The 72,089-nt window shown below is 45.0% G+C and overlaps 1 protein-coding gene across 1 annotated transcript; it reads left to right on the top strand.

The window, feature by feature from the left end:
- Positions 1-18,193: 18,193 nt before the first annotated feature.
- On the top strand, positions 18,194-43,568 carry LOC134909611 (E3 ubiquitin-protein ligase TRIM32-like). The gene is made up of 2 exons (XM_063916663.1): positions 18,194-18,563; positions 38,551-43,568. The coding sequence occupies exons 1-2, from the start codon at positions 18,217-18,219 to the stop codon at positions 38,948-38,950; spliced, it is 747 nt and encodes a 248-aa protein (XP_063772733.1). The 5' UTR covers positions 18,194-18,216; the 3' UTR covers positions 38,951-43,568.
- The last annotated feature ends 28,521 nt before the right edge of the window (positions 43,569-72,089 follow it).

Raw genomic sequence — 72,089 nt, 5'->3', positions numbered from 1 at the left:
CCCATTTTTGAGACTCATGGGAGAGGAGCCATTACAGTCAGCTCTCTTGTGGAATCGTTTTTTTAGGACAATCCCTGCGTTTTAAAACACAATCCTATTTTTGTACTGACTACAATAATGGAGCCTTTTTCTGACCAGATTGTGATGTTCATGCTGGCTGCAAGCATGGAGGAAGAAAGGGCTGGTGACCATCAGGATCAAAGTCAGCAAATGTCTGCATTGGGTGAGTCAGTATTGCGTGTTTCATTTCCACGTCTACGCCAGTATCGCACTAGGCGTGAACTGGAGGATCTCAGCGAGTTCGAGGTGATTCAAAATTATCGCTTATCGACTCGCGACATATATTCGCTGTACGCTCTGTTGGAGGCCAACCTGGAACCTTGGGCACGGACCAATCGCACAGTCAGCGGTTTCCAGAAACTGCTGGCTACGTTACATTTTTTGGCGTCAGTCACATTCCAGCCTACACTGTCTCAAACATGCGGTTTTTCACAGTCGACACTGTCGCGCTGTATAACCCAGGTCATTAAGGCTTTCCGCAAATTGACGATCCAGTTCACCACATTTCCAGATACGGACAGTGGATGTCGTGAGAGCAAATTAGGCTTTTTTACCAAATACAATTTTCCCAATGTTCTGGGCGCAATTGACTGTACCCACGTGCAGATCAGACCACCACGGAATTCGGAAGAATGTTTTCGGAACCGAAAACATTTCCATTCCATGAATGTACAGGCGGTCTGTGATGTCAACATGAAATTTTTGAATATTTTTGTGGGATTTCCTGGATCGTCTCACGACTCCTTCATCCTAAGCCACTCATCGCTGTTTGAGAAGTTCGAAACAGAAAACATGCCGGGTGGCTGGCTGTTAGGTATTTATTTTAATTGTTTTTATTTTTATTTTTTTATATATTTATTTATTTTTATATTACCCACCATTTATTTCATTTCCATAGGCGATGCGGGTTAACCCAACAAATCGTGGCTCTTGACCCCATTTTCTAATCCTGTTGGTAGAGCAGAAAAACGTTACCAAGAGACACACAATGCATCGAGGCAAATAATTGAGCGTGCCTTCGGTGTACTTAAAAGCCGGTTTAGATGTTTAGACACTTCCGGTGGTGCTCTTTTGTACTCACCGGCAAAGGTTTGCAGCATGGTAAATGCATGTTGTATTTTACACAACATATGTGTCGCAAACCGTTTGCCGGTGACTCTTCGTCGCAGTGCTTTCCGACACGGGAACCGTTCTTCTGCTCTACCGGTGGGTATGGACGAAGGAGATGATTCCCGACGGACATTGATCCAAAGCTTTTTTTCCACTGCCTGTGAGTATACTTGTAACATTTGTATTATCGTGTAAACTGAGATTGTAATATTCTAAAAAAATATATTTATTTATATATTTCAGAGTTTTACGTCCTGTTGACGTACCTTCCCAGGCCTGTTTTCCAAGTTTCGTCCTGTTGACGACCTGTTACCCCCTGTTTTTTCCTGTTGTTGGGTTGCCACAAATATTGGACCCGTTTATCCAACTCTACCATGGGCAACCTACTTGTGATGTGGACCTGAACCTCCGCCATGTAGCAGACAACCTCCCTCAGGTGAGATGTATTGCCCAAAACTCCCTCTTGTCCAAATCACCCCGGCATGTCCAAAGTGCAGCCCTCCGGCATCCAATCATGCCCTGGCAGCAATGCTTACGCTGCGTCAGGGAATGTTTGGATGTGTAGTTACTCAAGTGCCGGAGGGCTGCATTTGGGACAAAGGCCGCTGTAACCTGCTTGTGTCAAAAAGTGTTGCTTGTACCTTTTCTTTTCCATACAAGGGTGACACTATTACCAATAGCTTGAACCTCATACTATTCTCTTCCACAAGTCTTGCAGAGTATCCTTCCCAAGTGGCTTGAATCATCATGGATGAAAAGGGACACGACAGTTCCCCTGCTGTACCATGAGCGACCTAACACAATACCACTGCATCTCATATTTTACATTTTATTTACTAATAATTTAAAGTAAAACCACACAAAACTTCTCATTTTAAAAATATATTGAAGAAATATATAATTGTATTTTATTTTGGAATAAAAAATAAAATGTAATAAAACAAAAAAAGTAGTGTTTGTTCTTCTTTACATTCTTTTCTTGTGTAGAAAGATATCTGTGGAAAAAAAACATATTAAGTAAAGACACTAATGATGTCATGTTCATTCCTTTCCCAAGAACATTTGTGGAACCACACAGCCCAGCATGACCCATTGCTGGGCTGTGTGGTTCCACAAGGGCATGCGGTCCAAAGTGGAATAGTGGTGTCAGTGGTCAGCACTTTGACACGCCTCCACTCGTGGAACCACACAGCCCAGCATGACCCATTGCTGGGCTGTGTGGTTCCACAAGGGCAGGCGGTCCAAAGTGGAATAGTGGTGTCAGTGGTCAGCACTTTGACACGCCTGCACTTGTGGAACCACACAGCCCAGCATGACCCATTGCTGGGCTGTGTGGTTCCACAAGGGCATGCGGTCCAAAGTGGAATAGTGGTGTCAGTGGTCAGCACTTTGACACGCCTCCACTCGTGGAACCACACAGCCCAGCATGACCCATTGCTGGGCTGTGTGGTTCCACAAGGGCAGGCGGTCCAAAGTGGAATAGTGGTGTCAGTGGTCAGCACTTTGACACGCCTGCACTCGTGGAACCACACAGCCCAGCATGACCCATTGCTGGGCTGTGTGGTTCCACAAGGGCAGGCGGTCCAAAGTGGAATAGTGGTGTCAGTGGTCAGCACTTTGACATGCCTGCACTCGTGGAACCATACAGCCCAGCATGACCCATTTCTGGGCTGTGTGGTTCCACAAGGGCAGGCGGTCCAAAGTGCAATAGTGGTGTCAGTGGTCAGCACTTTGACACGCCTGCACTCGTGGAACCACACAGCCCAGCATGACCCATTGCTGGGCTGTGTGGTTCCACAAGGGCAGGCGGTCCAAAGTGGAATAGTGGTGTCAGTGGTCAGCACTTTGACACGCCTGCACTCGTGGAACCACACAGCCCAGCATGACCCATTGCTGGGCTGTGTGGTTCCACAAGGGCAGGCGGTCCAAAGTGGATTGAATATATACATTGAAACATGGCTTTACTCACCTTGGTACGCACAACACGAACTACGCCGTCCACTTCAATTTTCCATCCAATCCTATGAATAAGCCAAAAATAAACACTAGTGAATAGTAAAATCACACAACAGTGAAAGCCTATTGTACACCAATACAAAAAGGAGTTTTTTTGGTAAAAAAAAATAAGTGGTATCAGAATAGCCTTTGGCCCATCATACATGTAGCCACAAGGAGCTTTCATCCATTACCACACGCGCCCGCATACATGCCCGCGCATGTATGCCTAGACAAAGCTCCTTGGTAGTATCGGTCGAGAGTGGGGGAGCCCAACACAAACATAACATTATTAAGAGAAAAAAAAAACTAATGGGAGGGGGAGAAAGGGAAACATGAAAAACATAAGAGTAAATAATAAAACAATACGACTGGGCTTATGGTGGTTGTCCGTCCGGATCCTCTTCTTCCTCCTGATGGGGCGTCGATGCCCTGGGCGGCTGTGGAGTGCGTTGACTTGGCCTCGGTGGCCGTGCGGGTGTAGATGATGCGGCCGGTGTTGGTGGTGGAGGCATCTGGTGGGTGTGGTACATCCCTGTATATCCTTGGTACAGCTGTGACCATCCTTACCAGGATGGTGGTGGAGGAAGGGAAGGTTGCGTCCGTGTGGCTTGTGATGGCGGAAGTGGTGGTTCACCAGCGTGTTGATGAGCTGGCTCTGGGAGCTTATCATACATCATCTGCAGTGTGGTTGCGATGATCTGTTGGCTGGATGTCGTTGGCTCTCCGACATGTTGTCAACGCTGTGTGCCAGGCATGATGTGTTATCCACCAGCCGGTTGATGGATGTGGCCAGAATGTGAAGGATGTCCATAGTCTCCCTGTGATCTTCTCTTCTGGTCTTTTGCATTTCGGCCGTGCTGTTGGCATGAGCCTTTTGCATTTCAACCAGACCGTTTGCCATCTTCTCCATTATCTTCTCAATGGCATCCAGTCTGGTTCCAACGACATTCGTGTAAGTATCCTGGTGGGAAGTCATCTCGGCTGCCAGGGTGTGTACCCTCTGAACATTTGAGGGATCCTGCCCTTCCTGTACGTCTGCCACAAATTGCATTTGTGCAGCTGAAAAGAAAATTAGAAATTAGTATACACAATCATACATTTGTTTGAAGGCTCACAATTCGATATTTACTCACACAGGGATGTAGAAACAGCAGGCTGCTGCACTTCCACCTCATAGTCCGACGAATCCTGTAGGAGATCCGGCCTGAAGAAGGGACCAATCCCCGATGCAAGTCCGCTGCTGGTCCGTGGCACCTCTGTTTGCGAAAGAAAACAAAAAATTAAAGTTAATAAACTATACAAAAATGGCGCCCCCCCACCCCTCCCATCCCCCCCCCCCCCCCAACAAAAAAAAACACCTTCTCCATCCGGTGGTGCCGCTGCTCCAGGAGCTTCACTTGTCCTCAATTCTGGAGACTTTTCAAGGGTCTGGCTGGATACTTCTGCACGGCTGTCTTCAAACCCAAGAAAAGTTTCGTCCGTTAACCCTGTAGACTCAAACAGTTTGGGTGATGGGTCCACAAGGGTAGTGTCTTGTTGAGGCTCTTCGGTCACAGTCCCAGAGCTCCTGGAGAGATGACGAGCTGGTGATGGCCTGCGCGCAGGAGATGTAGTTTGGCGCCCAGCTGGTGGTGTGGTCGCCGACGGTATCTGGCGCACAGGTGACGTTCTGTGCACTGATGTCTGGCGCACAGGTGATGGTCTGCGCGCTGACAATGTCTGGCGCGCAGGTGACTTTCTGCACGCTGACGATGTGTGGCGCGCAAGTGATGATCTGCGCGCTGCTGATGCTTGCTGCGCAGGTGATGGTCCGCGCGCTGCTGCCGATGCCTGCTGCACAGGTGATGATCCGCGGGCTGCCGATGTCCTGCGCGCAGGTGATGTCCTCTGGGCAGGCGTGTCTGGGGAAAAAGAACAAACACAATAGCAAATAAAAAAAATAAAAAAAAAGATTAGTGCAGCTCATCTGAATGTATTCTTACCATCAGGCCTCCTTTTGGACTGCTTGTCTCCCGCCATCTGCCGTCTTCTGGGCGGTTCTTCCTCCTCGGGAAAGCCAGCAGGACGGCTAGAGTCCACACCTCCGCGAACTTCTTGGACCATGGCAGGGTTCATGCGCCTTTTAATAACTTCCTCCCAGGGTAGCCACTTCAGATTGAGAGCCGGGACACCTCCAGTAGCTGTCTCATGTCGGCGCTGAATCCCCATCTTCTTCTTGGTCTGTCTGCGGCAATCACTGTACCGCTTCATGCAGTTTCTGGTGCTCCGGCGGTTTCCAGATACTGCAGTGACTTGTCTCGCGATGGCATCCCAGATGTTTCGCTTGGTCTTAGCTGCTGTGGTCTGTACCCTTGGTCCATACAGAACGTCGTAGGACCTGTCGACGCCATCCACTAGGGCACAGTTTTCCGCCTCAGTGTATCTGGGTCCACGCGGCTTCTTCGGTCCTGCGTCTTCACCAGAGGCTTCCTCCTCCGACTGCTCCTCTGGCTGGCTTCTTGCCTTTAGGGATTAAAAAAAAACCATGCATTTAATAAGATAGGTATGTACCTGTGAGTGTCAGTATCCCTGGCAGTGCGCAAAGATACCTGTAGGTGTGCATGGCAGTGCGCAAACTAGGGTGTGTCAAGTTGGATGCTATTGTGTCTGCACGTGTTGTCAGTATTTACCTTTCTAGGCTTTTTCTTTTTCTTTGACTTCTCCATTTGGTCCCTTGACGACCGCGGCTGGTCACTGCATGCCTGGGCGGTCGTATCCTCCTCCTGGGTCGGCTCCCACTCCTCGTTGCTATGCAGGGAAAGTTCTTCTGAGGAGTGGGGGGAAGTGGGGGATCAGGGCCGCTTGTCCCTGGACATCTCTGTTGTAAAAAGAAAAAATATATATTTTTACAAATTTAACACACATTACAAAATTACATGCAACCACACGTCATGCTGCTGGGACCCCAGTGCTCAAGCAGGACCAAACAAGAAAAAAAATGAAAATTTAAAAAAAACCACAGCCAAACAAGCCAAAACCCCAGTACAAGCATCCCTGCACATGCTGGAGGTCAACCAGTTCTAAAGTAGGAGCAAAAAACATGTTTTGGAAACAATCTACACCACTGTCGGCCACATGGCAGATACCGACACGGTCAAAGTCAGCCCAAACAAGCCAAAAAGTACCTCCAGCATGTGCAGGCATGCACCAGTGCTAAAATATGAGCAAAAAAACATGGGGGGTAATTCCAAGTTGATCGCAGCAGGAAATTTTTTAGCAGTTGGGCAAAACCATGTGCACTGCAAGGGGGGGCAGATATAACATGTGCAGAGAGAGTTAGATTTGGGTGTGGTGAGTTCAATCTGCAATCTAAATTGCAGTGTAAAAATAAAGCAGCCAGTATTTACCCTGCACAGAAACAATATAACCCACCCAAATCTAACTCTCTCTGCACATGTTATATCTGCCTCCCCTGCAGTGCACATGGTTTTGCCCAACTGCTAAAAAATTTCCTGCTGCGATCAACTTGGAATTACCCCCATGTTTTGGGAACAAACGACATCACATGTCGGATACCGACACACTCTAAAATCACCCTAAACAAGCCAAAAAGCATCCCTGCACTTGCTGGAGGTCTACCAGTGCTAAAGCAGGAGCAAAAAACATGTTTTGAAAACAATCTACACCACATGTCGGCCACATGCCAGATACCGACACGGTCAAAGTCAGCCCAAACAAGCCAAAAAGTACCTCCAGCATGTGCAGGCATGCACCAGTGCTAAAATATGAGCAAAAAAACATGTTTTAGGAACAAACGACATCACATGTCGACCACATGTCGGATACCAACACACTCTAAAATCACCCCAAACAAGCCAAAAAGTATTCCTGCACATGCTGGAGGTACACCAATGCAAAAGCATGACCCAAAAACCACTTTATGAAAAAAAAAAAACGTGAGAAACTACCAACAAACAAACAACTCCCAAAAAAACATGCAGCAATACAAGCAGGAGCTATATACACATACCTGCACACATATACATACCCCAAACACCCCAAAGCAACGCCACATGTACACCTCATGGCACCCCCCCACTACACAAACACATACATGCAACGCCAAACCACATGTGGTACTTACCTACAAATGTAGAAATCGCTCTTAAAATGACTCTCCTCCGGGGTAACAGGTCTCCTGTCCGTCCTGGATTAAAGGTTGCTGGGTGTCCAAACGAAAACCACAGTAAACAACACCAATTTGCTAGCTCTGCAGCACCTCCACACACCTCTCTGCAGGTTCACAAAATGGCTGCTGAGCACGCAGCAAACAAGCCCTATAAAGGGATCAAAACGTCGGGAAGTCGAATCCAGGACGCCCACTACTCGATGATTGGTCCGTTATTCGACAAGGGGAGTGTCGAATGCGTTTTGTATTGCATATGTCGAATTCATGGTCCCGGGCGGAGGTTTTCGGCTGTCGAGTACAGTCGAATCCTAAAACGGACGAAAAAAAGACGCAATTCGGCCAGAATTGCATATACCCCTGTATCTGTGTTTTTATATGTTAGCAGTGATTACCTTCCATAGTTAAATAGTTAGAAAGCTGTTATAAGTGGATTTATAGACACATAGAATTTGCCGGCAGATAAGAACCTCTTGGCTCATCTAGTCTGACCCCCCCTTTTTTTTTTTTACCATATTTTAATCTCAAACCTTTTTTGATCCTTAGTTCTTTGTAAGGTTATCCTTATGTCTATCCCATGCATGTTTAAATTGCTCTACTGTCTTAGCCTCTACCACTTTTGATGGGAGGCTATTCCACTTGTCCACCCTTTCTGTGAAGTAATTTTTCCTCAAATTTCCCCTGAACCTCCCCCCTCCAGTCTCAGTGCAAGTCCTTGTGTCCTATTGCTTCTCTTCAGTTGGAGAATGTTTCCCTTCTGGACTTTGTTAAAACCCTTGATATATTTGAAAGTTTCTATCATGTCCGCCCTTTCCCTTCTCTGCTCCAAACTATATATATTGAGATGTTTTAGTCTTTCTGGGTATGTTTTGTCATGCAGGCCATGCACCATTTTAGTTGCCCTTCTTTGTACAGTCTCTAATGTATTAATATCCTTCTGAAGATATGGCCTCCAGAATTGAACACAGTGTTCTAGATGAGGCCGTACTAATGACCTATACAGTGGCATTATTACTTCTTTCTGCTGCTGATTCCTCTCCCAATGCAGCCAAGCATCTGACTAGCCTTCCACATTGCTTTGTTACATTGCTTACCTGCCTTTAAGTCACCTGAAATAGTGACTCCTAGATCCCTTTTCTCCTCAGTAGTTTCCATTGTAGTGCTATTAATACTATATTAAGCCTTTGAATTTTTGAGACCCAAGTGCGTGATTTTGCAGTCTACCTAGATCCTCAGTCATTTGTTTTACCCCACCTGGTGTGCCTACCCTGTTGCATACCTTTGTGTCATCTGCAAAAATGCATACTTTTCCCTTTAATGCCATTTGCAATGTCACCAATAAAGATAATAAAAAGCACTGGTCCAAGTACAGATCCCTGGGGTACTCCACTGGTAACATTTGCCTCCTGTGAATGCACTCCATTTACCACAACTCTCTGTTTTCTATCCTGTAACCAAGATCTTATCCATTCAATAATCCTAGTATCCAATTCCAAGCTTTCAAGTTTATTAAGCAGTTTGCGATGTGGAACAGTGTCAAAAGTCTTACTAAAGTCTAGATAAGCTATATCCATGGCTCCAACTTTATCCATCACTTTAGTCACACAGTTAAAAAAGTCAATAAGATTTGTTTGACATGATCTCCCCCCAGTAAATCCATGCTGTTTGGGATCCTGTAAATTGCCGGATTTGAGATAGTCCACAACTCTTTCTTTTAAGAGTGTTTCCATTAATTTCCCTACTACTGATTTAAGACTCACTGGTCTGTAGTTGTTTGCCTTGCTTCCACTTTTGTGCAGTGGGACTACTTTCGCTCTTTTCCTGTACTCTGGAATTACTCCTGTAGCTAACGACTGGTTGAATAATTCTGTCAATGGTGCTACCAGCACCTCTTTAAGTTCTTTTAGCATCCTTGGACGTATCCCATCTGGCCCCATAGATTTGTCCACTTTCAGCTTTGAGAGTTCTGTTAGGACCTTCGCCTCTGTAAATGTACTTTTTTCATATTCCTGAATATCCCTGCAACTTAACTGTGGCCCTTACCCTCTTTTTCAGTAGTGAATACTGAACAAAAATAATTATTAAGATGATCTGCTATTACATTGTCTCCCTCAACAAGACTCCCAGTCTCTGCCTTTAGTTTTATTATTCCGCCTTTTGTATATCTGTACTATGGGGGTAATTTAGAGTTGATCGCAGCAGAAAATTTGTTAGCAGTTGGGCAAAACCATGTGCACTGCAGGGGGGGGGGGCAGATATAACATTTGCAGAGATAGTTAGATTTGGGTGGGTTATTTTGTTTCTGTGCAGGTAAACACTGCCTGCTTTATTTTTACACTGTAATTTAGATTTCAGTTTGAACACACCCCATGCAAATCTAACTCTCTCTGTACATGTTATATCTGTCCCCCCCTTGCAGTGCAAATTATTTTGTCCAACTGCTAACAAATGTGCTGCTGCAATCAACTCTGAATTAGGCCCCATGTTAAGAACTTATAGTGATTTAGTGTGTTTACTAACCTTACATTTGTTAGATTTGATTAACACCTTTTTCTGTAGGTGGAGGGTTGTTGTGTGGGGATGGGGGTTGTAATCAGGATGAACACATGTTTTAGTAGTCCTATTTATTCAGTATACTGTAGGTTAGGAGGCCAGTCCTTTAGGATGCTACAGTGCCTAGTATATGAAGTGGCTAGTTAAAAAGTGACAGCTTAAAATCAATATCAGTGTTATACCTGCGTTAAACCAAAGGAAAACAGAAAGCAAACAAACAACAAACCAACATTACTACAGAAGGACTGCTTTACAACCACAAATCTCAGAGTCATTATGTGGCCTCCCCACAGCTCTGCAATGAGAACTATAAGGACCAGGCTTACCACCCCTCTGGCTGAGAACATCAGGTTTGCCCCCAGGCCTAACCCCTAACATAAGCAGGGAGCTATGAGGGTAGAGCACCAGGAGCAGTCTTAGCAGCGACATGTCTATCAGACTTGAGTGTGCTCCGCACAGTCTTATACCCACCCGTTCTGCTCCCATGAGACCAGGACATTTATAAAAATAATGTTATCTTAATTTTCCCCCTTCCATTGGTTACCTGCAAATGTTTTTTTACCATGTGTTTTTTTTTCTTCTCTCTTCCACCCCACTGTGTGCTATTCCTGCCATTGTAACCTATGCAATGCACCCCAGATGGTGGCCTCAGAAGGTTCCCTCGCAGCATTATGTTCTTCATGTGGTTCTTTCATTACAGGGTATATCATACTACTACTTCTACTACTACACAAGTGTCAGTTTTCCCATGTATGCATTGACACAGGGAGAATGTTCTGGGTCTTTCAATGGATGTATTTGTAAGAAAACGTCACAGAGTGGTAATATTGCGTCCCAGAAGACATACTAGGGGATTGGGGTCAGTTAGACCTCACAGCAGAATGCACCAGGCAGAACTTTGAGCCAGAAAGCCTGTTCAGGGCCTTCCACTGGATGGATTTGGAAAAAAAACTTCAGAGTGGTGACATCGTATCCCAGAAAACATACTAGGGGGCTGGGGCCTCGGTTGAACCTCCCGTTGGTGTACGCTGGCCAGAACTTTGACCCAGGGAGCCTGTTCTGGGCATGCCACTGGATGGATTTGGAAGAAAGCTTCACAGTGTGGAAAATATGCATCTCAGAATACATACTAAGGGGTTGGGGTCCCGGATGGACCTCCTATTAGTGTACACTGGCCACAACTTTGACACAGGGAGCCTGTCCTGGGCCTTCCCCTGGATGCGGATGGATTTGGATGAAAACTTTTTTCAACTGTAATAACTGACAGAACTAACCATAATTCAATAACCTGAAATAAATGAACCAAAATAACTGACAGAAATGGAAGTAGGAAGACAAAAAAAAAAAGTTGTGTGTCCAAAAGTCTTGGAATAGCAGCATTGATAACAGAAGGAAAACTTAAAACCTATCTCGCAATGGAAAGGTGATTATAAAACTAGACAGAAAGAAAAGCTGGGGATCAGGGCTACTAGCAACACCCCAAAAACAAAAACAACACTGAGTAAACACTTCATGGGAGTGTTGGAAGAGCTACTAAGCTACTAATTATTTTTAATATGTTGATAGTTACGTTCCATCAGTCCATGCCATTCAATCCTGCTATCTCAGATAGTGCGAGAGGCTCCTGAATATTGGGGTAGTCCCCCCCAGAAGAGTGGTTGGATATCCCACATAAACTGGGCACTGCAGTATGGGGAGGTAAAACCAGGCATTGCAAGCACTTTGGGAAGGGGCGGGGCTAACATGACACAAATTGCATCATTGAGCCCTGCTCGCTCACGGACCTGCAATTCACAGCATTTTTTCCCATACAAGGTAAATTATATGAGTTTCCACGACCGCCCCCAGAGCAGTCTGCAACATCTCCTCTCTGGGCTTCTCCCGGAGAGAACAGAAGGAAGTAAGTATGGTCCATGCCCCTTCACAACAAGACCACGCCTCTTTTAAATTCACACACAGATGTGTCCACCCTGATAGTGGGTGTGACAATTTGCACTCCCCACTCGTTTGCTATGACTAGTGTGCCTATGCACAGGCACATGCCAACACGTGCCAACAGTCACACCCATGATCCATAGAGAATGTATTGTGGGTGATGCGTATGCACCTGCGAACTGATTGTGGCAATGATGAGGGGAGACTTATCTGTATGTTGGGAGGTATGGCAAATGTTTTCTGTTTTTGTATAAAGGAATGCCTGTCCTATTACAGGCAACATATGAACAATAGCCAGCTTTTCATGCAAACTCTCTTATTGTAGGAAGTTTGTATAACTTGATATCGATAATGTATCCCACCCACATAGACTTCACCCCCTCAACAGACTCCACCCTTATTAGGGCAGCTTCCAAAAATTTACCGGGCTGATTTTCCATCCCAATACGCCCTTGTCTGCACAGAATTTTGCATCAGAAGTTGAGCACCTGCAAGAGAAACTATTACTTATAGGCATATCTAAGAATACTTCTACCCCTATCTTAGGTGGAATCAAATAAATATGCCATTACCACTGCTGTGTGGTCCGGGTAGGCAGGGGAGTCTCACCTGTCATACCCCAGTATACCATACCCTCCAACTGTACCTTTTTAGCAGGTACAGTACCTTTTTTTAATGGTCTGTACCGATTTTTGGCTCTCCACACTTACATTGATAGTATAGGAAAAGGGACATGGCCATGCCCCCTTTACCCGTGGGCACACCCCCTTTTCTAATTTGTACCGATTTTTATGTGTAAAATGTTGGAGGGTATGGTATTCTCCACAGTTATGAATGATTAGAATAATACAAAGAAGATATTATAACTTCCACAGTTTTGAATGATTAGAATAATACAAAGAAGATATTATAACTTTTAAATATCATCTTTGTATTATTTTATTCATTTCCATAGTCAAACTCACCAAATTTGCAGCGCTCCACTGGAGATACAGGGACTGTCAGGGAAACACCACAGGTGAGACAGCTGTGAGCTCTGCCTCCTCTTTGTCATAAGTCAGACACTGCCTGGAGCTGGGGTCAGGGGCACACACTGTAGCCAATAATGCCAAAAAAAAGTACAAGGGGAGGCAGCTATCAGGTCTGTCTCACTGAGGGGTGGCGTAGCTTGATGCAGAGTCAGGTGACCTATCCAGGAAGCTCCCCAGAACACAACCAGGAGCAGCCAACATGAAGGAGAAGCTGATGAAGCTGATCAAGACGGCTTAACAAACTACTGCTGCACCTTTGTATAATGCCCACATGACATGAACCCTCGGTTTCATATATGTGTGGCTCTGATACTAGCCAGTGCCTCCCCATCCACTGACCTCACCGCACGTCACTGGCCATTACTATACCTGGGTTATGCTTGCCATATATTCTTTCCTACTGTTCTGGCTCTCTAAGGGGCATATTTATCAAGCTTTTTTTTTTAACTAAAATAATGTGAAAAGGGGTGTTTTCACACCCTTTGCACATTATATTAGTTTTACCTGAATGTAATTCAGGTCTTTTGGAGCAGCTTTCAAGAAAAACTGCTCCAAAACCTTTTTTTTTGTAAATTTGTAATTTTTTTTAGTAACTTCGATTGCATTAATGGGAAATGCGATCTTACTGAATTTACAAAAAAAAAAATACCGCAATGAGCCCTGTGATAATTACGCCAGCTTCGTCTGGCATAATTCCAGGGCTCACTGTGATATGCAGCCTTCAGCACAGATTTCTCTTCCCCCAGGCAGGGGGAAGGTTGTGGGAGGGTTAGATCACTTCCAACTCCTGTCGGGATTTCAACTGTCGGAATGCCACAGTCGGTCTCCTGACCACCGGCATCCCAACAGCCGGCATTTCTTACCCATTCAGTGTCTATCATTAAGATGGATTCAAAGGAAATAACATTTTTTAAAAAGCATTAAATATTAACCTTTTGTGTCAGTAATTGATGGTAATCCCTCAAACTGAAGCTAAAGCCCCCATTTTTTCTGTAGGCTAGTTTGCAGCCATATAGTTATATGGGTTGGGGTCGGGTGACCGGCGGTCGGGATCCCAGCGGTTAGCATACCGACGCCGGAATCCTGGCCGCCAAAATGTCGACAGGGGGAGCGAGTGCAATAAAACCTTTTGAGGGCTCACTGTGCTCGCCACGCTGTGGGCTCACTACGCTCACCACAGGTTCTATTCCCATTCTATGGGTGTCATGGACCCCCACAAGTGGGAATAGCCCTGGTACCCCTGCTGGCATTCTGGTGGTCAGGATCCCGGCGTTGATATGCTACCCGCTGTACCCCGATCTCCGGTAACATAACTACATCCCAGTTATTTAACTAATATATTTGGATATACACTAACATTGAAAATTATCACTTAACCTATAAGCATTTAGTAAACTAAACTTCTGTATATACTACTGAAAAATATGTTTATGAGAATGAAGCAAAGACCAACTTTTTGGTTAGGCTTCAAATTTTATATATATATATATATATATATATATATATATTATTTAAAACAATCATTACTGCTTTGATAAATGTTAATTATAACAGGTTTATGCTACATTAGGCAAATTTATGCTGAATACATCAATAGACATATTTCTTTATATAGTTATATAATTCATCTAGCTTCTCTTAGTACTCATCTGTTCAGTGTGGGATGTATGGGAAAAATCTTGAAATAAAATCTGGGCACTGGGATGGAGCCATATAAAAATGACTAATATATCTACATTGCTTTATCAGTGGGTGGGGAAACAGTGCCACAAGTGTCATATTAATACTAGTTTTCATTTTATTCCAAACCAGTGTTTGTACACAACATTAAATCTGGCTTTATGAGATTAAATACGTGTGTCCTACATGTACAGTAGCTCTTCTGAACATTCTGCATTACAGCCAAGAGAGAATATTGTGTTTCCAGCTTTTACAGCATACTGACATGCTTGTTGTCATTCTACTGTACTGCAAACTGGTCCGAATTCCATTTGTCACTTTCTTCACTAACAATGGCCCTCATTCCGAGTTGTTCGCTCGGTATTTTTCATCGCATCGCAATGAAAATCCGCTTAGTACGCATGCGCAATGTTCGCACTGCGACTGCGCCAAGTAACTTTGCTATGTAGAAAGTAATTTTACTCACGGCTTTTTCATCGCTCCGGCGATCGTAATGTGATTGACAGGAAATGGGTGTTACTGGGCGGAAACATGGCGTTTCAGGGGCGTGTGGCTGAAAACGCTACCGTTTCCGGAAAAAACGCAGGAGTGGCCGGAGAAACGGTGGGAGTGCCTGGGCGAACGCTGGGTGTGTTTGTGACGTCAACCAGGAACGACAAGCACTGAACTGATCGCACAGGCAGAGTAAGTCTGAAGCTACTCTGAAACTGCTAAGTAGTTAGTAATCGCAATATTGCGAATACATCGGTCGCAATTTTAAGAAGCTAAGATTCACTCCCAGTAGGCGGCGGCTTAGCGTGTGTAACTCTGCTAAATTCGCCTTGCGACCGATCAACTCGGAATGAGGGCCAATATGTAGAAACTAGCTTAATCTGTGTCTTTAACCATCAATGCCCCTCTTCAAAATGGGAATTACTGTTGTTTTTTTAAGCATAGAAAAATAATATTAGGAAAGCATAAATGATATACTTTAGTAACATTGTAAATCATGTTGTAGCATACATAAACCAAATAGAAACAGGCGTACAGTGAAAGTATAATAATAATTTGGTCCAGAGAGTCTGTCAGAGGGTACCCTGCTGTACTACATTACAAAAGTAGGTATCACTGCCAAGTTTATGATAACAGATGGTCACACAAGATGCTATTTTAAAAGAGCAATGTCTGAGCCACCTCATTGATGAACTGATTGAAATGTATTTGTAATGAAACTTTACAACGTACAGTGAATGGTGAAATTACATAAAAAAAAAACGAATTTACAGTATATTACAGAACACACAAGATCCAGACAATAGGGGAGCAGTTTGGCCATAGGCCTTATCCAGGATTAGGTAGCTAGGCTGGTAAACCCAAAGACAATAGGCTGCTTCAAGTATTTATGCTCCACAGATGTAGCTGGTGCAGAGAGCACACAGAGGCAGCAGAGGAGTCAGATATGGAACTCCAATTGCACAAGACCTCTACAGCCACTGCGAGAGTATTTAGCCTACACCAGCCACCCCTTATTCCTTAAGTGTACAACACACTGGTACCAGGGCCGGTTCTGCATCTTGTGGCGCCCAGTGTGAAAGTTTCCACTAGCGCACCCTCCCCCTCCCCCCAGTGGTAAAACAGTTAGAAAAATATGGGCGTGGCCGTGGCTTCATAGGGGAGGGGCTTTGCCACAGTTATGCCCCCAGTTGATTTGCCCCCAGTAGCTATGCCCCCAGTAGATTTGCCCCAGTAGTTGTGTCCGCTGTAGCTATGCCCCAGTAGTTGTGCCCCCTGTAGTTGTTCCCCCTGTCGATGTGCCCCCAGTAGTTGTGCCCCCTGTTGCTGTGCCCCTTAGTAGCCACTTACAAACACACACACATAAAAAAACAATACTCTCTATGGGAGAGAAGTCATGACGTCTCTCCCATAGCAGCGCTGCACAGACGCTAGAGGTCAATAATGACCTCTAGCGTCTGACAGGTGCGACGGCTACAGCGGACGCCCACACAGCCCACGGCGTCTGTTGCAGCCGGGGAGTGTGGTGGGCGGGCGCCTGTGGGGTGACTGCCGCCGCGCCCCCAGGCCTCAGCGCCTCGGGCACAGGCACTGCTTGCCCGCACCAAGAACCGCTCCTGACCAGTAGTACAATGCTGTGAGGTCTTAAACCTCCGGCAGTAGAGGCTTACTTAACAGTGTCTGACAACTGCAGCATTTAAGAATAAGCAAGGGGCCTCGCTATTAACTAATATTTGCAGGATATCACCTGAAACAGGTAGTCCGAGACGTAATTAAGGTGGTGCTCCCTATGCGTGGAACCAATGTTTTTTTTACCCCGTCCATAAACCTGATTTTGTGTTTTTTCCACAACTTTACCTCGCAGTTCCATGAGCTGTGAGCTTCAATCCGACTGTGGTGACTCGCAGCCGGGGTAATATTAGTACTATTCTGTGGCCATGTTCCTTCCCCGAGAAGCCATGCCCCTATATTCTTGGTGTGAGTCTTTGGTACACATATCCCTATTTTGAATATAAGGGGCACCAATTTTTTTTCTGACACAGGGCACCAAAATGTCTAGTTACAGCTCTGCACGTAGCTAATACTATCTATGGCTTGGGCTACTTTAGGAGAGAAGGGGGCCCGTGTGCAGTCTCCAATTGGGCCCCCTTCTCTCCAGCGGTTCAGTGGACTCTGGCATTGTGCCAGAGTCTACTGTACATGCGTAGGTCTCTGAGAACATGGGGCCATTGTAGCCTATAAGCTTTACAGATTTACAGGGAGAGGGATCCTCCAGATCCCTCCCTTGTAATAGCCATTCGCGCATGTTGAATGTACATGTGCAGTAGGTCCCAAAGCATAAAGTCTAGTGTTCGCTGATGTCTTGAGTTGTCATTTATTGGAAATAAAAGCCTTAGTTTAGGTGAACAGCAAATCACTATACAGTATGAATCTTTTAACAGTAGTGATTATTAGATTAACACCAAAAAGTTTTAGTTTTACTTCCTGTTCTCAAATCACATTGTGGTCCATTCATGAAGCAGTAAAAAGAGTAGAGTGGGAAAGAGTGGAGAAATGAGCCAGTGGAGAAGTTGCCCATGGCAACCAATCAGCTGCTCTGTATAATTTTATAGTTTGCAAATTCTAAATGTTACTTCAATGCTGATTGGTTGCAATGGGCAACTTCTCCACTGGCTCACTTCTCCACACTTTTCACTGCTTCATGAATAGTCCCTTTATCTGTTGTATCACAGTATAGGATTATTATTAGGGTGGTGCTAAAAGCTAACACTTTATACCATGTAGCAGTGCTAGGTATGTAAGTATGCCATTTAAATGGTATTGTTAAAACCACTGGAAACAATGTTCACGGTGATATTAAAGATAATTATTAACAAAGCTACAGTAAACATCGTTATCAACATGGTAAATAATTTATATAGCAACTTCTGTTGCTGAGAAGGTGCCTTCTATATCTGAGTCAGGTATGTGTCCAAAATAAACAAGCTCACTAAGATAAGACAAATAAGAGGTGAATACAGTAAGCGCGCTTACACAGGTTGTGGCATGCCTGTTGCCTTGATTCTATATAAAAATAAGAATGGCAGTAGACTAAACATTACAAAGCCCTTCACATTCATCAAAGAACAAAGTATTTCCTGGTTAAAGACACAGAAATAAGGTCACTGTATCAGAATCAGAGGCGCAACAACTATGTCTTCCAAAGGCTTACATGATTTTTCCCACTGTACAATTTGTACTGAGATATACAACGAGACAAACCGGAGACCAAAGCTTTTAAGCTGTGGCCATACATTGTGCCTGAAGTGTCTACAAGAACTCTTTAGCAGGACCCTGGATCTTCCAGTGTACCAACAGACATCTAACCTCAGATGTCCAAGCTGCCGCCAAACAACGGAGATCTTTCATGTCTGTTGTGTTTCTCGCCTGCCTGACAACTTTGCCATCATCAATTTCCTGACTGATGAAGAATCAAGTAAACAATATTGCAAGAAACACCAGGATGAAAAAATTAAGTTTTTCTGTCATCAGTGTCAAAGGTTTGTAACAAACTGATAATAGTGCAAATACTCTATTGCTCTTATTCAGGTGTGTTAGCAAGCCAAATCAGCACACTAATGAGCAAAACCATGTGCACTGCAGGTGAGGCAGATATAACATGTGCAGAGAGAGTTAGATTTGGGTGGGGGGTGTTCAAACTGAAATTTAAATTGCAGTGTAAAAACAAAGCAGCCAGTATTTACCCTGCACAGAAACAATATAACCCACCCAAATCTAAATATTTCTGCACATGTTGCATCTGCCCCACCTGGAGTGCAACATAGTTTTGGCCATTAGTGTGTTTTTTTGGTTTGCTAACTAATAATCCCCTATATCACTATGATGTGGCAATGGATGGGGGGAGTCAAGTTTGCAATACTGAATTTTATAATTTGAAGAGCTGATAAAATGTATATATGTAATATCTATCTATCCCCATGTAAATACATATTCATGTAGGCAGACTGCTGCATGTAGTGTATTTTGCATATGGAAGGTACAGTGTCTGGCTAGACTGTGAAAGCCAGTGATTTGTATTTGAAGCTGCAGAAGAGGCTTGCTAGAGTGTAAATCATTATTTTTAATTGAAAGCAAAGAACAGTAAGGTAACACAGTCATTACTGATGTAGCTGGAAATCTGCCACAGAGAGAACCTTGCAATAGGAAAGCAAATGTGTCAATCTTTTTAATGAGGTTGGTTGAAGTTTCACAAAAGTCATGTTGTAGTGAGTTAATTCATTTCACTATACTCCTGCTGATCACTATTCAGCTCATCAAACACATTGGTGCCTCACTGGCGATGTGAAAAAGTGGGTGAATTGCAACACTTTTATTGCTCTGCGTCTCAATGGGCTGAGATATCTGCAAAGTGTCTGGGTTTGTGAAGTGAGGTAGTGGTGTTTGAGGTGTTTTCATTGGCCACTGAGTGCAGCTGGGTAGAGAGGACATTCGTTGCTATATATGGAGGAGAACTTAGAATTTATTTTGCAGATCAATTATATTGAAATTAGATAATGGGGTTGACAGGGCACATTGTAGGGAGGTGAAAGCTCTTTCTTGCAGTAGCCCTATCTTTAAAATGATACAAGTAGAAGCAGGGGCACCAACAGCTCTGTTGGGCCCCAGTACTGGGAGGGGTTGTGGCCAATGTGGGGAGGTGTAGCCAGACCCCCTCCTTATAAAATATTAAAAAGGACACCTCAAGTGCGGCTGCTCAGGGGGGGTGCCAATGTCTGATTTGCTTGGCAGAGACAGCAGGTGGTTTGCGATCGCTCCCAGCACACATCACACAGGGAGAGAGAGAAGTGACTGCTTCTGCAGCTGCCTCTCACCCCAGCCCACCACACAACAGTGTGTGCCATGTGCTGGGCTGGGGAGAACGGCTGCTGCTGCTGCAGTCAGTCCTCTTCTCCCTGCCCGAAGGGCCCTTGTCTGCCAAGGTGAAGGAGGGGCAGTGGGACTCAGGCCCATCAAAACCATCCCAGGCACAGGAAAAAAGGCCCCCCATCCCTCTCGGCACCACTGGATACAACCTCCGCTTTCTCAAAAAAGCTTCCAACACACACTTGCCACATATGAGAAAGGCTCATGTCCTTTACCTCTTGTGCATGTGTACAGAAAGTGGTACGATGCAGCAGTGGCGGCTTTTTCTTACTCCAAGTTCCATTGTGCTTCATCTGCAAAGTTCTACGTGCTTAAAGCTAATTCCTGTGCAGTCGCACCCCAACATCTGTAGGTGATTTTTGCTACGTCTGCAATGTGAATAAGATGCAAAATGTGAAAAAAAGGGCAGGGTACTACATCTCTCTGAGTAGCTCAGTCGCACTGGGCTTCTCATGCCATGTGGTGTACTGAGGCTAGGTGTATGAGAATACAACTGTAGTGTGTAAATCATGCTCCATTAAAATTCTGTATGGACTGGTCAGCTAGAGACAATCAAATTATACATTTTTAAAAAGAAATATTTTATCATGAGGAAAACTAAAATCCTGCCACTCAATGAAAAGAGGTGTAAACCCAAACAGCCGCTCGGTCTCTAAACCATTAGGTACAATATGTTGCCTTTGTTATATTCTCCAAGCAATTGGATTTCTGTGCAGGTGGACTTTTTTCTTTCTGCACAGCTAAGCAGCTCCAAAATGTCACATTTCCTTTAATATTATGGTTTAAAGGCTGCTTTGAAATGAAAGATTCTCATTGCAGCGTGGAGCAGTTTAACCCATAACACAAGTGAGGTGAACAAACGCTTTAAATTCTGTTACACAACAAAGCCATTTAGATCACATCACAATTCAGACATACAGATGTAGCCATGCTCATCTTTGCTGTGATGTAGCATGCTGCAACATGACTTTCTGCATGGCGCACCAGGCTGCGACTAATCTCAGTCGTCAATTGCTCCATTAATTCTTTAATTCATGATGCAACATGCCGCATAGCAGTAAGATGAGCATGGCTACATCCAAGGGTGTAGTAGCTACCATAGGTGCAGGGAGTGCAGCTGCTATGGGGCCCAGAGCTGAAAGGGGCCCACCTTCCCTGTCAAAGTTACATGGGAAGTACTTTGGGTGGTACTTTGGGACCCTTGCAATTTATTGCCTTTTGGCCTACAATACATTTAGTTACACCCCTGGACCTGCTCCTTGTACTGTGGTATAAAATGAACTGGAGTGCATAATAATGTTACATGTAGTGATATGAACTGGGGCACTGTAATGTGGCACAATATAAAGTGAAGACACTATAGTGTGGCATAATATAAACTGGGGGCACTTTATTGTGGCATCATATGAACTCGAGACACTGTATGTAGTAATGTGAATTAGTAGTACTGTATTGCACAGTGTGTACTGGCAGCCCAACAATGTGATATACTATGGTATATAGAATAAACAAAGGTACTGTAGTTCTATGGGGGATAACATTAATTAAGTCACTACTATAGTTCAGTAAATAAACTAGGGCACTATTATGAGGCATACAATGAACAACTGTTGCAGAGAAGTATCGGTCTAGTAGCACTGGGGCATGGACCCTTTCAAAATGTTGCTATGGGGCACACAAAGTTCTGGCTACGCCCCTGGTTACATCTGTAAGAAGCGCTATTCATATTTTTGAATGATCTTTTAGCTGTACACATTGGGGGTCATTCCGAGTTGGTCGCTCGCAAGCGGATTTTAGCAGATTTGCTCATGCTAAGCCGCCGCCTACTGGGAGTGAATCTTAGCATTTTAAAATTGCGAACGATGTATTCGCAATATTGCGATTACACACCTCGTAGCAGTTTCTGAGTAGCTTCAGACTTACTCGGTATCTGCGATCATTTCAGTGCTTGTCGTTCCTGGTTTGACGTCACAAACACACCCAGCGTTCGCCCAGACACTCCCCCGTTTCTCCGGCCACTCCTGCGTTTTTTCCGGAAACGGTAGCGTTTTTCCCCACACGCCCATAAAACGGCCTGTTTCCGCCCAGTAACACCCATTTCCTGTCAATCACATTACGATCGCCAGAACGATGAAAAAGCCGTGAGTAAAATTCCTAACTGCATAGCAAATTTACTTGGCGCAGTCGCAGTGCGGACATTGCGCATGCGCATTAAGCGGAAAATCGCTGCGATGCGAAGATTTTTACCGAGCGAACAACTCGGAATGACTACCCTTATACATAAACTTTCCCCAACCTTCAATATTATAGTGTCAATAGAACCCCATGCAGCTTAAGCAGTCCATGTTGCAGACTGAACCCTGGTTCCCTATTAGTAAACTGCGGATAGCAGCACATTAAATCTAGATATATTTATACAGTATGTGACGATTTTACATTTTTACTGTAATCTATTCTGTACAAACTGAGATATCACCTGTGTCCTATCAATTACCATGTTAATCCGCCCAGAGAGGTCATTAAAGTGCACATTTTTTAGTTTCAGTATTAAGGAACTTATTTATCAACATATTGTTCACATATTTAAGTTACAGACCTATTAAATATAATTGCAACAAAGTATATATCTTGGTGCACTGAAATACTGATGTGCCTCGTGTTCCAATACACTGGGGATGACTATACATTAAGCCCATACCAACGCTTGACTGCAGGAACCAACACCATCTACTAGGAAAGTGCGCCGGCCCCCGTCATGGGTTTTGGTTTTGGTTTTGGATCTGTATTTGGTTTTGCCAAAACCAGCCTTGCAGGTTTTGGATATCTATTTATTTTTTTAAATCATAAAAAAAAGCAAAATCGCAGAATGTAGGCCTATTTTTGTTCCTACAGTATTATTAACCTCAATAACATTAATTTGCAGTCATTGCTAGTCATTTTGACCACCTCACAGCTCACAATATTGTTTTTATCCAGTTTAGGCCAAAAGGTTGCACCAAGGTAGTTGGATGACTAAGCTATATATATGTATGAATGTTACACTGCAGTATCATTACAGTGTCACAATATCTGGATGAAATCGGAGTACCACCTACAGTGTCACAATACGTGTATTAATATTACACTGCGGTGCCACCTACAGTGTCACATTACTTGGATGAAATTGGGATACCATCTACATTGTCACAATACCTGTATAAATATTACACTGAGGTACTACTTACAGTGTCACAATACCTGGATGGAATTGGGGTACGACCTGCAGTGTCACTATACTCATATAAATATATTACACTGCAGTCTGACCTGCAGAGTCACAGTACTATATGAAAAATAATACTATAGTACACTGGGGTACAGCAAAAAAATAAAATATATATATTATAAGTTAAGCTTTTATTTTTTGTACTGGGGCAGAGCACCTGGATGGACGGACAGAGTACCCCTGGTCAAACACAGCAGCCCGTTGATGGACAACACAGCAGCACCCCTGGATGGACAACACAGCACCCCTGGATGGACAGAGTATCCCTGGTCGGACACATCAGCCCCAGCCCCTTAATGGACAACACAGCAGCACCCATGGATGGACAACACAGCAGACCTGGACAGAGACAAAGCACCTGCTGGTCGGACACAGAAGCTCCTTGATGGACAACACAGCAGCACTTCTGGATGGACAACACAACACCCCTGGACGGACATGGCATGGACACAGCTTCACTATACAAGAACCTTTTACAGAATCGAAAACCTGCGAGAATCGGACAGTGGGAGGATGACGTTTTGCCTCGTTTTAGGATCTGATTCAGGTGGGTAAATTCGAGCCAGACTCGGATCCCGACTTGGACCTCAAAGTTTGGGTGGGTCAGGTGCTCCGAGAACCAGACCCGCTCATCTCTACCATCTTCATATGGTGGATCTTGCATGGATGGACTAACACTATCTTTAGATGGCGTTAGCCCATTACCTTCATTGGAGCAGCACTACTGGCAAACAATGTTGTGATTCCTCTCCAGTGGCTGGAGGTGAGCCCAATGCCATTACATGTTTGCATTGTGCATGCGATGCTGGATATCTGGATAAATGCACATTTGCCCGCTGATCACTTTACTTCTTACTGGTTACTGGGAAAGCTCTTATGGGAACCTATGTTCAGACGATTAATACATTCACCCAAGAAAATGATTCCTTATTGTCTCGATACACAGCAATAAACATTTTTAATTTTGGGGGTTTGATGCATTTAATAAATATGCCCCTTAATGGATGTTATTTGTATATCTCTAGGAAATAATAAAATTGGAGTCTGTTGCAATATTTCCAGTTTTCAAGACAGAGCATTCCAAAGCCTCGTGTCTATTCCAAATATGGCCAGTAGGAAAATAATTGCAATAACTTTTCTCAGTGGAGACAGATATTGGTCATCCACAAAGAAAGATTTAAGGTGCAGAACTTGTCATGGTGGTGCGCAGTGCATCCAGCAGTGTCTCCTTTCTGGCTGCTCCAACAACTCCCCCCCACCCCACAGCCCCTGTAAGCCTGCCGTCCCCCGTCACATAGCCCTTCTCTGCTCGCCTCTTCCCTCCCCACATTCCATGTAACCGTGCCTTCTCCTCAACAGACAGCCCTTCACTTTCTGCCTCTTCCCTTCCCATAGCCCATGTAAGCCTGCCTTCTCCCTGTCACAAAGCCCTTCTCTGCCCACCTCTTACATCCCCACAGCTCCTGTAAGCCTGCCTTATCCCCACTGCACAGCCGTTTTCTGCCCCCTCTTCCCTCCCCACAGCCCCTGTAATCATGCCTTCTCTCGGCAGCACAGCCCTTCTCTGCTGGCCTCTACCCTCCCCACAGCCCCTGTAAGCCTGCCTTCTCCCCTCCGCACAGCCCTTCTCTACCCCTTTTCCACCCCACAACCCCATTAAGCCTGCCTTCTCCCCACCACACAGCCCTTCTCTGCCCACCTCTTACATCCCCACAGCTTCTGTAAGCCTGCCTTATCCCCACTGCACAGCCGTTTTCTGCCCCCTCTTCCCTCCCCACAGCCCCTGTAATCATGCCTTCTCTCGGCAGCACAGCCCTTCTCTGCTGGCCTCTACCCTCCCCACAGCCCCTGTAAGCCTGCCTTCTCCCCTCCGCACAGCCCTTCTCTACCCCTTTTCCACCCCACAACCCCATTAAGCCTGCCTTCTCCCCACCACACAGCCCTTCTCTGCCTGCCTCTTCCCTTCCCGCAGCCCCTGTAAGTCTGCCTTCTCCCTGCCGCACAGCCTTTCTCTGCCCCCTTTTACCTCCCCACAACCCCATTAAGCCTGCCTTCTCCCCACCACACAGCCCTTCTCTGCCTGCCTCTTCCCTTCCCGCAGCCCCTGTAAGTCTGCCTTCTCCCTGCCGCACAGCCTTTCTCTGCCCCCTTTGACCTCCCCACAACCCCATTAAGCCTGCCTTCTCCCCACCACACAGCCCTTCTCTACCCACCTCTTCTCTCCCCACAGCCCCGTAAGCATGCCTTCTCCTCGCCACACAGCCTTTCTATGCCTGCCTCCTCCCTCCACACAGCTCCTGTAACTACATTCTTCTCTGCCCTCTTCCCTCCCAACAATCCCTTTAAGCATGCCTTCTTGCACACAGCCCTTCTCTGTCCACCTCTACCCACCCCACAGCCACCGTGCCCTTCGCCACACAGCCCTTCTCTGCCCATCTGCCCCACATCCACCATGACACTGTTTCTCGTCATTGGTAACTGCTGTCAGTAAATACCTTACACTGAGGGAATATATCTATCTATCTATCTATCTATCTATCTATCTATATTCTGCACCATATATTTTGCGCCAGCTTCTTCCGAGAAGTGAATGCGGCTTCATGATGGATGTGCCAACCTCAAAAGCAGATGGTGTCAAACATTCAACCTCCAGCCCTAGAAGCCACCATTTAATTTTGCTGATAATATAATTTATGAATGTATAAATTCCCATTATGATATAGTATATTTCGCTGTCTTCTGGTAATGCATTTCCAATAGAAAAAACAACAACTAATATGAATAATACAGACAGTACTTACATTGGGTGTCTACTAGTAATTGGTACTATCATTCCAATAAAATATTAAATATAGGACCTGATTCAGAGCAAGATCTGCGTCCATCTCATCACATGCAGGGGGCTGCCCAGCACAGTGTAAAGCCGCCCAGCATGTCTGGCGCCGCCTCGCAATGCATCCGCAATTACATTGCGAATGCATCAAAATAAGGTTGGCTGCGCTGTCAGGCATCCTGTCACCATTTTTTTAATCGGAGTGGCTGCATATGACGTCACGCCCGTTCGGCCCACCATGCCCATAAAATACCACATTGCCGCCCCCCTGAACGCCCGCTCTTGTCAATCATCTTGATTGGAGAAGGGTCGCGCACACGCACTGCGGCCGCTATGTACAGACGCGTGGCTGTGTCCATCTCTGAATCAGCCCCATAGTGTTTCCTGACAGTTTCCTCACATTAAATAATTGCTAATTATTCTGGAGCACAACTGTTCAGTACATCACTTTACAGTAATATAAAAACTTCTACAATCATAATAAAAGTAAAGACTTGCGTCACCTTTTAACCAGAACATTTGAGTAATGATAATCACTCACTGACAGTGGCAATGACTTTTCCCACGTATCATAGTATAGTAAGCAAGTGTCAGTGATAGTCTGAATTTCATTGAATTTTGCTAAGCTTCAGAAGAAGAGGCTGTAGCTGTTTTATTTCTGTATTTTTAATCTTATTAATATATATAAATAACATATATTTACTTTTATGGTTCCTGTGGGATTTGAATTCATAATACTAGCTATAGTTTAATGCTTTTCTATATAAGCTGTAGGCAAAGCAAAGCAAATTGTCTGTGAAATGGAAAAGGGTAAACCTAAAGCTTTGACCTCTCCCACTAGCAGATTGCGACTGCATTTTGTGAGACGAGCCCACTGTGCACACGCTCAGGTCCCGTCCTGCGCGAGCAGTTAATGCGATTGAGTCACATTAACTGCGAACGCCTCTGCCTGATTCACAGGCACAGGCATTCACAAGGCGGGTAGGGGCAGCGACGGAGTGTTTTTGGAGCAGTGCTGGGGAAATGGAGGCCTGTCGTCTGCATTTTCCGGGCAGCTGTGTGTCGTCACACATTGTGCTCCGATCGAAAAAAATGGTGGCGTGACTCCTGCCATTGCCATTGTGACCACGCTCTAATTGTGGCGCAATTGAAATTAGAGCGTGATTGCAGTTGGTGGGTGGCAGGTAGCATGCTGGACGGCCTTGCCCAGCAATGGGTGGCCCCCAGCATGCGATTGCTAAAAAGCAGAATCTGCTACTGTTACTGAATAAGGTCCATAGAACTATATCTCTTTGCCCATTCTCATGTATTATGGCTGTTCATAGTGGGAGCCACCACATGCTTTCCCCAGTAACTCCCACTGCAGGTGACATTTCAGAGCAGTAGAGGAGAACCCTGCACAGGGTAAGTTTATATATATATATATATATATAGCAAACTGTGTTCAGGCAGCACTCCCAATAGAATAATAAAAGGTCCCGGTGCCCTCCTTAGGTAACCTTGCGAGGTTAACCATGTAATAGCTTTCCAATGTAGGCGGCACTCAGATTGAAAACAATGACACAGGTTGATGTCATCAACCTGTGTCATTGTTTTCAATCCGAGTGCCGCCTACATTGGAAAGCTATATCTATCTATCTATCTATCTATCTATCTATATATATATATATATATATATATATATCTATCTATATATATATATATATATATATATATATATACCACAGACTCTCTTGCTGGTAAATAAAAGGTAAATAAATAATGACTATTAGGCTGTCTTGTTCCACTGAGTTCCCTGTTAGAAAGAACTAGAGTAAAGAATGTGTAGCAATAGTGGAATTGGCGCCCCAGAGAGTTGGAATTATGCACAACCTTAATTTTGTTTAGACAATAGTGTATTATAACATTTCGTATAGTACAGTATAAAATCATAAGTTCCAATAACAAAGTTTTATTACAATTCATAAAAAAATGGCTACAATGTCCATATACATATGACAGCTCTTTAGTACATCAGCACCCTACCACATGTAATGGGGGTCTGGACAGACACAAGTGTACATATACTACTTCTATGATATCCTCCTTCCAATGTAGTAGATTGGAGGTCACATCAAAAGAAAGACAGAAAAACCAACACGTTTCGTCTCGTGCCGAGACTTCATCAGGGGTATATCTAAAATATTAAAACATGATCTTTTAGAATATTAGCTCAAATATTTATACATTAATACAATATCAATGAATTTTACATTAATATAATAAAAAAACAATGAATTGGAACATCACTGAAAACAGGCTATTTGAACAAGAATGGAGGAGTTGGAAAAAGGAAGAGGAAATACAGTGGAAGAATACGGTTTATACAGTATGTGGATAAATATATAACACATACCTCAATTTGGAAGTTTATGAATTAAAGGATTGTACCATAGGAGAATGTTCTTGGCCATTCATATCCACTAAACAGGCCACAAGTTAATACAAATGTGAGCAATCGTGCCTGTTAAATAGATATTCTCATTTATATGTTTTCCTTCTCATAGAAAATTTTAACACGGCACTCTTTAATGAAACCAGACACACGTACCTGATACTCGCTAAAGTAGGAGTGTAATACTTAGGAGTTCAGGTTCACAAGGAAAATTCAGAGGAGAATGTCAAAAATACTCAACCTAGTGAAAGTTATTAAATAAGATCAGTGTCTGAATATAAATTCATAATATATTGTTTATTGGCAGACAAATATAGTACATCCTATTTTTCTAATTACATACAAGGATTAAATTAGGGCCATCATAGAATAAACCTTTTTTTAGAGTTAGATCATACTTAATGGCCCCTTATCAATAACATTAAATATGTGGGTTCACTATTCATAAAGATAGGCACATAAAACCAATCTGTTGGCTTATCATAACTTCATTATGGATTTACTAGAATGATCACACATGGGCCTTGTTCCTGTGTCCCTCACAGATTAACTAGATGACTTTTGTACATGTATAAAGACTTATATGGAATATCACCTGTGTGTACTTAATTGCCAAAGTGAACACATGATGGTGTCCTGTGAGCATTATACATTAGAATTTATAGTTGTGTAATAAACAATACATTAATACATAAGTGGGATCAGAATCAAACAGTGTGACCTTAAAGTGAATAATTATATATATCAATTGCAGTATAAAAGAAAGTGTATACGGTATAACATACATTAATAGAAGTGCTTGCCATCTGGTCAAATAAGATGTGCGTCCTAGTATCACAGGTATTTTGTCAGCGTCCGGAGTCTTACCGGTACGCTGGGGCCGCGGGGCTGGCTTCCTTGGCGTTGTGGGGGCAGTGGCGGAGGTGGGCTGCTGCGCCGGATCCGTGGGCAGCAGTAGCGGAGGTGAGGGGGTCCGCTCATGGCCGCGGGACGCCGCTACAGCGGGTCGCTCTTGCTGAACCGTTGCTTGGAGACCAGGGGCAGTGAGCAATGTGGCTTTGCAAAAAGGTCTGCATTACTGGGCGCCGCCATGTTGGAGACCAAGTTTTAAGCATAGTTCCTGTTTCCTGTTTCTTCCAGCCAATCCAGGGGAAGCTCTCCCTATAAAAGGGGGCTGGTTTAGGACAGGGATGCCAGTGCTTCAAGTTACAACCCTGTTGTAGGTGCTTTAGCCTGTGCTCCCAGGATTCCTGCTGTATCTTGGTTCCTTCTGATCCTGCTTGGTCGGTTCTCTGTTGCTGCTGCAGCCCTGCCGTTTCTTGCCTGCTACTGCCTGTGGAAGCGCTCCTGGAAAACCCGGTCCAGTAAGACTCTTTGGGCACAGTCGGCCCCGGGTCTTCTGCCTCGTATTTCAAGCCACACTCCACAGATCTCCTTCACCAGCCACGCCTTTGTATCACTGACCACAGCCTGCAGATTATTATCTTCAAGCCTCGTTTTCCAAACCACAGTCCACAGTCCTCGTCTCCAGCCACATTTTCAACTACCATCCACAGTTCCACAGTTCATCATCTACAGTCTCGTCTTTCAAATCACAGTCCGCAGTTCTTCACCTCCAGCCACGTCTTTAACCATTGTGCTTCAGCCTCAGTTCCCTACCTCAGCCCTGTACATAATAAATACTTTCCATTGACTCTCAAACCCCGCCTACGTTCTTCATTGCTCCATGTCCCATGCGAAGGAACTATATCCAGCCCCCTCATCTGGTTCATTCACAGCCTGCTACCTCCTCGGGAAAATCTCAGCTGCCGGATCCTCAAACCCTGCCAGACGTGACATATTTGAATGAGGGCACTGACCCTCCTTATATTGTGGTGGAAAGATAAATAATGAAGTTATGATAAGGCCACAGATTGGTTTTATGTGCCTATCTTTATGAATAGTGAACACACATATTTAATGTTGTTGATAAGGGGCCATTAAGTATGAGCTAACTCTAAAAAATAGGTTGATTCTATGATGGCCCTAATTTAATCCTTGTATGTAAGTAGAAAAATAGGATGAACTATATTTGTCTGCCTATAAACAATATATTATGAATTTATATTCAGACACTGATCTTATTTATTAACTTTCACTAGGTTGAGTATTTTAGACATTCTCCTGTGAATTTTCCTTGTGAACCTGAACTCCTAAATATTACACTCCTATTTTTAGTGAGTATCAGGTACGTGTGTCTGGTTTAATTAAAGAGTGCCTCGTTAAAATTTTCTATGAGAATGAAAACATATACAGTAAGTGAGAATATCTCTTTAACAGGCCAATTGCTCACATTTGTATTAACATGTGGCCTGTTTGGTGGATATGAGTGGCCAAGAACATTCTCCTATGGTACAATCCTTTAATTGGTAAACTTTCAAATTGAGGCATGTGTTATATATTTATCTACATACCGTATAAACTGTATACTTCCATTGTATTTCCTCTTCCTTTTTCCAACTCCTCCATTCTTGTTCAAATAGCCTGTTTCCAGTGGTGTTCCAATTCATTGGTTTTTTTTTAAGTATATTAATATAAAATTCATTGTTTGTTATTGTATTAATGTATAAATATTTGAGCTAATATCCTAAAAGATCATGTTCTAACATTTTAGATATACTCCTGATGAAGTCTCGGCACGAGACAAAACGTGTTGGTTTTTCTGTCTTTCTTTTGATGTGACCTACAAATCTACTATATTGGAAGGAGGATATCATAGAAGTAGTATATGTACACTTGTGCCTGTCCAGCACCCCATTACATGTGGTAGGGTGCTGATGTACCAAAGAGCTGTTATATGTATATGGACATTGTAGCCATTTATTTATGAATTGTAATAAAACTTTGTTATTGGAACTTATGATTTTATACTGTATGAAATGTTATAATACATTATTGTCTAAACAAAATTAAGGTTGTGCATAATTCCAACCCTCTGGGGCGCCAATTCCACTATTGCTACACATTCTTTACTCTAGTTCTTTCTAACAGGGAACCAAGGGAACAAGGCAACATAATAGTCATTATTTATTTACCTTTTATTTACCAAAAAGAGAGTCTGTGGTATATATATATATATATATATATATATATGACACCTGGGAGCAGCCTGCACCCCCTACAACCCTGCTCTTGGAAGCGTCCTTGTCTTTATTTTTGTTTTTCAGATTTACAAATTTATTGAAGCATTTGGGAGAGGTGCTGCAGTTCTGATTTAGAGAGATCACTAGGCACATATTATTATTTTGATTTTTGTTCTAAAGGGATTTTTTCACAATTAGTGTGATTTTTTTTAATGATTGGCATTTGACCAGACTTCACTATAATGGAAGCACCCAATTCTGCTATGATCTGTCTAGAAGCTATTTTTATTTGCAACCCAGTGGGTTTCAAGTTATTCTAAGAATCAGTGTTAGTCGCCAATCATTTATAAGACTATGGTGAGGCGTGGAATAGGACACTAAGGACTAAGGGGCAGATGTACTAAGCCTTGAAGAGAGATAAAGTGGAGAGAGATAAACTACCATGCAAACTGCTCCTAAATGTCATTTTTCACTGTAACATGGCAGTTAGTAGCTAATTGGCTGGTACTTTATTTCTCTCCATGGCTTAGTACATATACCCCTACATAGTGATAAGACAGTCAATTACTGCAAGTGTACTGCATATACACACATTTTTGGACAAGCAACATCCAACCTCTCCTCCCCTCCCTTCCCCCACCCCCACCTCATACCACTGCACAACCTATACCACCTAAGTGAGCACTATTAGCCCAATTGTTTGTGAATAAATAAGGCAGTTTTTCCCCTATAGCACCAGTCTGGAAATTCACACACCTACCTTGCACAGTACTGATAGACATACTGCACAACACTCAACCAAATGTCACATTTAGGAGTACACAACCAACTTTCTATAGGAGTACTCATTAGGATTAGGACCACTCAGGGACGGATCTAGACTTTTCTTTTAGGGGGGGCGGTTTACTGTTTAATCTTGACTCCTCCCCTCTCCAGTCCCAACTCCTCCCATCCTCCTCTCTCAATTCTGACTGAACTTTTTGAGTGAGACTGAGATAGAGCTTTGTGATTGTTCTATGTACATGTGACTGTGCTGAGGGGTAATTGTATTTATTAGCCACCAGCAAGTGAGGGGCAAATGCTCTGTAACCCTTGCTCTCCTGGCTCCTCTGTGCTGCTGTGGTATGGGCTGCAGCACATCATTCTGCCTCAGGCTCTCCCCGGAGAGCTCTCTTCTGCTCAAAAGTGAGCGTGGCTATGACTGTGTTAGGGGGGGCGGTCGCCCCCTTCGCACCCCCCTAAATCTGGCCCTGGGACCACTCGAGTCCCTTACCTCTGAAGTAGATGCTCCACAGGAGCATGCACCACATAGGGAATGCTGGCCTCGGACGTCACAATGCACTCCCAGCAGGACAGGCTGCTGTTTCCACTGTGGTGTGACTGGGTGCAGGAGCAGGCAGGCCCTTTAGGTGATCTGGGCTTCAAAGCAACAGCATCCCTTGCACCCACAGTAATTGTGCCTTTGGATGTGATCTACAGTATATGAGGATATTCCAGATGACGATCACTATAACTGTGTAGATACTGTAAGGAGTGTACAAAAGCATTATTTGACTACGAATAGTTAATTGTAATTCTTTATAGGATGATGGTGGTTGCATCTGTATGTTAGAAAAATGGAAAAGAAAAAATTGGGCTTTATTTGGTTTTTACCATTGGTCCAAAAATTGCAGTTACTGGACCTGATGCACGATGCACTGCATTTTTCATGTAACGCATCCCACTACTCATCGCAAGCAGAACATCGTTTATTAACGCTGCATGCTAGAAGAAAATTACAAAGGACAGCTATCCTTTGCAATAGAAGGACTTCCGGGTTTAGGACCTGGGAGTCCTTCTGCACATGTGCAGTGTGACGTGCACACCACATAACAAGTGTTACTCATAATATATCACATGGTCCACTGGTAATAGAACTGTCGTCCAAGGAAATTCCCAGGGACATTAAGTTTTATAGGTTTTGCATGTGATAGCTTCCTGGGCCTATATTTAGGCATACTTAGTGGAATATATAAGGGTGTGGCTTCATGGGGAAGGGGCTTGGCCACATCATAGTACGAATTCACATTACACCACACAGTAGTACCCATTATATACGTTACACCACACAGTAGTGGCCATTATACATGTTACAACAACCAGGAGTGCCCATTATACATGTTATACCACACAGTAGTACCCCTTATACACGTTACACCACACAGCAGTGCCCATTTTACATGTTATACCACAGTAAAGAGGCTTATACATGTTACCCCATGGTGCAGCCACTTATACATGTTACACCACAGTACAGTCGCTTATACAAGTTACACCATAGTAGAGCCCCTTATACACATTATCCCATGATAGAGCCCCTTATACACGATATATGATGCCCGCCACTGACTGGAATGTAATAAGAATGCTTAACAGCTGCTTTATAAATATTATTTACACAGGGCTCTAGATAAACTCGACTAATTTATAAATGACGTAACTATTGACAAGTACTCTGACAAGAACACTGACACACATACATAGATTGTATAGGAGCACACTGACACACATACAGTCAGATTATACAGGTCCCATTGGCACACTGACACACACAGAGGGAGCGGGAGCATGCTGACACACAGACAGATTGTATATGGGCACACTGACACAAACACATAGATTGTACAGGGACCAGGGGAACACTGACACACAAACGTAGTATGGGGGTCATTCCGAGTTGTTCGCTCGCTAGCTGCTTTTAGCAGCATTGCACACGCTAGGCCGCCGCCCTCTGGGAGTGTATCTTAGCATAGCAGAATTGCGAACGAAAGATTAGCAGAATTGCTAATAAATAATTCTTAGCAGTTTCTGAGTAGCTCCAGACCTACTCACGAATTGCGATCAGCTCAGTCCGTTTAGTTCCTGGTTTGACGTCACAAACACGCCCTGCGTTCGGCCAGCCACTCCCCCGTTTCTCCAGACACTCCCGCGTTTTTCCCTGACACGCCTGCGTTTTTTTAGCAAACGCCGGGAAAACGCTGAGTTGCCGCCCAGAAACGCCCCTTTCCTGTCAATCATTTACCGAACAGCAGTGCAACTGAATAGCGCCGCAGAAGCCACAGCAAAACAGCTAAGTTTTGTGTTAAATAACTAAGCGCATGCGCCCTGCGTGCCTTGCGCATGCGCAATTTGCAACTAATCGCAGCATAGCGAAAATCGGTAACGAGCGAACAACTCGGAATGACCCCCTATATGTAATAACAAATCCTGAGCTAGGTGACCCAAGGTTGAAGAAAGTTGAGAAAGGCATGCGGTGGGAAGGAATATGACAAGGCAGGGGTAGACAGTTCTCTTAAGAAACCTGGAAGTAAATGGGGAGATAGATAAGGCGGTAGTTTGAGAGAAAATGTGGGATAAAGATGGTTTCTTTAGGATGGTTGAGAAAAGAAGGTGTCTGAAGAAGGATGGTACTGAGCAAGAAGAGAAGCACAGGTTGACGTGATGATTATGGTGATACATACAGTAGCATTTACCAATGTGATAAATAGCAATAAAAACCCCTATTGCCATATATTGATAAATAGGCCAATTATGAGCCATCAATTCTCCCAAAGCTTTATAATTTCCAATTCCCTATATATTACTAATGACTTCAGCAAATTATATTAACAATGACTAATATATAGTAACATACTGTATAAGCATATCATACTGTATAAGCAATGAACCTAGCAAACAACTTTACCCCATATTTTATATATATATATATATATATATATATATATATATATATATATATATATATATATATCTTGCTTAAATATTCTGAAAAACTATAGTAGAAATAAATACAGTTCTAGAAGTTCACATAAAGGTCCTAAACCCACTGGCATCAACATACATGTATACTACAAATCATGTAAATGGAGATGACAAAGAAAACATGGTTTTACTAGAGATGAGCGGGTTCGGTTTCTCTGAATCCGAACCCGCCAGAACTTCATGTTTTTTTTCACGGGTCCGAGCGACTCGGATCTTCCCGCCTTGCTCGGTTAACCCGAGCGCGCCCGAACGTCATCATGACGCTGTCGGATTCTCGCGAGGCTCGGATTCTATCGCGAGACTCGGATTCTATATAAGGAGCCGCGCGTCGCCGCCATTTTCACACGTGCATTGAGATTGATAGGGAGAGGACGTGGCTGGCGTCCTCTCCGTTTAGAATTAGAATAGATTAGAGAGACACTTGATTTACTAATTTTGGGGAGCATTAGGAGTACTCAGTAGTGTACAGTGCAGAGTTTTGCTGATAGTGACCAGTGACCACCACTTTTATTTATAATCCGTTCTCTGCCTGAAAAAAGCGATACACAGCACACAGTGACTCAGTCACATACCATATCTGTGTGCACTGCTCAGGCTCAGGCCAGTGTGCTGCATCATCTATTATCTATATATAATATTATATATATCTGTCTGACTGCTCAGCTCACACAGCTTATAATTGTGGGGGAGACTGGGGAGCACTACTGCAGTGCCAGTTATAGGTTATAGCAGGAGCCAGGAGTACATAATATAATCCGTTCTCTGCCTGAAAAAAGCGATACACAGCACACAGTGACTCAGTCACATACCATATCTGTGTGCACTGCTCAGGCTCAGGCCAGTGTGCTGCATCATCTATTATCTATATATAATATTATATATATCTGTCTGACTGCTCAGCTCACACAGCTTATAATTGTGGGGGAGACTGGGGAGCACTACTGCAGTGCCAGTTATAGGTTATAGCAGGAGCCAGGAGTACATAATATATTATATAGTGAGTGACCACCAGACACACAGTGCAGTTTATTTAATATATCCGTTCTCTGCCTGAAAAAAGCGATACACACAGTGACTCAGTCAGTCACATACCATATCTGTGTGCACTGCTCATGCTCAGGCCAGTGTGCTGCATCATCTATATATATTATATATCTGTCTGACTGCTCAGCTCACACAGCTTATAATTGTGGGGGAGACTGGGGAGCACTACTGCAGTGCCAGTTATAGGTTATAGCAGGAGCCAGGAGTACATAATATTATATTAAAATTAAACAGTGCACACTTTTGCTGCAGGAGTGCCACTGCCAGTGTGACTAGTGACCAGTGACCTGACCACCAGTATATAATATTAGTAGTATACTATCTCTTTATCAACCAGTCTATATTAGCAGCAGACACAGTACAGTGCGGTAGTTCACGGCTGTGGCTACCTCTGTGTCGGCACTCGGCAGCCCGTCCATAATTGTATATACCAGTGACCTAACCGTGGTTTTTTTTTCTTTCTTTATACATACATACTAGTTACGAGTATACTATCTCTTTATCAACCAGTCTATATATTAGCAGCAGACACAGTACAGTGCGGTAGTTCACGGCTGTGGCTACCTCTGTGTCGGCACTCGGCAGCCCGTCCATAATTGTATATACCACCTAACCGTGGTTTTTTTTTCTTTCTTTATACATACATACTAGTTACGAGTATACTATCTCTTTATCAACCAGTCTATATATTAGCAGCAGACACAGTACAGTGCGGTAGTTCACGGCTGTGGCTACCTCTGTGTCGGCACTCGGCAGCCCGTCCATAATTGTATACCACCTAACCTTTTTCTTTGCATCATGTGCTGATTGGGGAGGGTTTTTTGGAAGGGACATCCTGCGTGACACTGCAGTGCCACTCCTAAATGGGCCCGGTGTTTGTGTCGGCCACTAGGGTCGCTAATCTTACTCACACAGTCAGCTACCTCATTGCGCCTCTTTTTTTCTTTGCGTCATGTGCTGTTTGGGGAGGGTTTTTTGGAAGGGACATCCTGCGTGACACTGCAGTGCCACTCCTAGATGGGCCCGGTGTTTGTGTCGGCCACTAGGGTCGCTAATCTTACTCACACAGTCAGCTACCTCATTGCGCCTCTTTTTTTCTTTGCGTCATGTGCTGTTTGGGGAGGGTTTTTTGGAAGGGCCATCCTGCGTGACACTGCAGTGCCACTCCTAGATGTGCCCGGTGTTTGTGTCGGCCACTAGGGTCGCTAATCTTACTCACACAGCTACCTCATTGCGCCTCTTTTTTTCTTTGCGTCATGTGCTGTTTGGGGAGGGTTTTTTGGAAGGGCCATCCTGCGTGACACTGCAGTGCCACTCCTAGATGGGCCCGGTGTTTGTGTCGGCCACTAGGGTCGCTAATCTTACTCACACAGCTACCTCATTGCGCCTCTTTTTTTCTTTGCGTCATGTGCTGTTTGGGGAGGGTTTTTTGGAAGGGACATCCTGCGTGACACTGCAGTGCCACTCCTAGATGGGCCCGGTGTTTGTGTCGGCCACTAGGGTCGCTTATCTTACTCACACAGCGACCTCGGTGCAAATTTTAGGACTAAAAATAATATTGTGAGGTGTGAGGTATTCAGAATAGACTGAAAATGAGTGTAAATTATGGTTTTTGAGGTTAATAATACTTTGGGATCAAAATGACCCCCAAATTCTATGATTTAAGCTGTTTTTTAGTGTTTTTGGAAAAAAACACCCGAATCCAAAACACACCCGAATCCGACAAAAAAAATTCGGTGAGGTTTTGCCAAAACGCGTTCGAACCCAAAACACGGCCGCGGAACCGAACCCAAAACCAAAACACAAAACCCGAAAAATTTCAGGCGCTCATCTCTAGGTTTTACCATTAAATAATTGTGTCTTTAAATCACCACAACAGCGCTGGTTTCTGCCACTTGCAATCTGTTACATAAGGGCCATCATATTCACTGTTTCATCAGTGAGTTAATGTGATCACAGTTTCAATAAAATATTCTACTACGGAGAATATCCATTAGTTATATTCATCAGATTACCAGTGTAAAAAGGATTTTATTCATTGAACGTAATTATTTGATAGCACGTGCCAATTTATCTGAGTATATCTTTTTTTTTTTCTTACAAGGTTATTGTGCCCTAGCTGTGCTCTCCAGCACGTGACACAGACGCTACATAAGATAGAAAATGTTGAGTCAGCAGCACTGAAGTACAGACAGCAAATTCATTTGGCGATAAATGACTGCAAAGAAAAGCAGAATCGTCTGGATGAGATAATACAAAAGGCTGAAGTGGAGAAACTCAAACTTGAAAACCTGTCCAGGTCTTTCCAAAACATTGCAATAGCTACCAATGACCTAGAATTGCTATTTCAGAAGCAGATATTACAGAATTTACAGACTATAACTGCAAAGTTATCTGAAACTATAAAGCACACTATATTACCAAGGCCAAAAGGACATAAAAACAAGCAGAGTTTTCTCATACCTCCAGGATATTGGTCTACCCCGCTTCCTACAGAAAAGTAATCACGTTAACCAAAATCAAATTGTTTGGGGAGGATAACAGACTATTGCTAGCCATACATCAGACCAACTTTTCTCCAACACTCCAAACTTCCAACCATCCAACTTGTCTGTTCAACTAAAACAGTGCCCCACACATCTCACCAACTTTTTACCAGTGCTCCACACATCTAACCAACTTTTCATCAGACCAACCAACCTTCCAACTTCTGTCCAACTTGTGATGTCACCGAAGTAGGCGGACAGTGCCTGCCTACAGTTCTTCAGTTTTGTTTTGTTTTTTTCATTTCAAAACATGCAGAAGTGTCTTTTTTTCAGTGAAACTGGGCTTTTCTTTCACCACCATACATTTATTAGATTTACTTATTTTTAGACTGAACTATGGATACCAGCATGGTTGGGCTGCCAAGGCAAATGTATATATATATATATATATATATATAAAAGATGTAGATATTCGGCACTCCCAATGTAGTAAAATGTACAGCTTGCCTGGTGCCCTCTTTTTTGGAGGCACAAGTATTATTTATATATTTTTTTAAAAGATCATTATATATATATATATATATATATATTTTTTTTTTTAAATGGAGTGGGAAAAACCCGAAAAAAAATTGCGTGGGGTCCCCCTTCCAAAGCATAACCAGCCTCGGGCTCTTCGAGCCGGTCCTGGTTCTAAAAATCCGGGGGAAAAACGGACAGGGGATCCCCCGTATTTTTAAAACCAGCACCGGGCTCTGCGCCTGGTGCTGGTGCAAAAAATACGGGGGACAAAAAGAGTAGGGGTCCCCCATATTTTTTACACCAGCATCAGGCTCCACTAGCTGGACAGATAATGCCACAGCCGGGGGTCACTTTTATACAGTGCCCTGCGGCCATGGCATTAAATATCCAACTAGTCACCCCTGGCCGGGGTACCCTGGGGGAGTGGGGACCACTTCAATCAAGGCCCCCCCCCCCAGCCACCCAAGGGCCAGGGGTGAAGCCCGAGGCTGCCCCCCCCATCCAAAGGCTGCGGATGGGGGGCTGATAGCCTTGAGAAAATTGAAAGAATATTGTTTTTTCCTGTAGTACTACAAATCCCAGCAAGCCTCCCCCGCAAGCTGGTACTTGGAGAACCACAAGTACCAGCATGCGGGAGAGAAACGGGCCCGCTGGTACCTGTAGTTCTAATGAAAAAAAAATACCCAAATAAAAACAGGAGACACACACCGTGACAGTAAAACTTTATTTCACACATGTCGACACACACATACTTACCTATGTTGACACGAAGCAGTCGGTCCTCTTCTCCAAGTAGAATCCACGGGTACCTGAAAATAAAAGATAATTATACTCATCTGATCCAGCGTCCTTATACGTAATGCCACCCCTGTAGTAGTAGCATCCTTATACGTAATGTGCCCCCAGTAGTAGTACCGTCCTTATACATAATGCCCCCCCAGTAGTAGTAGCATCCTTATACATAATGCCCCCCCAGTAGTAGTAGCATCCTTACATGTAATGCCCTCCCAGTAGTAGTAGCACCGTCCTTATACATAATGCCCCCCAGTAGTAAGAGTCCTTATACATAATGCCCCCCCAGTAGTAGCGTCCTTATATGTAATGCCCCCCCCAGTATTAGTAGCCTCCTTATACATAATGCCCCCCCAGTAGTAGTAGCATCGTTATATGTAATGCCCCCCTGTAGTAGTAGCGTTCTTATACATAATGCCCCCCAGTAGTAGTAGCATCGTTATATGTATTGCCCCCATGTAGTAGTAGCGTTCTTATACATAATGCCCCCCAGTAGTAGTAGCATTGTTATAGGTAATGCCCCCCCAGTAATAGTAGCGTCCTTATACATAATGCCCCCCCAGCAGTAGTATCGTTATATGTAATGCCCCCCCCCAGCAATAGTAGCGTCCTTATACGTAATGCCCCCCCTATAGTAGTAGCGTCCTTGCATGTAATGGCCCCCCCAGCAGTGGCGTCCATAAAGCGCGCACACACAGACATACCTCACACACACACAATTCACACATATACACACACACACATATATACACACACACACACACACACACCTCCACCATACACACACACACACACACACTTCACACATATATACAAACACACACACACACCCACCACACACACACACACACACACACATATATATACAAACACACACACACACACACACACACACACACCACCATATACACACACACACACACACACACACACACACACACACACACACACACACACACACACACTTCTCTCTCACCCTCCACTTACCAAGTCTGGCTGGCCGTCACTGCAAAGCTGTCTGGTCCCGTGTAGCTCCGCCCCTCTATTCCGTGTAGCTCCGCCCCTCGTGCCGCCGTAGCTCCGCCCCCTTTTCAGGCCCCGCACTGCACAGCCCGCTGTCACAGGTAATGGGGGGGCTTTTCATGCTGCCGGCGCAGTAGGCGGACACTGGCAGGCAGTGTCCGCCTACTTATCGTTCAGTTGGGGGGAAAGTTTCCCCTACACCTGAACGATTGGTTGGGAAAATCAAACAGGTTTGATTTTCCCAACTAGTTGGACAGACCGTTTCTGTCCGTTTTTCAGCGTGTGGGAGCAAACGGCTGATAATCGTTTGCTCCCACACACTGCCACATTATCTTTCCAACCAGCCAACTAGTTGGCTGGTTGGAAAGATATCGTCCTGATGTATGGCCAGCTTATGAAACATATGAGAAAAGAGAAAAGACTGAAACTAAATTTAGATATTGTCCACCTTCACTTCATATTGGATTATATATGGCCTAATGCAACTTTTTACACTTTTTATTTTGGCTTCCAGCAAAACTATGTTGCACTGCAGGTGGGGTAAAAGTAAAAAGTGCTGGAGCTTTATAATCGGGAAGGGGCCTGTCCTAGCTAAATTCTAAATTTTGGTTTAAAACAAAGCTACCCAGTATTTGTTTGCTACATGAAAAATCAGCCAGTAGATTCCTTACATGGATACCAAAAAAAGCCCCACAAATGAATTAGTATTTGCATTGCACCATGGTTTGTTGTGGGAGGTTTCTGCTTCTTATTCTATTTGCTCCAAACTCTAAAACAGACCCTGAGTGTGTAGAATTGATCCCATCTTTGTAAAGTAATCAATGTAATGAGACCAAACAACTCCAAATAAACAGCTCTCAGCAATAGTATTCAAAAACTTTCCAGCATTGATAAAAACTCTATTAAATTGACTAAAATCATGTTTGAGGCTCCATTTAGCATAAAATAAAGGGTGGGACAGTGACGTAGCCAGAGAAGGCCCAAGGGTGTGACAGCTTTCTCTGCTGAAAATCTGTAAAAAAACAAAAGGGCCCCGGCAGTGATGAAGCAACAATTACAAGTAATAAGGTATTGGTTGTTCACAGGGTTCCCATAGCCTACAGAAGCCCAAATACAGTGCCTGACTTCACTTACCCCCAGCAGTGACAGAAGAGGCACCACAACTCGGCTTACCATCCCTACCCTTCCTGTACCACACTGCCTAGTTGCTCCCTCCAGTACTTAGACTGGTGGGCCAACCTCGTAATATTACTGCAATGACTTCAGCATGAATGGGCTGACAGTCTGTAGCCACAGAGGATGGCCCATACCTTGCACTACTTCCTTGTGGCCCTTCCTACTAACAGGAAGCAGCGGGACCCAGTGACGTGCGGCGGGGTGAGGCAGGTCGGTATCCTGACCGCCGGGATCCCGACCGCCAGCATATCAACTGCATCTCCTAATAACAGCCAGTTAGGATAGAGCGCGGTGTGGTGGATATGCTGGAAGATCTAATTGAGAAGTGCATTAGAGCTAAGGTTTGCCAAAGGAGAACTGTATATGTGTTTAAACACTGTTTGCCATCCTGACAAATAACTTAGAAGTGTGTTGTACCAGACACATGTTGTAAGTGTCAACTTGGAGGCGACAGTTTCATAAAATATATATACGCATATGCACACTTACATTCACGTAACACTTATTTTATGTTCGACTGCTATACTATATAAAACACACTTGCTGCAGTTTCATCACTTTGCATAAATAGGAGTACAGTACAGTATGTCATTGCTTGGCATACACTGCCATCAGGGCCAGTACTAGGGTGTTCCTAGCCCCCTGCAAACTATAAATGTGCGCCCCCTCCCATACGTGATAAAGGGACAGCGCGCTACAAAAACCAGGGTGTGTAGTTTCATAAGGAAGGGGTGTGGCCACACAATAGTACCCCCAATTCAAATTACGCAGGACAGCAGCACCATTTTATTACACTGCACGTAGTGCCCCTAATTCATATTGCACCACATAGTAGTGTACCTTATTCACATTACAATACACAGTAGTGCCCCTAGTTCACATTACGACACACAGTAGCTCACCTTATTCACGTTACATCAGACAGTAGTGCCCTTTAGTCATGTTAACCAACACAGTAGTACCTCCTATACACATTACGCTACACAGTAGTTCTTATATAGTGTCCTTTATAACACAAAGTCCATAGTAGTAATGCCCTTTACACATAATGCCCAAGTAGTAGTGCACCTTACATATAACTCCTACAGTAGTAGTGCCGCACATAAAGCCCACAGTAGTAGTGCTACACACAATGCCCATAAAAGTTGTACCACTTACACTTAATGCCCACTGTAGTAGTGCCACACATAATGCCCACAGTAGTAGTGGCCCTTACACTTAAAACCCACAGTAGTAGTGCCACACATAATGCCCACAGAAGTAGTGCCCCTTACACAAATGTCCACAGGAGGGGAGAGAGGGGGGAGTGTGTGGTACTTATACGGGATATCTACTTGAAGTTGCCGATGTTGTGTCCTATCATAGAGCTTTACAGGTGCAGCGGGTAGGAGAGAGGAGGGAGCCGGACTGCCTGAGGGACATGACACTGAGAGCTGCACTTCCTGCTGCGCTGATGTGACAGGCTCAGTGGTAGACGGCAGTAATAGCAGGGCAGCAGAGCGGGGAGAGCGCCTCCGCAGCCCGGTGCCTCCCTGCACTGACATGCCCCACAACTATGCACAAGTCACATATGTACTAGTGCACTAGTCGCTATATGTTAGACATACTTGCCAACATTCTGGCTGCCGGGTCGGCAGAGCGGGGGGGAAGGGGGGGGGGTTTGCACAGCATTGTGGCCATGGTGGGGAAAACATGATGCTGTGTGGGGCAGAATAGGGGGGTCTCACCAAGTCATTGTGGCCCAGCCCCCGCTGCACAATGCCTAGGTTATAGGTACTGTGTGGCAGGATGCAGGCCATGATGATGCAAATTGTGCATCGGACCCCCAGATCACCCACTTTGGACATCTGCTGTGGGAGTTGTGGCCAATTGCAGGGAGATGCGGAGGAATGCGGGCATTTGGCATCCGACTGGGAGACTTACCCTCTCGTCCAGGAGGCCAAGATTGCCACCCGAGTTTCTGGATACTCCTGGCTATTCCAGGAGAGTAGGCACGTATGACGCTAATTCACATGAACCCAATAGGTCCATTCTGTACATATCGAAAAAGAAACCTAAACATTTTTGCATTTCTCACTGGAAACAAATATCCACATGTACTATAGGAACTTGTTTTTCTTTAAATACGCAAGTCTGTTTCACTTGTTACTTTATAAATTCCTAGGTTGGAAATGAGAAAATTGAATACATTTTATCACCTAATCTGTTTTGTGTATTGTTTACTTACTATCATTACTGTTAAATACCATAACACAGATTTAAAGTCCATCTAGTTGTGCTTTTGTAAATATAATGTTTTGTTTATGCTCACACACATCTGTAGGAGATCTAATAGGAGTATGCATTTACATAGATAATGTGTTAGTGTCTGCTTATGTAACCAACAAGATGATTCCAAGAACAGAGCTAATGAATTTAGATGCATTGGGCTAAAAGCTAAAAGCCCCTAAGGGAATAGCACAGGATGCTTAGTAATTGCTGATAGAGATTGTTGCTACATTACCAATGCAAAACCAAATTAAATAACAAAAATGATAGATTCATGCAACTGATTTCTTGATGTGTAATGAATAATGATATATAAATGCTTAAGCCAAGTACAAACAGTTAATCTAGTTTTATAGCTGAATTTTAATTTGTGTCATTGAGAATGATGAGATATTTACATAATAACTCAGGGATTTGCTCTATTTTAATAAATCTGTCCTTATTGCACACCTTCGAATCGTCCTGCTTTCAGCAGTACAGTCCTGTTCTTTGCAGGTGGATGGAAGGTGCCGCACGACATGGAAAATGCCTCTGCTATGCCACCTGTCCTGATTTGGAGACCTCCTAATGCAGTAAAGTATAATATTGACACATGATGTACTTTATTTCAATGAGTGCTGTCACAACTGCACATGTGATGCTACTGGCTTGGAAGGCAATATCACCATTGTAGGGGGAGGAAATGATAACTGGGTTTCAGAAACCTGCGAAAGCAGATTAAAAAAGCAAAAGGGGGATTAGGAGGTGAGTAGCAGAACATCTGGAGCCATGGGTGCATATTGATATAGAAGCTATACTCACCACCCCCGCTTTCCAGTAGGATACATGGGAGGTAAGCACAAGCTTCATTGGGTGTTATTCCGTGCTGGTCTTTGCCTCTTTTCTATAAAGAGGGCTATACATATAGAAATAGATAATGGCAATGAGCTCTGAAGCAGGCTAGAAGGCAACTTTGAACGCTGTGAAAACCAAGGTCCAGGAGAGTGGTGTAATGGGAAACGAGAATGAGATGGGAGGCGGTGTAATGGGAAATGTGAGTGATATGGGAGGTGGTGTAATGGGAAACGGGAATGAGGTGGGAGGCGGTTTAATGGGAAACATGAGTGATATGGGAGGCGGTGTAATGGGAAATGTGAGTGATATGGGAGATGGTGTAATGGGAAACATGAGTGGCATGGAAGCGGTGTAATGGGAAATGTAAGTGATCTAGGAGGTGGTGTAATGGGAAACATGAGTGATATGGGAGGTGGTGTAATGGGAAACGTGAGTGATATGGGAGGTGGTGTAATGAGAAACGTGAGTGATATGGGAGGTGGTATAATGGGAAACGTGAATGAAATGGGAGGCAATGTAATGGGAAACATGAGTGATATGGGAGGCGGTGTAATGGGAAATGTAAGTGATATAGGAGGTGGTGTAACGGGAAATGTGAGTGATATGGGAGGTGGTGTAATGGAAAACATGAGTGATATGGGAGGTGATGTAATGGGAAACATGAGTGATATGGGAGGTGGTGTAATGGGAAACATGAGTGATATGGGATATGGTGTAATGGGAAACGTGAGTGATATGGGAGGTGGTGTAATTGTAAACGTGAGTGATATGGGAGGTGGTGTCATGGGAAACGTGAGTGATATGGGAGGTGGTGTAATGGGAAACATGAGTGATATGGGAGGTGGTGTAATGGGAACCGTGAGTGATATGGGAGGCGGTGTAATGGGAAACATGAGTTATATGGGAGGCGGTGTAAAGGAAACATGAGTGATATGGGAGGTGGTGTAATGGGAAACATGAGTGATATGGGAGGTGGTGTAATGGGAAACATGAGTTATATGGGATGAGGTGTAAAGGAAACATGAGTGATATGGGAGGTGGTATAATGGGAAACATGAGTGATATGGGTGGTGGTGTAATGGGAAACATGAGTGATATGGGAGGCGGTGTAATGGGAAACATGAGTTATATGGGAGGCAGTGTAAAGGAAACATGAGTGATATGGGAGGTGGTGTAATGGGAAACATGAGTGATATGGGTGGTGGTGTAATGGGAAACATGAGTGATATGGGAGGTGGTGTAATGGGAAACATGAGTTATATGGGAGATGGTGTAAAGGAAACATGAGTGATATGGGAGGTGGTATAATGGGAAACATGAGTGATATGGGTGGTGGTGTAATGGGAAACATGAGTGATATGGGAGGTGGTGTAATGGGAAACATGAGTGGCATGGGAGGCGGTGTAATGGGAAATGTAAGTGATCTGCGGGGTGGTGTAATGGGAAACATGAGTGATATGGGAGGTGGTGTAATGGGAAACATGAGTGATATGGGAGGTGGTGTAATGGGAAACGTGAGTGATATGGGAGGTGATATAATGGGAAACGTGAATGAAATGGGAGGCAATGTAATGGGAAACATGGGTGATATGCGAGGCGGTGTAATGGGAAATGTGAGTGATAAGGGAGGTGGTGTAATGGAAAACATGAGTGATATGGGAGGTGGTGTAATGGGAAACATGAGCGATATGGGATATGGTGTAATGGGAAACGTGAGTGATATGGGAGGTGGTGTAATTGGAAACGTGAGTGATATGGGAGGTGGTGTAATGGGAAACGTGAGTGATATGGGAGGTGGTGTAATGGGAAACATGAGTGATATGGGAGGTGGTGTAATGGGAACCGTGAGTGATATGGGAGGCGGTGTAATGGGAAACATGAGTTATATGGGAGGCGGTGTAAAGGAAACATGAGTGATATGGGAGGTGGTGTAATGGGAAACATGAGTGATATGGGTGGTGGTGTAATGGGAAACATGAGTGATATGGGAGGTGGTGTAATGGGAAACATGAGTTATATGGGATGCGGTGTAAAGGAAACATGAGTGATATGGGAGGTGGTATAATGGGAAACATGAGTGATATGGGTGGTGGTGTAATGGGAAACATGAGTGATATGGGAGGCGGTGTAATGGGAAACATGAGTTATATGGGAGGCAGTGTAAAGGAAACATGAGTGATATGGGAGGTGGTGTAATGGGAAACATGAGTGATATGGGTGGTGGTGTAATGGGAAACATGAGTGATATGGGAGGTGGTGTAATGGGAAACATGAGTTATATGGGAGATGGTGTAAAGGAAACATGAGTGATATGGGAGGTGGTATAATGGGAAACATGAGTGATATGGGTGGTGGTGTAATGGGAAACATGAGTGATATGGGAGGTGGTGTAATGGGAAATATGAGTGGCATGGGAGGCAGTGTAATGGGAAATGTAAGTGATCTGGGGGGTGGTGTAATGGGAAACATGAGTGATATGGGAGGTGGTGTAATGGGAAACGTGAGTGATATGGGAGGTGGTGTAATGGGAAACATGAGTGATATGGGAGGTGGTGTAATGGGAAACGTGAGTGATATGGGAGGTGATATAATGGGAAACGTGAATGAAATGGGAGGCAATGTAATGGGAAACATGAGTGATATGCGAGGCGGTGTAATGGGAAATGTGAGTGATAAGGGAGGTGGTGTAATGGAAAACATGAGTGATATGGGAGGTGGTGTAATGGGAAACATGAGCGATATGGGATATGGTGTAATGGGAAACGTGAGTGATATGGGAGGTGGTGTAATTGGAAACGTGAGTGATATGGGAGGTGGTGTAATGGGAAACATGAGTGATATGGGAGGTGGTGTAATGGGAAACATGAGTGATATGGGAGGTGGTGTAATGGGAACCGTGAGTGATATGGGAGGCAGTGTAATGGGAAACATGAGTTATATGGGAGGCGGTGTAAAGGAAACATGAGTGATATGGGAGGTGGTGTAATGGGAAACATGAGTGGCATGGGAGGCAGTGTAATGGGAAATGTAAGTGATCTGGGAGGTGGTGTAATGGGAAACATGAGTGATATGGGAGGTGGTGTAATGGGAAACGTGAGTGATATGGGAGGTGGTGTAATGGGAGACGTGAGTGATATGGGAGGTGGAGTAATGGGAAACGTGAGTGATATGGGAGGTGGTATAATGGGAAACGTGAATGAAATGGGAGGCAATGTAATGGGAAACATGAGTGATATGGGAGGCGGTGTAATTGGAAATGTAAGTGACATGGGAGGTGGTGTAATGGGAAATGTGAGTGATATGGGAGGTGGTGTAATGGAAAACATGAGTGATATGGGAGGTGATGTAATGGGAAACATGAGTGATATGGGAGGTGGTGTAATGGGAAACATGAGTGATATGGGATATGGTGTAATGGGAAACGTGAGTGATATGGGAGGTGGTGTAATTGGAAACGTGAGTGATATGGGAGGTGGTGTAATTGGAAACGTGAGTGATATGGAAGGTGGTGTAATGGGAAACATGAGTGATATGGAAGGTGGTATTAATGGGAAACATGAGTGATATGGGAGGTGGTGTAATGGGAAACGTGAGTGATATGGGAGGTGATATAATGGGAAACGTGAATGAAATGGGAGGCAATGTAATGGGAAACATGAGTGATATGCGAGGCGGTGTAATGGGAAATGTGAGAGATAAGGGAGGTGGTGTAATGGAAAACATGAGTGATATGGGAGGTGGTGTAATGGGAAACATGAGCGATATGGGATATGGTGTAATGGGAAACGTGAGTGATATGGGAGGTGGTGTAATTGGAAACGTGAGTGATATGGGAGGTGGTGTAATGGGAAACATGAGTGATATGGGAGGTGGTGTAATGGGAAACGTGAGTGATAAGGGAGGTGGTGTAATGGAAAACATGAGTGATATGGGAGGTGGTGTAATGGGAACCGTGAGTGATATGGGATGCGGTGTAAAGGAAACATGAGTGATATGGGAGGTGGGATAATGGGAAACATGAGTGATATGGGTGGTGGTGTAATGGGAAACATGAGTGATATGGGAGGTGGTGTAATGGGAAACATGAGTGGCATGGGAGGCGGTGTAATGGGAAATGTAAGTGATCTGGGGGGTGGTGTAATGGGAAACATGAGTGATATGGGAGGTGGTGTAATGGGAAACGTGAGTGATATGGGAGGTGGTGTAATGGGAAACATGAGTGATATGGGAGGTGGTGTAATGGGAAACGTGAGTGATATGGGAGGTGATATAATGGGAATCGTGAATGAAATGGGAGGCAATGTAATGGGAAACATGAGTGATATGCGAGGCGGTGTAATGGGAAATGTGAGTGATAAGGGAGGTGGTGTAATGGAAAACATGAGTGATATGGGAGGTGGTGTAATGGGAAACATGAGCGATATGGGATATGGTGTAATGGGAAACGTGAGTGATATGGGAGGTGGTGTAATTGGAAACGTGAGTGATATGGGAGGTGGTGTAATGGGAAACATGAGTGATATGGGAGGTGGTGTAATGGGAAACATGAGTGATATGGGAGGTGGTGTAATGGGAACCGTGAGTGATATGGGAGGCAGTGTAATGGGAAACATGAGTTATATGGGAGGCGGTGTAAAGGAAACATGAGTGATATGGGAGGTGGTGTAATGGGAAACATGAGTGGCATGGGAGGCAGTGTAAAGGGAAATGTAAGTGATCTGGGAGGTGGTGTAATGGGAAACATGAGTGATATGGGAGGTGGTGTAATGGGAAACGTGAGTGATATGGGAGGTGGTGTAATGGGAGACGTGAGTGATATGGGAGGTGGAGTAATGGGAAACGTGAGTGATATGGGAGGTGGTATAATGGGAAACGTGAATGAAATGGGAGGCAATGTAATGGGAAACATGAGTGATATGGGAGGCGGTGTAATTGGAAATGTAAGTGACATGGGAGGTGGTGTAATGGGAAATGTGAGTGATATGGGAGGTGGTGTAATGGAAAACATGAGTGATATGGGAGGTGATGTAATGGGAAACATGAGTGATATGGGAGGTGGTGTAATGGGAAACATGAGTGATATGGGATATGGTGTAATGGGAAACGTGAGTGATATGGGAAGTGGTGTAATTGGAAACGTGAGTGATATGGGAGGTGGTGTAATTGGAAACGTGAGTGATATGGGAGGTGGTGTAATGGGAAACATGAGTGATATGGGAGGTGGTATTAATGGGAAACATGAGTGATATGGGAGGTGGTGTAATGGGAAACATGAGTGATATGGGAGGTGGTGTAATGGGAAACATGAGTGATATGGGATATGGGGGGTCATTCCGAGTTGTTCGCTCGGTATAAATCTTCGCATCGCAGCGAATTTCCGCTTAATGCGCATGCGCAATGTCCGCACTGCGACTTCGCCAAGTAAATTTGCTATGCAGTTAGGAATTTTACTCACGGCTTTTTCATCGTTCTGGCGATCGTAATGTGATTGACAGGAAATGGGTGTTACTGGGCGGAAACAGGCCGTTTTATGGGCGTGTGGGGAAAAACGCTACCGTTTCCGGATAAAACGCAGGAGTGGCCGGAGAAACGGTGGAGTGTCTGGGCGAACGCTGGGTGTGTTTGTGATGTCAAACCAGGAACGACAAGCACTGAAATGATCGCAGATGCCGAGTAAGTCTGGAGCTACTCAGAAACTGCTACGAGGTGTGTAATCGCAATATTGCGAATACATCGTTCGCAATTTTAAGATGCTAAGATTCACTCCCTGTAGGCGGCGGCTTAGCATGAGCAAATCTGCTAAAATCCGCTTGCGAGCGAACAACTCGGAATGACCCCCATGGTGTAATGGGAAACGTGAGTGATATGGGAGGTGGTGTAATTGGAAACGTGAGTGATATTGGAGGTGGTGTAATGGGAAACGTGAGTGATATGGGAGGTGGTATTAATGGGAAACATGAGTGATATGGGAGGTGGTGTACTGGGAACCGTGAGTGATATGGGAGGCAGTGTAATGGGAAACATGAGTTATATGGGAGGCGGTGTAAAGGAAACATGAGTGATATGGGAGGTGGTGTAATGGGAAACATTAGTGATATGGGTGGTGGTGTAATGGGAAACATGAGTGATATGGGAGGTGGTGTAATGGGAAACATGAGTTATATGGGAGGCGGTGTAAAGGAAACATGAGTGATATGGGAGGTGGTATAATGGGAAACATGAGTGATATGGGTGGTGGTGTAATGGGAAACATGAGTGATATGGGAGGTGGTGTAATGGGAAACATGAGTGATATGGGAGGTGGTGTAATGGGAAACGTGAGTGATATGGGAGGCGGCGTAATGGGAAATGTGAGTGAAACTGTATGTGAGGCAGTGTAATGAGAAACATGAGTGATGTAGGAGGCGGTATAATAGGAAAGTTCTATTACATACAAAACAAGTTTTATGGTAAGAACTTACCCTTGTTAAAACTCTTTCTGCGAGGTACACTGGGCTCCACAAGTCTGGACAATGGGGTGTATAGTAGGATCTTGATCTGAGGCACCAACAGGCTCAAAGCTTTGACTGTTCCCAGAATGCACAGCGCTGCCTCCTATATCACCCCGCCTCCCAGCACAGGAGCTCAGTTTAGTTAACCAGCCCAATGCAGTAGCAGGAAAAGAGATGACAACGGTTAGTAGCCACATACACCACACTCTCACGACAAGAGAAGTGTCAGCGGCTAATGCCATATCAACCCAAAGAAGCTAAGTGCGTCAGGGTGGGCGCCTTGTGGAGCCCAGTGTACCTCGCAGAAAGAGTTTTAACAAGGGTAAGTTCTTACCATAAAACTCGTTTTCTGCTGCGGGGTACACTGGGCTCCACAAGTCTGGACAATGGGGATGTCCTAAAGCAGTTCCTTATGGGAGGGGACGCACTGTAGCGGGCACAAGAACCCGGCATTCGAAGGAAGCATCCTGGGAAGCGGCAGTATCGAAGGCATAGAACCTTATGAACGTGTTCCCGGAGGACTAAGTAGCCGCCTTGCACAATTGATCAAGGGTCGCACCACGTTGGGCCGCCCAAGAAGGTCCAACAGACCGAGTAGAATGGGCCGTAATGTGAACAGGAGCTGACAGACCAGTCTCCACATAAGCATGCGCAATCACCATTCTAATCCACCTGGCCAGGGTCTGCTTGTGAGCAGGCCAGCCACGTTTGTGAAATCCAAACAAAACAAAGAGAGAATCAGACTTTCAAATAGAAGCAGTTCTCTTCACATAGATAAGTAGAGCCCGTACCACATCCAAAGACCGCTCTTTGGGAGACAAATCAGGAGAGACAAAAGCTGGAACCACAATCTCCTGATTAAGGTGGAACGAAGAAACCACCTTAGGTAAATATCCGGGACGAGTCCTAAGAACCGCCCGGTCACGGTGAAAAATCAGATATGGGGAACTACAAGACAAGGCACCCAAATCCGACACTCTTCTAGTAGAGGCAATAGCCAGCAAGAACACCACCTTAAGGGAAAGCCACTTGAGGTCAGCTGAACCAAGGGTTCAAATGGAGGCTCCAGCAACGCCTCCAAAACCACCAACAAGTCCCAAGGAGCCACAGGCGGGACATAGGGAGGTTGGATACGCAACACACCCTGAGTTAATGTATGAACATCAGGTAAAGTCACAATTTTTCTCTGAAACCACACCGACAAGGCAGAAATATGAATCTTGAGGGAGGCAAGACGCAGGCCTAAATCTAGTCCCTGCTGTAGAAAAGCCAAAAGTTTGGCTGTACTAAACTTGGAAGCGTCATAATGGTTAGATGCGCACCAAACAAATTAGGAATGCCAGACCCAAGGGTAAATCTGAGCAGAGGCCGGTTTCCGGGCCCGCAACATAGTTTTAATGACCTCTTCAGAAAAACCCTTAGCTCTTAAGACGGAAGCTTCAAGAGCCACGCCGTCAAAGACAGCCGGGCTAGCCTGAACGAGGAGGTCTGGGCATTGTGGAAGTAGAAGTGGACGCTCTGACGATAGGCCTTGCAGGTCTGAGAACCAGTGCCGTCTGGGCCATGCCGGAGCTATGAGAAGCAGATTTCCTTTTTCTTGCTTGAACTTCCGAATTACCCTGGGCAGGAGTGACACCGGAGGGAACACGTACGGCAACCAAAACCTCCACGGCACTGCCAGCGCATCCACGAATGCTTCTTGAGGATCCCTTGTCCTTGCTCCGAAGACCGGAACCTTGTGATTGTGTCGAGACGCCATCAGATCCACATCTGGAAGACCCCACCTTTCCACGAGGAGTTGAAACACTTCTGGATGGAGGCCCCACTCGCTGGCATGCACGTCCTGACGACTGAGAAAGTCAGCTTCCCAATTCAGGACTCCCGGAATGAATATTGCCGATATTGCCGGTAGATGGCGTTCTGACCAACGTAGAATCCGTGAGGCTTCCTTCATTGCCAAACGGCTTCGAGTGCCGCCTTGATGATTTATGTAAGCCACCGTGGTGGCGTTGTCTGACTGTACTTGAACAGGATGGTTCTGAATCAAATGCTGGGCTAGGTTCAACGCATTGAAGACCGCCCGCAATTCCAGAATGTTGATCGAAAGGAAAGATTCCTCCTTGGTCCACCGACCCTGCAAGGAGTGCTGCTCCAGCACCGTGCCCCAACCTCTTAGACTGGCATCTGTCGTCAACAGGACCCAGTTGGATATCCAGAAGGGACGGCCTCTGCACAATTGTCGGTCCTGGAGCCACCAGAGCGACAGACGGACTTCCGGAGTAAAAGAGATCATTTGAGACCTGATCTGGTCAGGCAGGCCGTCCCACTTGGCTAGAATCAGCTTTTGGAGGGGGCAAGAATGGAATTGAGCATACCCCACCATGTCGAATGCTGATACCATGAGGCCCAGCACCTGCATTGCTGAATGTATCGACACTTGTGGACGAGAAAGGAAGCAACGAATCCTGTCCTAAAGTTTCAGGACTTTCTCCTGAGACAAGAACAACCTCTGGTTGTGAGTGTCCAACAGCGCTCCCAGATGCACCATGCTCTGAGCAGGGAGGATTTCTTCCAGTTGATGAGCCACCCGTGGGCTTGTAGAAACCGGACCGTCATATCCAGATGACGCAGGAGAAGATCTGGGGAATTTGCCAGGATGAACAAGTCGTCCAGATACGGCAGTATCCTGTCCCCTTGACGGCGGAATACCACCGTCATCACCGCCATAACTTTGGTGAAGACTCGCGGAGCCGTTGTTAAACCAAAAGGTAACGCCCGAAACTGGTAATGGAGGTTGCCAATAGTGAACCTCAGGTATTGTTGATGTGACACTGCTATAGGAATATGCAGGTAAGCATCCTGTATGTCCAGGGAGACCATGTAGTCCCCAGGTTCCAAGGCCAGAACTATAGAGCGAAGGGTTTCCATACGGAACTTGGAAAACTTCACAAACTTGTTCAGTGCCTTGAGGTTGAGAATGGGCCGGGAGGACCCATTCGGTTTCGGGACTAGAAACAGCGGATAATAGTGCCCCCGGCCCCTCTGAGCAAGAGGCACCTGTACTACGACTTCTGTATCCAGGAGGGTCTGTACCACCGAATGTAGAGTGTTTGCCTTTGTCTGTTCCGACGGGACGTCTGTCTAGCAAAATCAATGAGGGGGGCGGTTTTTGAAGGCTATGGCGTAACCTCGAGTGACGACTTCCCGTACCCAGGCATCTGAAATGGTCTTCAACCATTCCTGGGTATACCCTAGAAGCCGGCCCCCCACCCTGGGATCCCCCAGGGGGAGGCCCGCCCCGTCATGCGGCAGGCTTATCGGTCTTGGCTGCTGGCTGACGGGCAGCCCAGGCTCTTTTGGGCTTCAGCTTACCAGGTTTGGAAGTGCGGGCCTGCTTATGGTACGCCTGACCTTTTGCTTTACCTGAAGGACGAAAGGGGCGAAAGGACGTGCCTTTGGCCTTCGACACAGAAGGAGCTGTATTAGGCAGACAGGCAGTCTTGGAAGTAGCCAAGTCAGCCACTATCTTATTTAAGTCATTCCCAAACAGAATATCCCCCATGAAAGGGCGTACCTCCAGGGTTTTTCTAGAGTTCAGATCCACAGACCAGGATCTCAGCCACAATATCCTGTGAGCCAGGACTGACGTAGTAGAGGCCTTGGCTGCTAGGATACCGGCATCAGAAGCCGCCTCTTTAATATAGCGAGAAGCTGTGACAATATATGACAAGCATTGTATAGCATGCTCTGAGGAGATGTCAGCTTCTAACTCCAAGGCCCATGCTTCAATAGCCTCTGCCGCCCATGTAGCTGCAATAGTGGGCCTTTGTGCAGCACCCGTGAGGGTGTAAATCGCTTTTAGACAACCCTCGACACTTTTATCTGTAGGCTCTTTTAGAGACGTGATGGTAGTGAGAGGTAGAGCTGGGGAGACCACCATCCTAGCCACATGTGAGTCTACTGGAGGCGTTTCCCAATTCATATACAGCTCTGGCGCGAGGGGATAGCGAGCCAGCATCTTCTTTTGAGGCACAAACTTCGTACCCGGGCTTTGCCAGGGTTCCTGACGTATATCCACTAGGTGGTCAGAGTGAGGTAAAACTTGTTTAATCACCTTCTGACGCTTGAACCTATCTGGTTTCTTAGGAGGAACGGATGGCTCGGGATCATCCATAATCTGCAGAATTAACTTAATAGCCTCCAAAAGATCAGGAACATCCACATGTGAACTGCCCTCCCCATCAGCCGTATCTGAGTCAGAACCTGTGGGGTCAGTGTATGTGCTGTCTTCATCAGACGAGGTGTCAGTGACAGCAGTAGATTGTGAGGAGACGAGCACTCGCTTAGAGGACCTCTTGGACTTAGGCGAGCGATGGTCAGACTTTTTAGTAGTCAGGGACTGGTTCAACTTCTTTAATTGAGCAGATAAATCGTCCGCCCACGGCGGGTTAGCTGCAGGGACCACATACGGTTGTACCGGCATTGGGGGTCCCATAGGGGGTGTTAGTTTATGAACTAGCGTATGCAGAAGCGTGGAAAAAGTGGACCACGGAGGGTCAGTATGTGCCTCCGTTGCCACAGTCCCACTGGGGGGCAAGGAGCCCCCAGAACCAGAGCCCACAGCTGCTATATTCTCCCCATATGTGCCTGTGGCTTCAGCAACACCAGCAGTGTGTTCCGCCCCAGAACCGTTACCCTCAGAAGCAGACATGATATAACTTGCAGTATGAGGTAACACAGTACAATTATTAGCAGCACTATATCCCTAAACCCAAACCCCTGCGCAGTGTAGTCAGCACCAGCAGAGATAAAGGAGAGATATGGTGACTAAATCACAGAGAAAAATACGTAATACAGTATATCTTTGTGAAAATCCTATATTAAATAACACCTGACGCACCAAGCCCCCTCAGGTTATAGACTATAGGGATAGCAAGTTGAGTGAAAGACACGAGATGGACACCACTCAGCTATCAATGCACACACAAATAGTCACAGTTTGTACAATGCAGAGGTTATTACAGACAATAATACTGCACTGGACTAGCTTACACAGCTATATAGTCAATAGATATAACACTACACAGTAAGAAACTGGATGTATATCACAGGGTAATTGTACTATAAACCCCTGACTAAATGCACTCTTTCTAACTAACACCGACTAAAAAGGCAGGTAGAATACTTAAGTGTCATGTAAAGGCACAGCGCTGACAACCAGGCGGCTTTACATAGGAGGATTTGCCCAAGCAGTCCCAGGAACAGTGAGCTGAGGAGTAATGGCGCCGCAGATACTGACAGGGAGTGAGGAAAGACAGAGATGCAGCTCCAGGGCGGGAACACTTGCTGGAAATGGCATCCTGGGGCTGGGGGAGGGGCTTCATGTCTAAGCCTTATCCCCCTTGCTGGCAAAACCACCGGGTACTGTGGGCGATATTAAAATTGGTTTTAAGAGAAAACCTGACCTGTGCCCATGCCCTGGTGATCTAGTGGGATCACCTGTATCCGCAGTGTCCACCGCCAGCGCGCGCGGCCCGCCTCCCACTGACCGCGCCGGATCGCGATAAAGACCGGGTCCCGCGAGCGGGACCCACTTACCACCTCCCGTAGCGCGGCCACGTGATCCTGGAGAGCCCCAGCCGTGTGTGTCTAACATGAAGAAAACCGGAGCCTCCGCTGTAGGTACCCGGCAACCAGGGCTCGAGAGTGTACAGCGCTGCTGGGGAGAGCTGGAGCTGCAGCATTGAATGTCACAAGACATTTACCACCGCTGCTGCCCTTGAAGTCTTCACTTTTTACCTCATAAAAAGCTTTTCTCAGGGCTGCTTGGAGCAGCCCCTCTGTTAAGTGCCTGCTTACTGCAGCACCAACTGACAAACTGAGCTCCTGTGCTGGGAGGCGGGGTGATATAGGAGGCGGCGCTGTGCACTCTGGGAACAGTCAAAGCTTTGAGCCTGTTGGTGCCTCGGATCAAGATCCTACTCTACACCCCATTGTCCAGACTTGTGGAACCCAGTGTACCCCGCAGCAGAAAAAAAGTTTACCATCAAGTTTCTAATCAACTGAGGCACAACAAACCAATAACCAAAATATGAAAGAGAATAAAATAATGCCCCAGCCTAAGAACCAGAAATGATTAAACTTAAGGTAATTGTATCAGAGATTCAGGCTTATTAGGGCATCCCTGTTCCATTATTATGAGTTTAATGTGCTTGAATTCTTCATTGCTTATTGGTAAATAATGTGATTAAAAGATTAAAAATAAAATAAGGTCCAAATTTAACATCATAAAACATACCAATTGGTGCATTGCCTTACTATCATTTTGGTAGAAGGAGACGCTGGGCTATGCAGAGAGTTTATACCTGCCAGTGCCCTTGCAGTGCTTGTGTATTTTGGTCGATAAAGAAGTCTGTGGATTTGCAAAAATGCTAAGTTAGTTTATTTTGCTATATTTCAGGAATACAAGTACTGAATGACAATGTATCTCTACATCATTGGTGTCCAAAATCTTGTATTGTCTCTTTTACATAAAGACATTTTGGTTACTTGAATTGCAATACCTTGATGTGACCTTCTTTATATAGGGTAGAACGTCTGTAAAATTTCTAAAACTAGTTATGACTGTCTTGATCTTTAATTTAAATATTTTTTTTAAAGATACTTTATCTGTGAACCACTGAAAGCCCAGTCACAGCTGCAGTTTACCCAATTCCATTAAATGCAGCAGACTATATATTAAGATGTGTCACAGTTGATTATTTGTTATTTTACTGTAAAGAAGTTGTTGTATTACTTATAAGGAACTGTGCGTGGGTTAGAAATGCTGGTTGCCTTATATTACTGCTTAAGCTTATACTGTATGATCAGGAGTTTGAGTATCTGCATAACAAAGACTACTAGTTACTATGTGTTCCAACGTTATAACACTATTGGTCATCTTAAATGAGACTAGAACAAAGTTAAAAGCAGATACTTTAGTTTACCATCTTTTTACCCTCACAGACTTCTAAGGTCTATATGGGCCGTGATGTAATTGTACTATGATGATCGAGACATCTTCTCTGTCTGTCTGTCTGGGTATCCTTGTTAATATCTACTATATATATATATATATATATATATATATATATATACAAAAGGAACTAAGACCCCTTAATTGCGCTGAATATCTGATGAAGCTCAAACCACTGAGAAATACCCCCTGTCAGAAGGGGTACTAAACTTAGAATAGACAAAAGAAAATAGGGGTTCTCTTGGGAGCTTAACCACCACAGGTATCTAATACATATGATAAAAATATCGTTTATTAAAACAACATATTACAGTATTGTCATATAGATTTTCATAACATGAATTGCAGGATCATTCTTACAGTCATTATACAATTTGTTCATCAGTGTACATTCAATGAACTGTCTGGTTATATGACGAAAAGAACAAGCTAATAATTATACTAGCACATCAGTTTCTAATCTGACATCTGAAGTTGATCTGCACAATAGGGTTCCGATCCTTATTTTCTACTTCTCTTGTTCTCTCCTCCTCCAATGTTCTTCTCATTCTTATTTTCCTTATTCTTCTCTTGTATATTTTATATGATTTATTGTCTTTATTTGAGCATTTAAGATAATATCAAATACTGAAGGGATTTCATAAACATGGTTATTTGATATATGTGGATTGAAAAAATGTATTTGTCAATGTCATTTTAAGGGATATTATTTGATGTATATCTTTTGTGAACCACCTAGATGTGAACCGCTGATGAAGTCCTAACGGACGAAACACGTTAGTTTCTACGAATTTGGGTTTCTATGAATCTGTGAACAGATCACACATGCTTTTTCGTGTTGAAGAATAAGCACTTCACCAAACGACTGAGAACATCATACAATAGAATATCACAAATGAATGTATTACTCAATTAACATGTGTGATCCTGCTATTCATGTTATGGAAGTCTATATGACAATACTGTAATATCAGTGGCGTAACTAAAAAATTTTCTCCCCCAAGCCAAAAAATTCTTCGGCGCGCCCCCCCCCCCCCATAATTGGCACTAGGAGAGGGACAAACATGTGCGCGCCGAAGGCGCGCGGCGCCAAAAAGGGGTGTGGTTTTGTTTAAATGGGCGTGGCTTCGCATAAAGAGGCGTGGCATTGCAGGAATAGACTACCTTATACCCCAGTTTTGCAACCTGCACGCCCAGACGTTAGCCACCACAGGAAAGAAAAATAATCCTGATTCATGCCCCTTCCATTATTTGTCATTTTTCCTCCTTATAGTAATGCCCAGTATACATTATGCCACATACTGCAAAGGCCCTCAGACATTATGCCACACACAATAATGCACATGACACAATATGCACACACCGTAATGCCCCCGACACATTATGCCACACACCGTAATGTCTGTGACACATTATGACAGGAATCGCAATGCCCGTTATACATTATGCTACACACTGCAATGCCCCTGATACATTATAGCACATACCACAATGCCCATGATATAGTATACCACACACCGCAATGTCCGTGATACATTATGACACACACCGCAATGTCCGTGATACATTATGACACACACTGCAATGAACCTGAGACATTATACCACATACCACAATGCCCATGATATAGTATACCACACACCGCAATGTCCGTGATACATTATGACACACACCGCAATGCCCGTTATACATTATGCCACACTGCAATGACCCTGAGACATTATACCACATACCACAATGCCCGTGATATAGTATACAGACACCGTAATGCCTGACACATTATGCCACACACCGCAATGCCCATTATACATTATGCCACACACTGCAATGACCCTGAGACATTATACCACATACCACAATGCCCGTGATCTAGTATACCATACACCGTAATGCCTGTGACACATACCGCAATGCCCGTTATACCCTATGCCACACTGCAATGCCCCTGAGACATTATACCTCATACCGCAATGCCCGTGATATAGTTTGCCACACACCGTAATGCCTGTGACACATTCTGACACACACCGCAATGTCCGTGATACATTATGCCACACACCGTAATGCCCATTACACATTAAGTCCTACATTAAGGCTTCTAATTACTTTTAAATTACCTGCTCGTTGCCAGGGGTTTCATGCTCTTGGTTCCATGCACGGTGCCAGGGGTTTTCATGCTCAGGGTGTCATGCTCATTGCCAGGTGTTTCATGCACTCGGTGTCATGCTCGTTGCCAGGGGTTTCATGCACTGGGTGTCATGCTCATTGCTAGGGGGTAGTGCTTGTTGCTAGGGCTGTGCTCCCAGTGCCACATATGTCCTCAGTGCCAGATATTCCCCCACGGTGCCAGGTACTCACATGCCCCCAGTGCCAAATATAGCCTCTCCCCCCAGTGCCACATATGCCCCCAGTGCCAGATATTCCCCCACAATGCCAGGTGCTCACGTGCCCCCAGTGCCAAATATAGCCCCCCATGTGCCAGGTACACATACAGTGCCATATATGCCCCCTCAGTGCCCCCCCAGTGCCATATATGCCCCCTCAGTGCCTCCCCAGTGCCATATATGCCCCCTCAGTGCCCCCCAGTGCCATATATGCCCCCTCAGTACCCCCCAGTGCCATATATGCCCCCTCAGTGCCCCCCCAGTGCCATATATGCCCCCTCAGTGCCCCACCAGTGCCATATATGCCCCCTCAGTGCCATATATGCCCCCTCAGTGCCATATATGCCCCCTCAGTGCCCCCCAGTGCCATCTATGCCCCCTCAGTGCCCCCCAGTGCCATATATGCCCAGTGCCCCCCAGTGCCATATATGCCCCCTCAGTGCCATATATGCCCCCTCAGTGCCCCCCGCAGTGCCATATATGCCCCCTCAGTGCCATATATGACCCCTCTGTGCCCCCCCAGTGCCATATATGCCCCCTCAGTGCCCCCAGTGCCATATATGCCCCCTCAGTGCCATATATGCCCCTCAGTGCCACCCCAGTGCCATATATGCCCCCTCAGGCCATATATGCCCCCTCAGTGCCCCCCCCCTGTTCCATATATGCCCCCTCAGTGCCCCCCCAGTGCCATATATGCATACCTCCCGCAGTGTCCCGCGATGGGGGGGGCAGTTGGGAGGCTCCTACAGTCACTGCTCTGCATAGCAGAGCAGTAGTGAATAGACGCTGTGCGCATGCGCACAGCGTCTATTCAGCGCAGACAGTGGGAGAGAGGGCATGCCAGCAGCTCACAGAGCGCTGGGCATGCCCCCTCAGTGACGAAACGGGGGCGTGGCCCGCGATCGCGGGTCCTCCGCGAAGCCACGCCCCCTTTTCATAGGACACGCCCCCGACACGCCGGAGACTCAGAGGGACACAGGAGAGGCGCACGCTGTGCCCTCCGTGTCCCTACTTCACAGCGGGGGGCTAGTGACAACAGATTGACATGCGGACGTTCGTCCGCATGTCAATCTGCTCTAAATCAGTGGCGGCGCCCCCGCAGCCCCTCGCCCCCAAGCCACCGCGAGGGCTGCGGGGGCAGTAGTTACGCCACTGTGTAATATGTTGTTTTAATAAACGATATTTCTATCATATGTATTAGATACCTGTGGTGGTTAAGCTCCCAAGAGAACCCCTTTTTTTTTATATATATATATATATATATATAGGGATACAAATCAGCCGGCACTCACTCGTTATTCAAACAGCTTGCCCCGGTGCCGTTGTCCAGAAAAATGTCCAATCCAATGGCAGTGAAGCAGCATTAATAGGGATTAAGGTCATCACTATTTGTTGCCCCTGTGGGCTTTATTATGTAGGACAGACCACGAGGCCTTTCAGGGATAGAATGGCGTTACACCGTTCCGCAATTAGTTTAGCTGGCAGGAATTTAGATCAGCCCGTGGCACGTCACTTCAAAGCCAAGGGTCATTCATTGTCCACGTTAAAATATTTTATTATTGACCACATTCCACTGTCTATTAGAGGTGGTGATCGCCAGAAAGCTCTACTTCTGGCAGAATCCAGATGGATCTTCAGACTCAACACAATGTCGCCTAATGGGCTTAATGATAAAATCAACTGGAACAGTCTCATGTAGCGAGCTTATAGCTTTAAGGTATAGCTGGAGGTTTTTAGTGCCATCACTGTATTATTAGGGTTTAGTATAATTTATTATGATATGATTGGCCTATTGCGGTCCCGGTTAGATTCTAGTCGGGATAGTGATGACCTTAATCCCTATTAATGCTGCTTCACTGCCATTGGATTTTATGTATGTTTATTCTATATGTTTTTTCTATAGATTTTGTAAGGAGCCAGGCAGCAATATCAGCCCCCAACCACCTGCAGCGCTCCTGAGCCCGGATTGCACCATGAGCCTCCCGGGATGGAACGCAAGCGGCCTTGGTTGCTATGCCTACCTAGGCAGAGCTACAGCCCGGAAGTGCGTCACGATTGCGGCCGGAGACGGGAGAGGCGGCGGAAGAGACGGGGGAAGATGCCGCTGGCCCAGGGGTACTTATATTGGTAAGTTCACTGTGTTTTTTTGTTGGTTAAGTCTTGAGGAAGGGGTTATCCCCGAAACGTCACTTTCAAATACAACTTTGCTCATTTCATTGTGCCTCTGGAGTGCCTTTTTTCCACACTTGGATTGATATATATATATATATATATATACATATCTCCCAAAATGACCCTCTCCAGGAGGGACACAATGCTCTGCTTCTGGACTTTTCTCTTAATGTATGATTGCCAGCATCTGTTCTGAACAGGTGAATGGATAAGAAAGGTGATTCACTACAGGTGCCGGCAATCATAAATTAAGAGGGAAGTCCAGGAGCAGAGCATTCTGTCCCTCCTGGAGAGGGTCATGTTGGGAGGCCTATATATAGATATATATATATATTACAATTTCTAAAATATATACAGTACAGTACTTTACAATTTCCAAAATGGGCACATTTATTTTCTCACCCTCTATATCTATCTGTTACGTGTAAATGTATGTATCTTTCTGCTATCCTTTGCTTTTGGTGCTATACAGTTTACTGCAACTAAATAATGAGAACCTTGTTCCCATAAAGTCATGAAAATTCTGAGCAAAATATTTTTTACATAATTTGCTTTCCACAGCTAACCTCTATCCGAGGACGGTAAAATGTTAAATAATGTTTAATAAATTAAAGTGTAGTCATGCATAATGCATGACAATGAAAGCACTCTAACAGGGTATTGTAAATGTGATACTTATACAGTAGGTCAGTCCTTGGTAAAGAGGGATTTATAAACATTCATAGACAATGTGCCATCGTTCTTAACGTAAGGCAGGAATATAATACTTGGAAACATTAAAAAATAATAAAAGCAATATGCTTATTCTTACAACCTGCATAAGACAATGCATATATTCCTTCATCATTAGCAATAAGGCCACAGGTTAAATAAGAAAAGTTATTCCAGACACCTTACCTAGAAAATGGCCATTATAGATCTGGTAAAAGGACAGAGGCAAGTCATTACATTTACAAATGAATGTACTGATCTCACTGAAATTACTTATTAGGTGAAAAAGTCATGCAAGAGAGATTAGAGGATAACGTTATAATACAAGGATAGTACAGTATACTGTATATTCATTTTGTTTATAGAGCTCATAGAGAATACTAAACCTAATCTTCCTAAGCCTGTCCTAAATGAAACTTAAAATACAAACTGGTTTACATGAAGGGCCAAATAAGCATACGTATGAAAAAAAAACCTGTGAGCAATACACAAAAGAGAAAAGTCCTGTTATTTCCCCAAGTCCGCAGTTCAGAACTTTTTCTTTGCTCACCACAATGATAGTGCTTATCTCCCCCTCCCCCCCACTTGACCGCTTTTATTTATGAGATCTGACAGCTAAATTGCTACCTTCCATATTCCTTATTGAGCTTAGGTAAATAGCTGGCTCTCCATAACTTCAGTCATAACTTTGGTCATAACTTGTTTTAAACTAGATTGAATAAGGACTGCATTTGAAAGGGATCTAATTGGCTCATGCTCAGCTAATGGGATGGTATGGCAGCTGTCAGGAAACTCTGATGAAACCGCCCCCAAGTAGGCAGATGAATGCATCAGCTGACTGCCTTATATACACTCTGCAACCAAGAAGCACCCTCTAATCTCACCTCCTCCATACAAGCTACAAACCAGTGTACCTGAGTGCTCACATTCTGGATCCCGGTACTGCAAGCCACATATTAAAAGTCTCCGGTGTATGCACTGGTCAATGTGATGGCTGGCCAGTAGTTTCGCAGTAAGCGCCTTTGCATTGCTTTACTGAGTTGTACCACACCACAGTAGTCATCAGACAGCAAAGCCTACACGGTTTATATGGCAGGGCACGTCATTTTTGATACATAGCTGTACTAGTCAAACAGGCTATTTTATAGCTGCATGAACATGCTTCTGGCTTTTAACATGGCTTTTTTTGAGTGGTGGTGTCACTGGTGTCCGTTTGGATGGTCGACCATGTTATGGTCGACAGTCATTAGGTCAACCACTATTTGTCGACATTGGCATGGTCGACATGGACACATGGTCGACACATGAAAGGTCAACACATGAAAAGTAGAGATGAGCGGGTTCGGTTCCTCGGAATCCGAACCCGCCCGAACTTCATGTTTTTTTACACGGGTCCGAGCGACTCGGATCTTCCCGCCTTGCTCGGTTAACCCGAGCGCGCCCGAACGTCATCATCCCGCTGTCGGATTCTCGCGAGGCTCGGATTCTATCGCGAGACTCGGATTCTATATAAGGAGCCGCGCGTCGCCGCCATTTTCACACGTGCATTGAGATTGATAGGGAGAGGACGTGGCTGGCGTCCTCTCCGTTTATAGAGAAGAGAGTGAGACTAGAGTAGAGAGAGACACAGTATTTACTTTAGTAATTTTGGGGAGCATTAGGAGGAGTACTACTACTTGCTGAAGTGATAGTGTGACTGTATATCTGACTTGTGGGGGAGACAGTGGGGAGCAGTTAGAGTCTGAGAGCAGGAGTACATATTTTAACGTACAGTGCACACTTTTGCTGCCAGAGTGCCACACTGCCACTGTGACCACACTGACCACCAGTATATATATTGTGATTGTCTGCTTAGGAGTACTACTTGCAAGTTGCTGATAGTGTGACCAGTGACCTGACCACCAGTTTAATTAAATAATCACCACCAGTTTAATATATATATATATATATATATATATAATTGTATATAATATATATATAATTGTATACCACCTACCCGTGTTTTTTCTTTATATATATATATATTAATTTCATCTCATTATCATCCAGTCTATATTAGCAGCAGACACAGTACGGTAGTCCACGGCTGTAGCTACCTCTGTGTCGGCAGTCGCTGGTCCATCCATAATTGTATACCACCTACCCGTATTTTTTTTTTTCTTTCTTCTTGATACATACTACTATAGTAGCTTACTGTAGCAGTCTGCGGTGCTGCTGAGCTGACAGTGTCCGGCAGGTCCGTCATCAGTCATTACATAATAAATATATATACCTGTCCGGCTGCAGTACTAGTGATATTATATATATATATATTAATTTCATCTCATTATCATCCAGTCTATATTAGCAGCAGACACAGTACGGTAGTCCACGGCTGTAGCTACCTCTGTGTCGGCAGTCGCTGGTCCATCCATAATTGTATACCACCTACCCGTGTTTTTTTTTTTTTCCTTTCTTCTTGATACATACTACTATAGTAGCTTACTGTAGCAGTCTGCGGTGCTGATGAGCTGACAGTGTCCAGCAGGTCCGTCATCAGTCATTACATAATAAATATATATACCTGTCCGGCTGCAGTACTAGTGATATTATATATATATATATTAATTTCATCTCATTATCATCCAGTCTATATTAGCAGCAGACACAGTACGGTAGTCCACGGCTGTAGCTACCTCTGTGTCGGCAGTCGCTGGTCCATCCATAATTGTATACCACCTACCCGTGTTTTTTTTTTTTTTCTTTCTTCTTGATACATACTACTATAGTAGCTTACTGTAGCAGTCTGCGGTGCTGATGAGCTGACAGTGTCCAGCAGGTCCGTCATCAGTCATTACATAATAAATATATATACCTGTCCGGCTGCAGTACTAGTGATATTATATATATATATATTAATTTCATCTCATTATCATCCAGTCTATATTAGCAGCAGACACAGTACGGTAGTCCACGGCTGTAGCTACCTCTGTGTCGGCAGTCGCTGGTCCATCCATAATTGTATACCACCTACCCGTGTTTTTTTTTTTTTTCTTTCTTCTTGATACATACTACTATAGTAGCTTACTGTAGCAGTCTGCGGTGCTGCTGAGCTGACAGTGTCCAGCAGGTCCGTCATCAGTCATTACATAATAAATATATATACCTGTCCGGCTGCAGTACTAGTGATATCATATATATATATATTAATTTCATCTCATTATCATCCAGTCTATATTAGCAGCAGACACAGTACGGTAGTCCACGGCTGTAGCTACCTCTGTGTCGGCAGTCGCTGGTCCATCCATAAGTATACTAGTATCCATCCATCTCCATTGTTTACCTGAGGTGCCTTTTAGTTGTGCCTATTAAAATATGGAGAACAAAAATGTTGAGGTTCCAAAATTAGGGAAAGATCAAGATCCACTTCCACCTCGTGCTGAAGCTGCTGCCACTAGTCATGGCCGAGACGATGAAATGCCAGCAACGTCGTCTGCCAAGGCCGATGCCCAATGTCATAGTACAGAGCATGTCAAATCCAAAACACCAAATATCAGTAAAAAAAGGACTCCAAAATCTAAAATAAAATTGTCGGAGGAGAAGCGTAAACTTGCCAATATGCCATTTACCACACGGAGTGGCAAGGAACGGCTGAGGCCCTGGCCTATGTTCATGGCTAGTGGTTCAGCTTCACATGAGGATGGAAGCACTCAGCCTCTCGCTAGAAAAATGAAAAGACTCAAGCTGGCAAAAGCACCGCAAAGAACTGTGCGTTCTTCGAAATCCCAAATCCACAAGGAGAGTCCAATTGTGTCGGTTGCGATGCCTGACCTTCCCAACACTGGACGTGAAGAGCATGCGCCTTCCACCATTTGCACGCCCCCTGCAAGTGCTGGAAGGAGCACCCGCAGTCCAGTTCCTGATAGTCAGATTGAAGATGTCAGTGTTGAAGTACACCAGGATGAGGAGGATATGGGTGTTGCTGGCGCTGGGGAGGAAATTGACAAGGAGGATTCTGATGGTGAGGTGGTTTGTTTAAGTCAGGCACCCGGGGAGACACCTGTTGTCCGTGGGAGGAATAGGGCCGTTGACATGCCTGGTGAAAATACCAAAAAAATCAGCTCTTCGGTGTGGAAGTATTTCACCAGAAATGCGGACAACATTTGTCAAGCCGTGTGTTGCCTTTGTCAAGCTGTAATAAGTAGGGGTAAGGACGTTAACCACCTCGGAACATCCTCCCTTATACGTCACCTGCAGCGCATTCATAAGTCAGTGACAAGTTCAAAAACTTTGGGCGACAGCGGAAGCAGTCCACTGACCAGTAAATCCCTCCCTCTTCTAACCAAGCTCACGCAAACCACCCCACCAATTCCCTCAGTGTCAATTTCCTCCTTCCCCAGGAATGACAATAGTCCTGCAGGCCATGTCACTGGCAATTCTGACGAGTCCTCTCCTGCCTGGGATTCCTCCGATGCATCCTTGCGTGTAACGCCTACTGCTGCTGGCGCTGCTGTTGTTGCTGCTGGGAGTCGATGGTCATCCAAGAGGGGAAGTCGTAAACCCACTTTTACTACTTCCACCAAGCAATTGACTGTCCAACAGTCCTTTGCGAGGAAGATGAAATATCACAGCAGTCATCCTGTTGCAAAGCGGATAACTGAGGCCTTGACAACTATGTTGGTGTTAGACGTGCGTCCGGTATCCGCCGTTAGTTCACAGGGAACTAGACAATTTCTTGAGGTAGTGTGCCCCCGTTACCAAATACCATCTAGGTTCCACTTCTCTAGGCAGGCGATACCGAGAATGTACACGGACGTCAGAAAAAGACTCACCAGTGTCCTAAAAAATGCAGTTGTACCCAATGTCCACTTAACCACGGACATGTGGACAAGTGGAGCAGGGCAGGGTCAGGACTAAATGACTGTGACAGCCCACTGGGTAGATGTATGGACTCCCGCCGCAAGAACAGCAGCGGCGGCACCAGTAGCAGCATCTCGCAAACGCCAACTCTTTCCTAGGCAGGCTACGCTTTGTATCACCGCTTTCCAGAATACGCACACAGCTGAAAACCTCTTACGGCAACTGAGGAAGATCATCGCGGAATGGTTTACCCCAATTGGACTCTCCTGTGGATTTGTGGCATCGGACAACGCCAGCAATATTGTGTGTGCATTAAATCTGGGCAAATTCCAGCACGTCCCATGTTTTGCACATACCTTGAATTTGGTGGTGCAGAATTTTTTTTAAAACGACAGGGGCGTGCAAGAGATGCTGTCGGTGGCCAGAAGAATTGCGGGACACTTTCGGCGTACAGGCACCACGTACAGAAGACTGGAGCACCACCAAAAACGCCTGAACCTGCCCTGCCATCATCTGAAGCAAGAAGTGGTAACGAGGTGGAATTCAACCCTATATATGCTTCAGAGGTTGGAGGAGCAGCAAAAGGCCATTCAAGCCTATACAATTGAGCACGATATAGGAGGTGGAATGTACCTGTCTCAAGCGCAGTGGAGAATGATTTCAACGTTGTGCAAGGTTCTGCAACCTTTTGAACTTGCCACACGTGAAGTCAGTTCAGACACTGCCAGCCTGAGTCAGGTCATTCCCCTCATCAGGCTTTTGCAGAAGAAGCTGGAGGCATTGAAGGAGGAGCTAAAAGGGAGCGATTCCGCTAGGCATGTGGGACTTGTGGATGGAGCCCTTAATTCGCTTAACAAGGATTCACGGGTGGTCAATCTGTTGAAATCAGAGCACTACATTTTGGCCACCGTGCTCGATCCTAGATTTAAAACCTACCTTGGATCTCTCTTTCCGGCAGACACAAGTCTGCTGGGGTTCAAAGACCTGCTGGTGACAAAATTGTCAAGTCAAGCGGAACGCGATCTGTCAACATCTCCTCCTTCACATTCTCCCGCAACTGGGGGTGCGAGGAAAAGGCTCAGAATTCCGAGCCCACCCGCTGGCGGTGATGCAGGGCAGTCTGGAGCGACTGCTGATGCTGACATCTGGTCCGGACTGAAGGACCTGACAACGATTACGGACATGTCGTCTACTGTCACTGCATATGATTCTCTCCCCATTGAAAGAATGGTGGAGGATTATATGAGTGACCGCATCCAAGTAGGCACGTCAGACAGTCCGTACTTATACTGGCAGGAAAAAGAGGCAATTTGGAGGCCCTTGCACAAACTGGCTTTATTCTACCTAAGTTGCCCTCCCACAAGTGTGTACTCCGAAAGAGTGTTTAGTGCCGCCGCTCACCTTGTCAGCAATCGGCGTACGAGGTTACTTCCAGAAAATGTGGAGAAGATGATGTTCATTAAAATGAATTATAATCAATTCCTCCGTGGAGACATTGACCAGCAGCAATTGCCTCCACAAAGTACACAGGGAGCTGAGATGGTGGATTCCAGTGGGGACGAATTGATAATCTGTGAGGAGCGGGATGTACACGGTGATATATCGGAGGATGATGATGAGGTGGACATCTTGCCTCTGTAGAGCCAGTTTGTGCAAGGAGAGATTAATTGCTTCTTTTTCGGTGGGGGTCCAAACCAACCCGTCATTTCAGTCACAGTCGTGTGGCAGACCCTGTCACTGAAATGATGGGTTGGTTAAAGTGTGCATGTCCTGTTTATACAACATAAGGGTGGGTGGGAGGGCCCAAGGACAATTCCATCTTGCACCTCTTTTTTCTTTCATTTTTATTTGCGTCATGTGCTGTTTGGGGAGTGTTTTTTGGAAGGGCCATCCTGCGTGACACTGCAGTGCCACTCCTAGATGGGCCAGGTGTTTGTGTCGGCCACTAGGGTCGCTTAGCTTACTCACACAGCTACCTCATTGCGCCTCTTTTTTTCTTCTTTGCGTCATGTGCTGTTTGGGGAGTGTTTTTTGGAAGGACCATCCTGCGTGACACTGCAGTGCCACTCCTAGATGGGCCAGGTGTTTGTGTCGGCCACTAGGGTCGCTTAGCTTACTCACACAGCTACCTCATTGCGCCTCTTTTTTTCTTCTTTGCGTCATGTGCTGTTTGGGGAGTGTTTTTTGGAAGGGCCATCCTGCGTGACACTGCAGTGCCACTCCTAGATGGGCCAGGTGTTTGTGTCGGCCACTAGGGTCGCTTATCTTACTCACACAGCTACCTCATTGCGCCTCTTTTTTTCTTTGCGTCATGTGCTGTTTGGGGAGTGTTTTTTGGAAGGGCCATCCTGTGTGACACTGCAGTGCCACTCCTAGATGGGCCAGGTGTTTGTGTCGGCCACTAGGGTCGCTTATCTTACTCACACAGCTACCTCATTGCGCCTCTTTTTTTCTTTGCGTCATGTGCTGTTTGGGGAGTGTTTTTTGGAAGGGCCATCCTGCGTGACACTGCAGTGCCACTCCTAGATGGGCCAGGTGTTTGTGTCGGCCACTAGGGTCGCTTAGCTTACTCACACAGCTACCTCATTGCGCCTCTTTTTTTCTTTGCGTCATGTGCTGTTTGGGGAGTGTTTTTTGGAAGGGCCATCCTGCGTGACACTGCAGTGCCACTCCTAGATGGGCCAGGTGTTTGTGTCGGCCACTAGGGTCGCTTAGCTTACTCACACAGCTACCTCATTGCGCCTCTTTTTTTCTTCTTTGCGTCATGTGCTGTTTGGGGAGTGTTTTTTGGAAGGGCCATCCTGCGTGACACTGCAGTGCCACTCCTAGATGGGCCAGGTGTTTGTGTCGGCCACTAGGGTCGCTTATCTTACTCACACAGCTACCTCATTGCGCCTCTTTTTTTCTTTGCGTCATGTGCTGTTTGGGGAGTG

Source organism: Pseudophryne corroboree, chromosome 4, assembly GCF_028390025.1.
Source record: "Pseudophryne corroboree isolate aPseCor3 chromosome 4, aPseCor3.hap2, whole genome shotgun sequence".
In the NCBI taxonomy this organism is placed as follows: Eukaryota; Metazoa; Chordata; class Amphibia; order Anura; family Myobatrachidae; genus Pseudophryne; species Pseudophryne corroboree.
Note: the sequence above shows the minus strand (reverse complement) of the source record. Positions and strands in the feature narration are given on the sequence as shown.

Coding starts and splice junctions, on each gene's coding strand:
- LOC134909611 (XM_063916663.1), top strand. CDS start 18,217: ATGTCTTCCAAAGGCTTACATGATTTTTCCCACTGTACAATTTGTACT. Junction 18,564..38,550: donor TTCTGTCATCAGTGTCAAAG/GTTTGTAACAAA, acceptor TTTTCTTACAAG/GTTATTGTGCCCTAGCTGTG.